The following is a 72089-nucleotide window of genomic DNA, read 5'->3' on the forward strand; positions in this document are numbered from 1 at the left end:
ATTTGGATTTCCTTATCCAACCCCGATTAAGCAAGTCCTCCAAATACTCCTTCACCTCTTTGTGTAAGGGTTTTGGCACAGAGATGTATGTTCGTCGCACAGGAGTGGGATCAGACAACCTGATGCGGAGCTGTAGGGATGGTATACATCCCACATCATACTCATCTTTGGAGAACGCCCCACACTCTTCCCTCAAAATTGTTTTTACTTTTAGCTGCTGAACTGGCGTCAAATGGGCGAGTGACACAGGTGGGTCCCATAATTCCTTTTTCTCTTCCTCGGTCTGCTCACTGACTTCTGAACCATCCATGTGTATGTGGTGGGGGCTGGAATTAACCTCAGACTCAGCATTTGCTCTCATAGTTTTTTTTACTGGCTTGGTTTCGATAGGATAAATGGCTTTCACCCGCTGAACTTGACCAAGAGCAGTTCGTGGTGACAAGTTGATGTCTTTTTCTGTTCTATTTGTCACTGGAATGGCTACTCGTGACCATGTTCCTTTCTGGAGGTTGACAACAATTTCCCCTATTTCCAGGACATCCAGCCAAGAGGGACTTTCACTGGGAATGAAGAGAGCATCCTGTTGGCAAGGAAAAGCAGGGGTCCTCACACCACATTTAATCATTTTGGTCAAGCCGGGTGAAATGGTAACTTTTTGGCGCCCCAGCCTTACTATCCCATCGCTGCTCTGGGGGTCGCTGATTTGAATTAATTTGGTCAACTTCTCAGCACTTTTACTGTTGATAGAGAAAGCAGCACTCACAGCCTGTATTGTGGTCTGAGGTGGTTGTTCATGCCCCTTTTTCAACAGTACCTCGATGACATTATAGCCGATGATGGGTTATTCTGCTATATTAACCTCTGCAGTGACTAGCATGGGAACCTTGAGCTCTAACGGGGCTGTACTATCTGCTCCAAGCTGGAATCTCACTTCAACCCAGCCTATGAATGGGATGGTTGTCTGGTTGACTGCTTTACCCACAAGTGTGCCAGGCCCCAGAATTTCTTCTAGGCATTGGACTTTTATGTGGGGAATATGTTCAGTCCTCCAATTCTCATTCAGAAGGCAGACTTGAGACCCAGTATCCCATAAGACTTGGGTTGCCACCCCTTCAAGATAACAACTCACCATACATCTTCTTCCAATGAGGCCCAACAGCTCTGAGTGCTGTTTGGGTGAGATGTGACTGATGTAAGTAGAGCCTAGCCCAGTCACCGCACTTAGCTGATCTTCCTTGGATACCTCATTGGATTCAGTGAGCTCAAAATTTTCTGCGGAGAGGTGAGTTATTGTGTGACTGGCGATGTTGACTTTCCCCCCCGATTTTCCGGCCATGCGGCAGCCCTTGGAATAATGACCCTGTTGGCCACATTTGAAGCAGTGGTCACATGTTTCACCTGTACTACTTTCCTGGCAGGCCTTGCACTCTTTTTTTGTAGTGCGGGGGGGCGTTCGAAAAGGTTGTGATGCCCTTTGTACTGTCCTCCTTAATTCGGCCATCTCCTCCCTCAGCTCCTTCACTATTTCCATCCACTCAGCATCTCTGTGTGTTGTTTTCTGACTTTTGACATTAGTTTTAGTTGGTGCTGTTTTTTCTACTAAGCTTGCAGCCCCCAACAATGTGTCGTGTGATGAGGCACCAGCTTCCATTTGGATCTCATTTACTTTCAACCCTTTACCACCAGTGTTTCTTTTTAATTTTTGTTGTCTCTCCCATTCAAAACTTGCTGCTTCATTCATCTTGTCAATCAGAATTTCATCCGAAGTATTTTGATCATCGAGACAACTCTTCAGCTGGAACTTAATTTGGTCACTCAGAAGTCCAGTACTCAGCGATCTCAAAAATTTCCTCTGAATTAGCTCTGGACTGTACTGCTCGTCTGACTCAACTTCTCGAGCAGCAACAAGGAGCCTCTCCTTAAGCTCAATTGCTCTGAACAGGAAATTCTGAGGTGATTCTCGAACATCTTGAGTAATACTAACTAATCTGTGGTACAGATCAGTTGAACTGTCTTCCTTAAAGTGGCCTCTCAAAATTGTCTTTAGTTGTGAGAGAGTCAACTCACTCTTGATTTCCAGCATGTCTCTCAAACTCAATCCAGGGCTAATTGCTTTCACCACTGCCTCTATAATCTCAGTTTCACTGTGTCCCTTTTTGAGGCCAACATTCATTTGATGCATGAGATTTGTGTATGATAATTTTTCTTTCTGCCCTCTCTCACCGATTTGGCCACAAATTCTGAATTCACGTCGTATTGTCACTTCTGGTGGTTGTATAGGTGCTCTTTGCTCGGGAGAGACATTCTGTTGTGGTTGTGGCTGACTATTTTCATGTCTGCTCACCTTGTCACTCAGACGTTTCATCTCCTTTTCCAAAAGCTTGGTGGCTGATTGGAAATTAATCTGCAGCTCTGAGTATTGTTTTTGCAGGCATTCCAGTTCAGTCATGTCACCCTCCAAACTCTGTTCAACTATTTGAGCATCCCCCTCTTTGTTTTTTTTGAACTGACCACACAACCCTAACAATTCTGCAAGATAGTGTTTTGCAACATCTTCCTCCTCCTCTTCAACACTTTCTTCCAGTGCCTCACTCATCAGTCTTATTAACGCACGTCTCTTTCTTCCCTCCTCTACAGGAATTTTCATGAAGAAACATACCTCTTTCAGTTGGTTTAAATCCAGCTGGACTAAACTCTCTGCAAATTTGTCCTGCATCTGTTCTAGATCCATGCTTTTTCCGATCGCGTCTCCCGATCGCGCTTCTCACTCGCGCTTCAGCTCCGCCTATTTTCCTCGCGCTGCTCCGGCTGTTATTGTTTTGTCTCACATTACACTTTTTCTCCGCGATCTCTCCAGGCTTATGGCTCGCCAATATTTTGTTGCACACTTGACATACGAGACCATAGACAAGCGTGATGAAATGAAAATCCACTTCGTATTTATTAAACAACACAAATCAAAACAGAGCACATTCAATGTATCTCTTTTCACTTTCTCTCTCGTGGTGCTCTAGGACCCCGGAATTTTCTCTAGCTGTCCAACCTGCGCCTGATAGTGCTTTGTATTTATTCACAATGTCTTTGAATTAATACCAATGGACAGTGGTAAATAAAAGAACAATTTAACATAGCAAAACATGCATCTGTACTTTAAAAGGCAGATTGTAACAATAACCGCTATAGTTACCACACATGTATTTTCAAACAGCTAGTTTTTTTGTTCTGAATTCGTATAGTGCAAATATTCAGTTTAAAAAAATACAGATTCAAGTTTTCAAGATGAAGAAATTCGGAACTTCAAATTCAGTTTTCTAAAATTCAAGTTCAAAAATTCAAGTTCAAAAATTCAGATCTTACAGAAAGTAGGTCACAGGTCATCCACAGGGAAGAGTAAAGGATCTCAGATAAGTCGAACAGAGCATTTTGGCTGCACTGCAGTAGTTTTCTGCCGCAAACGCGGTGGTGGTTCAAGAGAATCCGTCTATCTTTCGTTCAGTCGTTTTTTTATTTAATATTAAGAGTAGAAAAATGAGAAAACAGCTTGAGTATTAGATTTCTTCTAATATTCTAGTAATAATAGTCCGCTGCAGCAGTTGCACGGAGCTTACAAAACGCGTGTATTGCAACTATAGGCTACATTTAATTTTCTCATCAAGCAACTAGACTAACGAATGGCTCGGCACAACAGAAAAGCTTAGACAGGGCTTTATCTCTGTGTAGACCAGCAGTTGGTCTGAATTTGCTATAACCTATAGCCTATTTTCTCGACTGTATAGGCTAAGTCACGTTTTATCATGAAACACGCTGTGATTTATTCCAAAGTGACTCAGGCATATATAATGCATTTAACGTTAAATAATCTAAATGTTGACTTTCAAAAGTAGGCGCGCCAAGAAGGCTATTCTCTGTATTTTGGTTCATTTTTGGTGAGCGCCAGAAAGATCTAAAGAGACCGAGACGCGCTAAAGCAGCGCATCATGTTGTTTTATTTATTTTTCAATGACATGATATTTTGTAGTCATTTTGAATGTACACAAATAAAAATATACATTTTACTGTTTCGGATGATGTCATATTATCTGTATGACTAAATAACAGAGTATTAAGTTATTTCCCTGCAGTGGAACAAATCCAAATGATGGCGCTCGCGCATCGCGCTCTCACACAACATAGTAGGATATCAGTTCTGGCGTTGCTTCATATCGCAGACTGCTCATTATCAAAATGAAACACAGTCAACCAAACATATAAAAAGCTATTCTGCCTAATTTAATTGGTCTGTTGTACAATATAAAGGGCAAGCTGTGCCACACACAGTCCTACTCCAAACATTTCCCTTGCTGTGAAGACGCTGATTTAGCCTATAGGCTACGTGTATTTTGGGACTCGACTGAAGTATGAAGCCTTCTTTATATTAATAGTTAGCATCCACATGTTACATTGCAATGAAAACTTTTGACTGAATGAGAGATGCGCGACCGTTTCGATTTAAATAAATTTGTTTAGGCTTGGCGTTTATAAAGGGCACAATATAGGCTATTTTTATAGTCTGTAGCCTATATATTATTTTATTATAGCCTAGCCTACATACTTATTTTTCATTCTTGTTGTTTTCTGCATTCATTTGTCATAAGGGAAAGTAAAATAGGCAACACATAGCCTACATGTTAATAGTATTTATCATGTAAATGTTGTATTTTATTTACAGGTCTTTTACACTATTGCTGAATAGGCTAATATAAAAAAAATATATAAAAAAAATATTATGACGCCTTTCTCTCTCAACATGATCCGGTGTGACTTGCACTCATGTGCATGCGACTTATTTTCTGGCAAATACGGTCAGTTAAAAAATGTTGCTGTATTATTACAAAATGCATAGAGTGGAGACCATTTGGGCAAAAACAAAACAAAAAAAAACAAAAACATATTTTGTTCATTACCCCCACCCACATTTGGGCTTAATCACTGTTATTATTAGGAAATGTATTTAGGTGTAGACAAAATCAGTTATGTTTATTTATAAATATGAACGTACCTCGCATTTCCCGGACACTAGCCGTTAGTCTACATTTACATTTACATTTACATTTAGTCATTTAGCAGACGCCTTTATCCAAAGCGACTTACAAATTAGGACAGAAATTCAGCGAGTCATCATAAAGAGGCAAAAACAACAACAACGCAAGAAGTGCTCAAAATACGAAGTTCAGGTATTATTCAGAGTAGCATAAGCCTGATAAGTGATGTTTCAAAGGGAAAGGATTTTTTTTAAAAAAAATTTTTTTATATATATATATTTTTTATAAGGTTAAGTGCTCACGGAAGAGATGGGTTTTCAGCTGTCTTTTGAATGTTGTCAGGGATTCTGCATTCCGGATGAGGGTGGGGAGAGCGTTCCACCAGCATGGAACTGTGAATGAGAATGTTCTGGAAAGTGATTTTGTGGCTTTCTGTGATGGAACCACGAGACGTCGCTCGTTGACCGATCGTAGGTGTCTGGTAGGGATGTAGACTCGTAGGAGTGAGTGAAAGTAGGAGGGAGCTGAGCCTGTGAAGGATCTGTAAGCAAGCGTCAGTGCCTTGAACTTGATGCGAGCAGCGAGAGGTAGCCAGTGCAGAGAGGTGAACAGAGGAGTGACGTGGGCCCTCTTGGGCTCGTTGAAGACAAGACGAGCTGCAGCATTCTGGATCATCTGTAGGGGTTTGGTCGCACATGCTGGAAGTCCAGCCAGAAGAGCATTGCAGTAGTCGAGCCTAGAGATGACCAGGGCCTGGACGATAAGTTGCGTTGCATGCTCAGTTAGGAAAGGCCTGATCTTCCTGATGTTGTGCAGTGCAAACCTGCATGATCGAGCTGTCTTTGAAATGTGATCAGTGAAGGTCAGCTGGTCATCAAACGTTACTCCAAGATTTCTGACCGATCTTGATGGGGTGATTAATGATGACTCTAGCTGGATGGTGAAGTCGTGCTGTAGAGACGGATTGGCAGGGAGGACGAGAAGCTCAGTCTTTGCCAGGTTGAGCTGCAGGTGATGTTCCTTCATCCATGTGGAGATGTCCGCCAGACAGCTTGAGACCCGTGCAGCTACTGTGGGATCATCTGGTTGAAATGAGAGGAAGAGCTGCGTGTCATCAGCATAGCAGTGGTAGGAAAAACCGTGTGCCTGTATGATGTGTCCCAGTGATGTGGTGTAGATGGAGAAGAGGAGGGGACCAAGAACTGAACCCTGGGGAACACCTGTGGTCAGCTGATGTGCTCTGGATACCTCACCTCTCCATGCGACCTTGAAGGACCTACCTGTGAGATAGGACTCAAACCTGTGGAGTGAAGTTCCTGTGATGCCCAGTGATGAGAGGGTGGACAGAAGGATCTGATGATTCACAGTGTCGAAGGCAGCAGACAGATCCAGGAGAATGAGGACTGAAGATTTGGAAGCAGCTTTTGCGATCCGTAGGGCTTCTGTGACTGACAGTAATGCAGTCTCAGTTGAATGCCCTTTCTTGAAGCCAGATTGGTTGACATCCAGCTGGTTGTTTAGAGACAAGAAGGATGTTAGTTGGTTGAAGACAGCTCTTTCAAGTGTCTTCGCAATGAATGGTAGGAGAGAGATAGGTCTGTAATTCTCTACAAATGATGTGTTTAGCGTTGGTTTTTTGAGCAGTGGAGTAACCCGAGCCTGCTTGAATGCTGTAGGGAAGGTGCCAGTATGGAGGGATGAGTTGATGATGTGTGTGAGTGATGGTAGAAGTGTGGGAGAGATGGCTTGTAGAAGGTGTGAGGGGATGGGGTCAAGAGGGCAGGTGGTAGGGTGACTGGAGAGGAGAAGTGTAGATACTTCTTCCTGGGTTAGCGAAGAAAAGGAGGACAGTCTACTTCTTTGGCCTATTTTTTTTAGCTGGCCAGTTCTCAAAATCTGTGTGGAAAAGCTGCGGAGCGAGGAGAGAACGCACAATGGCTTTGCTTTGGAAGTTTTTTTTTTTTTTTTTTTTGGAAGTTTAGTTGCCAGAGAAAATAACACACCGTTTTGTTTAACATCAATTGATACTCAATATTAATTAAATAAATAAATATAATGCCAGAGAATGCACAAAGCGCATCCTTTTGAGATGTAAATTATAATACATTTTAATAAAACACACAAGGCCTACATCATAAAACTCAGAAGATTATGTATTTTAATATATTATATTATAATACAAATAAAAATAGTACCCAAAATACACGTATAGGCTAAATCAGCGTCTTCACAGCAAGGGAAATGTTTGGAATAACAAGTAGGACTGTTTGCGGCACAGCTTGCCCTTTATATTGTACAACAGACCGATTAAATTATGCAGAATAACTTTTTATATGTTTGGTTGACTGTGTTTCATTTTGATAATGAGCAGTCTGCGATATGAAGCAACGCCAGAACTGATATCCTACTATGTTGTGTGAGAGCGCGATGCGCGAGCGCCATGACTTGGATTTGTTCCACTGCAGGGAAATAACTTAATACTCTTTTATTTAGTCATACAGATAATATGACATCATCTGAAACAGTAAAATGTATATTTTTATTTTTGTACATTCAAAATGACTACAAAATATCATGTCATTGAAAAATAAATAAAACAACATGATGCGCTGCTTTAGCGCGTCTCGGTCTCTTTAGATCTTTCTGGCGCTCACCAAAAATGAACCAAAATACAGAGAATAGCCTTCTTGGCGCGCCTACTTTTGAAAGTCAACATTTAGATTATTTAACGTTAAATGCATTATATATGCCTGAGTCACTTTGGAATAAATCACAGCGTGTTTCATGATAAAACGTGACTTAGCCTATACAGTCGAGAAAATAGGCTATAGGTTATAGCAAATTCAGACCAACTGCTGGTCTTGAGAGAAAGCCCTGTCTAAGCTCTTCTGTTGTGCCGAGCCATTCGTTAGTCTAGTTGTTTGATGAGAAAATTAAATGTAGCCTAGTTGCAATACACGCGTTTTGTAAGCTCCGTGCAACTGCTGCAGCGGACTATAATTACTAGAATGTTAGAAGAAATCTAATACTCAAGCTGTTTTCTCATTTTTCTACTCTTAATATTAAATAAAAAAACGACTGAACGAAAGATACACGGATTCTCTTGAACCACCACCGCGTTTGCGGCAGAAAACTACTGCAGTGCAGCCAAAATGCTCTGTTCGACTTATCTGAGATCCTTTACTCTTCCCTGTGGATGACCTGTGACCTACTTTCTGTAAGATCTGAATTTTTGAACTTGAATTTTTGAACTTGAATTTTTGAACTTGAATTTTAGAAAACTGAATTTGAAGTTCCGAATTTCTTCATCTTGAAAACTTGAATCTGTATTTTTTTAAACTGAATATTTGCACTATACGAATTCAGAACAAAAAAACTAGCTGTTTGAAAATACATGTCTATAAAATTCAGCCATAAAAACATTTCAATTTGTTAAATTTCAAACGTTCAATATTCGTTTAAAAAAAATCAAATTCAGAACTATTTAAACTACCACCTAAAATTCAATTTTGTTAGATTACACTTGCAAATAATTCAAATTTACACAATTCAAATTCAAATCATTTTGTCATATTATAAGCTCCATAGTATTTGGACTAGACCAACCAAATTTGTATATATTAAACTTGCATCTGTCTGCTAATTACCCATACCATTTAAAGATGATTATATATGACATATCGTTCACAGTATTTATTTGAATGGAAGAAGTCAGATGTTGCAACTGACCCCGACACAGGGGACGGTTGCAACATGTTAAAAATACCTTAAATTTAATTAATTAACTTAAGCTTTTTGTCTCAATGAGCAAAGAATTCTGAAAATATTAACGGTTTTAGGCCTACTATAATATTATAGTATTATTTATTTCAATAATATTATTGTAGCCTATTATTTATTTATTTAGTCATATTTATCAAATAACAGTTATTGAGTTTTGTTTGTTCATGTGTAGAACATAGGCCTACATAGATTCAGTGTGCAGGCGTTACAGATGCTATTCAATCTCTCCATATTTCAGTGTCAGACAGGAAGAATTTAACAATTTGCAATGCAACAAACTTTTATTAAACATGCAATTTATAACATGTTGCAACCGTCCCCAAACCTATCAGCCATGACAGAACATCATATGCCTGCTAGACACACTGACTTTGACACATGCTAACCATGTCACTTAGAAGTCAACAAAATAATAATTCAAACGAAGTAAGTTTTGATTAATTCATACAAAATTTCAGGACAGTATGACAAAAATACATCTCATGAAAAAATTTACTTTCATACCTCCAAAACAAGTTTTGTTCAATAAATGCAGCAGCAGATGTTGAATATGTCTACTGTCTTCTTGGTGGGTGGAGGGTCTAACTGTGCATGTGCAGTATGAGTGTCATCACTCTAGCTTGTTTCTGATTGGAGAAAAATGACATGTTGCAACCATCCCCTGTTGCAACTGTCCCCGGTCTCCCTACTCATTAAATAGCGTGTTATCAAAAGATATAAAGCAAACAGTAGCTTAAAATAACAAAATTACTTATGTCGTTTCAAAACCATCCTCAGTTTTTTGTTTTAGTTTCAATTTAGACACAAATTTCTTCAACCTGAACATTTCTTGAACAGTGAAATGCCCCTCATCGTCATTGCAACTGAATCTATGAATAGTTTACGATCAGGGAAATATTCCTTAACCTGGACGTTTTTCATATTCTTTGTTTTCTGAAGGAATGATCTTATTTTTCCAAATGTGTACACACCTTGGTGGTCGGACTGTCTATTTCTGCTAACTGTTGCCTCAACATCAGAGTCCTCAACTGTGCTGCATTCAGTATCATCATTTCAATTAGCTGAGTCTACGGTCACCTGAGCAGTGCTCTTATGCCTTGGGCTTTTCTTTACTCTTTTCTAGTGCTGTCAGTTAAACGCATTATTAACGGCGTTAACGCAAACCCATTTTAACGGCGTACATTTTTTTATCGCGAGATTAACGTTATTTTTGGCCTAGCAAACTTTGTAGTTGTTTTTCACATGCTGTTGCAACAACTAGTAACGTTAGAAAAACTACAACACCACACCGGATCTACTGTAGCTAGACCGGAAACAAAACAAAAGGCACGCCGCACACACTTGTTTGGGCTTGCGAGCTGGCCAAAGATTAGTCTAACGTTACGTTTTGAGTGGATGGCGAGCGTGAGACGCCAAAATGGATGCCAATAAGATTCTGAATGGAAAGTTTACTTTTAAAAAGTTGCCAAATGGTTCCATTGACAAGACCAAAGTGATCTGTGTGTTTTGTCGTTGTGAACTGAGCTATCATCGCATCACGTCCAGTCTGAAATACCACTTGATGCAAATGTGAATTCTCTGATGCCATTATTTGCTCTAAGTGTGAATGTTAGCGTGAAATTGAACACTACAGTATATGCCAATGTTGTTTAAAAAAAAAAAAAAAAACATTTGCACAAAGCAAGCCGATCCACTTTTCCATGTTGATAAGAGCATTAAAATGAGAAAAAAATAATGGGACAAAAAGACATCAAGGGACATTTAGAATAGATAAAAATGTGTGATTAATTGCGAGTTTACTATGACATTAATGCGATTAATCGTGATTAAATATTTTAATCGTTTGACAGCACTACTCTTTTCCTTTTAGTAGAGGGAATTTTAAAAAGTTCTTCATCCCTCACCATCTCAGTGTCCAGACTATCTTCAGCCTCAATAGATTCTGCAACAGCAGATACATTATCCTGTGATTCATCAGTTTCATTTTCTACATTGCCTGCACCTATCATTGTGCCACGAACGTGTTCCCCTACACTCTCCACAGCTTCCTCATCCCCAGCAGTCTCACATCTCCTACTTTCCACATGCATGCCTTCCTCAGCAGAAGCAGTACTGGTCCTAGCTTCAGCAATCCCACCCATCCTTTCATTATCTACAGTTTCAGTATCATTAACTTTCTCAGTACATGCACCTCTAATGTGTCCCTCTTTTCCACATCGAAAACATTTCATAATTTCAGAGGTAACAAAAACCACATAATCAAAACCATCAACCCTAAATTTGAAAGCCACATTCAATTCATCTGCATCTTTCTTCAAAACCATATAAACCTTTTTCATTTGGGACACTTCTTTACCATGCCTTGAAAGCTCTGCTAGCAGGAGTTCATCTTTAATGAACAGGGGAACATTGGACAGAATACATTTTTTCACCGGTTGAAGCAGCGGCATTACGGGAGTGAAGGTATCCTGTATAACAACGCCATTCTGAACAACACTATTAACTTTTTCAATAGTGTCCAGAAAGACAAAAACAGCGTTGTTCATGCGAGAAGCTGAAAGTATGCAATTGCAACCCACAGCTTCTCCTACAGCCAAAACACATTGCTCCACCGAAACATTACTCACAGGCGCAAGTTTGATACCTTGTCTTCGCGACAACCGGTCCAAACTCACCAACCCGATCTCACGGGAAAACGTACAAATTCTACGAGGTGGCTTATTCGTACGAATTCATACGACCTGACTCGTATGAATTAGTAAGATTTTTGCAAAATCGTACATATTTTACGAATTGGCCAATTCGTATGAATTCATACGAATGACCTACCCCTGACCCCGCCCCTAAACCTACCCATCACGTGGGTTTAGACAAATCGTACAAATTCGTACGAGTGAGGTCGTACGAATTAGTACGAATTAGCCAACTTTTTATCATTCGTACGAATTCGTACGAATTGGTCGTGAGATAGCGTTGAACTCACCCGTTCCGAGGACGCCATTGCCACCCAGCAAACGCCGGATAGTGGTGAAATTCTTCCCACCTAAAAAACTACCTAGCCTATGTTAACAATCGCAAACTCACACTTAAAAGATCTTTAAACAGAAACAGTATGAAAGTTAAGAGAAAGAGAAAGAGAGAAAAATATAACTCATTCACACCAGCAGTACTCTCACAGCAAACTCCGCCCACTCACCCACAGCATCCGCTCAGAGAGAGAGAGAGAGAGAGGTGAATCTGTCTAGGTCTTGTTCTCGAGATAACTTACATTAAAAACAAAAGCTGTTGGATTTTAAACTTATATCTTGTTTGATCTCTTGACACATGATTAGAAAGAGCTCCAAGGTACTTTCTTTCTCTTTCCCTCTCCTCTTTCACACTCTCTCCTGCTCCAACCTCTGTTAAACACTGTGAGAAAGAACACTTCCAGTGCTCCGCGAGGGTTTGATATAATCTCATTCAAACATCGACCCCCCCAGGTTGTTGGCTTACTTAGACACATCGCTGTATTGCTGTCTGGGTATGTTTCTTATGGCTAAATATTTTATAAAGCCTTTTCTTAAACAGAGCTTTGTAAGTTTCTGCCTCTCATTACACAAGCAAAGACAAACACCTTGCCAAACGTTTTTGAGTCACCTCTCATTTGGGGTGGTACAAGGCTGTTGAAATTAGGGTCTATCATTTCTGGCTGATGAAATGGAGGCACTCAGAACTGAAAATAGAGATCAAAAAGATGGACAGAGGAATTGAAGAGTCTTTGGTGTGCGAAAAGTCTGAAGCTACATTTTGGGGCTTTTTAGGAGTGTTCAGAGGTTGAACAGTCAGAAAGAGTGCTACCTCTTAATGCCATCTTGAAATCAAAATGGACAATTCTTTTTTATTTAATTTTTTTTATGAAACATTGCAGTTTTTATTATAAATGATTTATTCATGCACATCTTCCTTTCTTTTTTTTCTTCACATCATTATTCATGTGCCCTTTTTAATCAAAATAACTTCCCCTCCCTCTTGCTTTCTGACATCTCTTCTCTTATGATTATGTGTTTTTCGGCACAAGGGCAGGGTGACCTGTCACTCACATGAGATCACAGCAATAGCAAAAAACAACAACAATCCAATCAATTTCAGATGAACAAAATCAAGTCCCGTATTTATGAATTTAAATTAACCCTGTAAGACCCAGATATAGAAAGAAATGAGCAAAACTATTTTTGACCTCCCAGATATTGTTTTAGGTGGCCTCTGATGTAGAAATGAAAGAGTTTTCAGATTTTTTACACTGTAAAAAATTCACCCGTAAATTTACAGTAAAATACTGGCAGCTGTGGTTCCAGCCCTTTACCGTAATTTTACGGTTTCAACAATGCTGTTATTTTACAGTAAAATACTGGCAGCTGGTTCCAGCTCTTTACCGTAATTTTACGGTTTCAACAATGCTGTAATTTTACAGTAAAATACTGGCAGCTGTGGTTCCAGCCATTTACTGTAATTTTACGGTTTCAACAATGCTGTAATTTCACAGTAAAGTACTGGCAGCTGTGGTTCCAGCCATTTACCGTAATTCTACAGTTTTTAATTTTATGGCTGTGCTTCACAAAGTACTGGCAGTAAATGGTTCCAGCTATAATTCTATAGTATAAAAATTAGAATATAAATACTGTTTTCTATTTACTCTATTGTCAGATATCTATTAACATCCCTATATTTACTCAATGGAAAAAATGAAGAAAATACAGATTATGGTACAGTATTGTTTGCTATTTATTTAAAACAGCTAACAAGTTAACAATACATTAACAGTTCAGAAAAAAGAAAAAAAACACAGAAAATACATTGTAAAATTCAATGTGAACCAGTAGGCAAACAAAGAAACCTTACATTCAACATGCGGAATTCTGAGAGGAAAATATTGAGAACCAATGGATGAAAAATCCTTAATAGAGGCAAAAAACTGCCAAAACATCTCAAACCTGCTTTTGAAAGATCTGGCCTGAGAGGAAGTCCGGATCTGAGAGGACAAGAGATCCAATGGGTGAAAAAAACTGAGGAAGAGGCAAAAAACAGCCAACATGTCCCACATCAGCTTTTGACACATCTGGTCTGAGAGGAAATCCCGATCTGAGAGGACAAGAGAACCAATTGGTGAAAAAACGTAGGAAGAGGCAAAAAAAAACGCCAAAACGTCCCACATCAGCTTTTGACACATCCGGTCTGAGAGGAAATCCAGATCTGAGAGGAAAGAAAATCAAGAAAATCTTAGTGGTAAAATAAATCACATGACAAAAACTAGTGATCACATATTCTACGAACACTTTTAAAAGAGACATAAAATGATCATGTTATTGTACATAACTAATCTTAGAGATTATCTATACTTTACTAAACACATCTCATTAAACATTCACAGTGCTGCAATAAGTGAACTTCTTGTTACTTAATGACCCACAAATGTTTTTTTGTTTGTTTTGTTTTTGTAATAGTTATTCATGATTCGCTTGTTTGTTCTGAGCAGTTAAACTGTCCACTGTTCTTCAGAATAAAATCATCCCCCTGGCACCCTATATAATAGCGGAGTCCTCTAACTAATGAGTAGTTCTCATTGTGAAAAGATGGGTGTTAAAACCATGCAGTCACTATTGTAAAGGGTTTAATTGTTCAGAATGTGCTGGAAAACCAAAGACTGTGCAAGACATGGTGGATTTTTCTGAAGAACATTGGGCAGTTTAACTGCTCAGATCAAACAAGGTACTCATGAACAACCATCACAAAACAAAAACAACATTTGTGGTTCATAGAGGTAACAATGTAGTCACTTACAAAATGTACATTTTTATTACACTGCACTGAGAGTGGCTAATGGGATGTTTAGTAAAGTCATGAAAGATTATAATTGTTTGTGTAGCTAGCTTAAACACTTTGTTTGTCTATACATGTGACTGATGAAGGCATTTTATGACCAATTAATGCAGAAAATCATCCAATTCCAAAGGGTTCAGATACTTTCTTACCACTGAATATTAATGCAGTTAAGAGGTGTTGATTATTTTAGGAAGCTGCACAAATGTGAGTGTCAGTGGGCATTTAAGTTTAGTTACCTAGACGAAGTTCCATTCGAAATCAATGAGGTTCTTCAGGAGAGAAGCAACTTTGGGATTGACAGTGGCAGACTTCTTGCTGACAAGCTTTCCAGTCTTCTTTGAAACCACCTTGCCTCTGCAGGTCTTCGAACCTCTTTCAGGGTTTATCCCAGCGAATCGTCTAAGGGTAATACAAAAAAAAAAAACACACCCACACACACATTAAAAAAGAAAACTTACAAAATCTACATTTTATCAATTTAAATATTGGATTAAATATAAATAATTAACCAATTTAAAGGGTACTATAAAAGGTGATTAAATACCTTTGAATGAATTCCAAAGTGCCACATGCCTCCTCTGGATACTGAAGATTGAAGACGTAGAACATTGCAAACAAGGTTGCTATTGCAGTCAGGAATCTTGGTTGTATGCCCTCACAAACAACACGACCCTCTAGGGTAGTCATCCAGCGTTCAGTACAGTTCTCTGCCCTCCCTGAAATGAATTTTACTTTATTTTAAATAACAGTTAACACAATATTCTCAATTTTCTGATTATTTACTCACTCTAAGGCCATCCAAGGAGTGTATGACTTTTTCTTTATCAGAACACTGTGGCGAGTGGTACAAGGTCGAGGGATGTGAGAGAATGGCGCAAAGACCGGTCATCATCAGCGTGATTACTGACGAGTGACACCTGCGCGACACACCTGTCTCGTATCTCACACAGAGGAGTGGAAGCATTAAAGGAGTAGCAACAACAATGGAGATCGAGAGAGGAACAGGCCTGATTTTATGTTTGGTTTTGTTTCTGTTTTATGTGGCCAGCAGTCGTCCGTGACGGGCTGCTGGCTTATACTTTCATTTTTGTATTGGTTTATTTATTTATTAAAATATTTGAATGTTTGCTGGTTCCCGCCTTCTTCCCATAACAAAACCCAACATAAAATCAGGCCTGTTCCTCTCTCGATCTTCATTGTTGTCACTCTTCCTTTTATGCTTCCGCTCCTCTGTGAGAGATATGAGACTGGTGCATCACGCAGGTGTCACTCATTAGTAATCACGCCACCGGTCTCGCGTTGTTCTCTCACGTCCCTCAACCTCGTCCTACTCGCCACATACACAAATACATTCTTTACAGCATATTAAGGCATCATTACAGTAATCCACACTATTCCCATCCATCAGTTCATGTTTTCAAAAAGAAAGTCAAATACTTCTTTGATGGCCTGAGGGTGAGTAAAATATCACATCATTTTTATTTTTGAATGAACCTTTCTTTCAAAAGTACTGCCTTTGCAACCAATCATTTATCCCATCTGCACTAGTTATGACATACCACATAGAATAAGACGAGGGCTGGCAGGTAGATTTGGCATCTTCTCTACATCAGCTGCAGTCGCAGAAACCTGAAAGAGAACAAAAAAATTAGAATGATAAATTAATTAATTAATTTTATAAAATGAAACAAGAAACAAAAGATTTTAAAAACACTCACATCTGCATGTAATATCAGGCCACTTTCACTCTCATTGAAATGTGCCAGAAGAAGCTTGATGACCAGGTCTGCAATTTCAAGGTTCTCTGCCTGGGACAGGACATCCTTCATGTTTTTGTCTTTTGGTCTGCTTTTAAAGTACTCAGGAATGGTCTTTCCACATTCTTCCATTGACATCTCTAAAGTGTGCAGTATGTCAATTTCAGTAAGTAAGTGAAAATGGGCACAGATGGACCTCTGGTTAAAAAGGTATGGCCACTGGCACCTTATGTCCTCAACGGAAGGAGATGGTGTGGAATTTAAAAGCTGACGCTGCAGACAGAATGTTGTTTCCATCAGATTTTGTACTTCTAGTTTCTCAAATCCAGCAGTTCCCTCCTTGCTGTAAATGTCTTGTAGTCGCTGACGTTTTGCCTCTATGGTTTCCGTGGTTTCTTCTGGTGGGAGATGTGGCTGAAATCTCACACACCCGTAAGTGTCAGTGGGTCCTCGTTTGCATCCAGACCTTGTCATGGTTCTTCTCTGATGGCCAAAACTGCTCTCACGATTTAGATTTTCCACACGTGTCTTCACTTGCTGTAAGAGAGATGTATACCCTCCTGCTATTAAAGCACCATTTGGAAACTGGTCCGCAAAGCTGTTAGGGTACTGCCTAACAATATTTTGGCAGACTGTAATACATTGAGAGCGCGTGGGGTTAAGCTCATATTTGCGGATTTCGTCGACTAGGACTCTCACCATCTGGCGCCGTTCAGCAGGTTTGGGCCTCTTGCCTGCAGAAATAGCTGATTGGATCTCTGGTGGCATTCGGTCCCAAGGGACCTGGAAAGTTGTGGGCCATGTCTTGGAAATGGCTGGGGAAAATGACATGCAAGCTTGGCTGTCAGGTGCTGGACTTGAAAGAGGAGAGGATGAACTTGACTGACTGTAACTTGAACATGGGCTGGAGATGGCTTGCAGGTCTAGAGTAATCACTTCAGTTTCTGATAAAAGTACAGAGAATTAACATTATTTATAAACTCTAATGATGATACTATGTACAGTGTCACTATTTTGTCTCAAAAACTATTTTTACATTTATTTACACATTCATGTAAACTAAAATTTTACTTGGCAAAAAAACATTAAAAGGACCTCATCTAAAAAACTGTATTTTAATCCTTACTGTCTGTAATATTTACATTTGTATGGGCAGGTAACGCTCATTAACTTTATAAGCTTAAAATGTCTTAGCTACATTACCTGATTTAAAAACTTGAAGAAGCTTTCTAAGCTGAATAACTGGCAAGAGATCTTGAAGGTCATCTTTCTGAACATACTGCAAATCATTTTTGCTTTCTAGCCCAGAGCTCTGAAGTTTGGAAAGGATCTGTTGCAGAACATCTGAGGATAGGTTAGGCAATGCCTGCAAAATGATGTCTTTAACCTCATTACTCCAGTCAGACATTGCTCTATAGAAAGAGAAAAGAGTGATGAAGAATTAGTACAGGCATGCCACACACTCTGTACTCAGGCAATGGGTAATAATCTAACAGATTCTCGTGTTTTACACAGCACGCTCTCTCGGCTGGCGTAATACTGTAAACACCCATGTTAGGAACCAGTACAGCCCGATATTCCTGGGTAACAAAATGTACAGATGAACCCTGATGAACAAGAACTAATTTGATCTGTCCAACTACAAGCCCTTCATCATCTGAGTCTCTGATCAAAACAAACATGTTTTTTTTGTATTTTGTACCTCTCAGTGTAATATCATTGGCAACCTCAGTGTTTACAGCCTCAAAATTCATAAGCAAAACTGCCGTTCTGATCTCCTCACTGTATTCAGTAGAATAAAATTCTGTGCTTTTTTCCAGAACAATATCTGGTGGAAAGAAGTTGCCAGCATAAAGGTATGCCTGAAGAAGCTGATGTTTCTCTGCAAGCGTTTGACAAAGATTCTTGAAGTTATGTGATTTCCGAGCACACTGCTTGAAATATGTATGCTTGCTTTCAAATCTTAGCGTCCACAAACGGATTAAAGGGCCAAAGTGGAAAATCAGTTCAGGATAATGAGTGATGTAGTGGTGCTTTGGTTTCAGTGTGTGATTTGGAAATGCTTTACATCTAGTGTCCAGGTACTCATTAATCAAAACTTCTAGGTAGGCTATCTGCCCTGCAGAAATAGCTGGTGCACATATAAGCTCTACTATTTGTCGAAGCTGTAACACCAGCTGCCACACCTCATTTTCAGCTGGACTTTCAATCTTATCTCCAATCAAAACTGGAAGCATCCTAAGTAAACACCAGTTTTGCACTGCATGACCAGACAGTTTATCCCCCCCTGGAGAAAGCTCAGCAGGTTTGTCATTTGCATCACAACCAAAATATGAGAACTGACTTATTCTGCGATTTAATTCCTGGTAAGTGAACTGCTTATCCACAGTCACAAGGTGTTTTATGTATAATGCTACATCACATGATGCAACACCTTCAAACATGTCATGGCCAAGACAAGGTGGTAATCCAGGTTGGCATACATGAAAGTAACTTAGACTATTGAAGAAAGAGTCAAATTTGATTCCTTCAACTGCACCTGAATCAGAATCCCTCTCAGCATGCTCTCTATATGAAACAACAGTGCGTTTAGTACCTTTGGATAGAGGATCTTTTTGAAAGGTCTCTCTGTCAATGTTGCAATATCTGCAAAAATGAACACTCTTGGAGAAATTCTCTACAAATCCACCTATACAGTGAGAGCCCAGGTTGTCCCCACAAATTGCAGTTAATGTTCCCAGGAACACTTGTCCGTCGGGCAAAGTAACACCACTTATCTCAAGATCTTTAAGGTCTTTGATGAGGGGCTGGAAGATTTTTTCTTGCCCGAAAAACTTAAAATCTTGCTCCCTGCAAATCAGAACAAGTTGCATCTGGTCAATGCTTGACCTATGATGCGGAGGAATGTCTGTAAGGGTGGCGTAAACACAGAGTAATTTGTGTTTTTTCCTGCCAGATCCAAGAGGGTTGGCAACTTCTAATGCATCCTGGTAGAGAATTATGCCAAAGGACGAAGGCTCATTTTTGAGCAAACTATTTTCTCTCATACTGTTGCCATCCCACACGTCACGAAAAACATCTTTACGAGGAACACTGTAGTACATTTGTTTATGGTGTTCCCTTACTGTGTCAATTTGTAACAGAGAACTGACAGTTTCCTTGATTGGAACATATTGTGCAAAACACTCTTTGCCTGCCTCATTTTCTCCAAGACAGACTGGAACTGGTGCTATGTGATTAAAATTACTTTTGAAGTAGGTTTTTCGTCTCTGGTCAGTATAAAGTACCTGCGAATTGTAAGTCTGAAAGAGGTCATCACTTCGCAAAACATCAATAATAGCACATATATCCCTTTCAGCAAGCTGTAATGCAACTAATTTGTCTCTTAACTTGAAAAGCAGGTGTTCCTTACTCATTTCATGAATTTCTTGAAAGTGACTAACAATTGTTTGAATTACAGATGATGGAAGTAGACATTTAGCTTGTAATTTGAGATAAAATAAAGCAAGATGTCTCAAAAACAATGCTTCATCAACTCTTTCTGCACTGTCATCTTGTTCCACACTATGGCTTTCATCACATGGAGCCTCATGTAGTTCTTCTGACAGGTGGTCAGAGCTCTCAGGCAGGCTACCAGGATTAACAGAAACCAGATTTCCCTCAGAACAATCACGATGTTTTCTAGACAAGTGTGCAGTAAATGTGGATACGTTGGAAAACACTTTGCCACATCCCTGAAATGGACATGGAACTATTTTCCCCTCCTTAATATGCATCTTTAAATGCATGTAAAAGCTTTTCAATGACTCACATCTGACCTGACATAACTCAACATGACATGTTAGGTTAAATGAGGTGAAGGACCTAGCACTATACTCTGTTTGGCTTGTTCCATGCCTATAGCTGTGAGACTTAAAGGCTTCAAACTTTTGAAATGTTTTTTTGCAACCAGGCAGAGCACAACTAAAAGTTATATTGGAAACATGTCTGTGAATTCGCATGTGCCTTACAAATGCACATATGGTGCTGCATGCTTGTGCACAAAGTTTGCAAGTATACATGGCGTGAAACTCACCAAAGATTAGGGCTGTGTACTGTCTCAGTAAAACATTTACATCAAGTGAATGATTCCTAGAAAAAAAGAAGAAATTATTATTATTTTGTCATCTTAAACCAAGCATAGAAATTCGACGTTGAGCACGGAGAACGTTGAATAGTGAAATGCCTCAGCTGTTGAGAACTGTCTGTCTTCAAAACGTGTTTCGCGCCGAAAAGTCGAGAATATCCGCTTCTTCTTTCAAAAATAACCTCTTTGACTTTTTAATAGTATGTAAGTTACATGTGAATCACACAAAAACACAGGTAACAGTTACTCGCTCCACTAAATCGAAAAATATATATATATAAATATCTATTTTGCTTTGGGAATTTGAACAGCTTTACATTATTTGCATGGAAACTAAACAAATTGACCACTAACTTTTAATTATTATAATGGATCTGGATATTTAGAGTAGTTTTGTAATTATTCTCCATCTTATGTGCATGCAAATCAAGCAAATAGTTCGCCGTGATAATCGGAGCTCAGAGAACATTCATTAGCAGGCGAAATGCCTCAACCGTTGAGAGCTCTGTCTACAAAACGCGATTCGCGCTCAGTAACAACACAGTCAAAAATACCTCGTGAAAAGGCGATTGTACAGGTTGGGAGCAACATAACAGAATAACAGTAAAGAAATAAACTTACCTTGAACAGTGTCCTTCTTTAAGACCGTCTAGATGAGCGTTGCGATTCTTGCGAAACAATTCTGTTATTTGACTGCTCTCTGTTCGAAAATAGGCCGCGTTGAAGATGCCCCGCCCCCACGTGCTATTTTTTACAGTCCAAGACTGTTTTTTTCCAGAAACAAATGGGTTTACACATAAATGCTGTAAATTTACCACAAGTAATTAATTTATGGAACATAGACTGTAAATTTACAGGATTAAACTGTTTATTGAAATAACAGTATTTTACTGTTGGAAATTCACTGTATTTTTACAGCAATTTTTAACAGTGTACGTTTTAGTAAGTTTTTAGGAAAACGTTGTAAATTTGCAACATTGGGCATTGTTGGGAGCAGAATTTCTGTGTTTGTACTCACTTTGTCTGAACAGATATACAGAACATTTAAGCATTCATTTGCAGGGTTGATTGCTTACTTAGCCCCATAACAGTATATATCATGAGTAATAACCACACAACAATCATAGTTTTATGAATAAGCATTTATTAATAAAAAATATTGGAAACAAATATTTACGGTATTGGGACTGATAAAATCCTTTTTCAGCCAGCGAAACCTGTCCCGGGGCACAGTGTGTTTAATTGGTTGGGGCTTGATTTCCACATCATCATTGGCTGGGCAGTCAATGGGTTGGTGTTTTCTTTGTCCATTTCACCTGCATCTTCATTCTCTGAGTCACTTGCATCAGTGTCGTCTGAGTCCATTTCAAAATCGCTCTCTCCATTTTGGACTGAAGCAATCACATCCTGCACACTGAATAAAAGACCTTTCTGTGCTGGTGGCATTCTGAAATGGAAAAAGTAAAAAATAATGAAGTTAAATATGTGAATAATACATATGGGTCTTACATTGTAGAAGATAAACTGAAAGAATAGACAGGGTGGTAGACCATGTGGGTAGAAATCTAAGTATTCCCATTAGCATGCCCATAAGTATTATAATTTCAGTGAAGTGATAATCAACATTTCACTACATTCAAACAATACTGTCTATTGCAGCCTATTATGCTCTCTACTTATCATACTAAAGGAACACATGCATCCCCCCAGGAAGAGTGGTAATCACTCTTTTATATAATTATAATTTCAATGAAGTGATAATCAACATTTCACTACATTCAAACAATACTGTCTATTGCAGCCTATTATGCTCTCTACTTATCATACTAAAAGAACACATGCAGCCCCCCAGAGCACTTACAGGTTCACATTCAAGACCATTTGCACCTGTCCCTGGACAATGCAACAGGCATCCCAAGAATACCAGAACATTCAGAATCTGTTTTTCTATCTCCTAATGCTACTAACTGCTGCTTGGGCAACACTGAGAAAAAATGGCTCAGGATCATTTAGAAGTTTAAAAACAAACAAAAAAACTACAAAGATACAGGGAGTTTCAAATACTGCTATAGATGCTGAAGTTTCAAATATCCAATACAATTTATTCATGTGTTTAATAATGGTATAAGCTAAACTAAGTAAAAAATTAACAGAAAAACACATTTAGAGCTTAGTTACAATGAATCATGTAACACTACATTTCTACTACATTTTTTTTTTTCAATTTGTGATCATTTGAAAAGTGCAGTGTCCTTATGTAATGTGTAAGGTGCACAGGCTATTTTGACTACCACTCTGGACCAACGTTGTAGAATTACAACATAGACATAACAAGCTCTAAATCAAATTTGATGAAAGTTTTCCAAAATAACTAAATATGTACATGTTCTAGACATTGTAATAAACACCCAAAAAAATATTTAAGCAATTTTACTTACTTTAATCCTGACAAATCCAGTCATGCAAAAAAAGGAGATGAGCTCAGCGGGAAGTTTGCAGGTAGAGTGAGTTCATAGCCAGATGACCGGACCTATAAACACTTCTTCTATCCAATAGCATTGTGAGGACAAACAATAGGACCCAATGACTATGTAAATGTGGTAAAAAAAAAAAAAAATATAACAGATTGTTTTTAAGGATGGTTAAATGTAACGTTGTAATTTTACAACAAGGGGTGTTACAGGGTTAAAAAAATGCGTGTTGCATGTTGCTTCCATAATATTGGCCCATTTGCAAAACTTTTCTTAATAGCTCCCTTGCTTTATTCCTGTAAACAGTTACAATAAAAATGCATGCACATTTCCGCAAAACGCAAAAGTTACCTATGGTGAGAATTTTTACAGTCTGGAAAATCACAGACTAGCCCTTGTAAATGTTAAAATTACCTTTGTCCCTGTGAGAAACAATTATTGTCCGAACAGGGCTAAAAAGAACAAATAACATCACTCAGTGACATCTAGAGCATATTGCTTAACTACATAGAGGTATAAAAATGTTTGGTCTATTAGTCTCACGCAGCCAGACTTGCATCAAAGTCTGGTCCGCTTCACAAATTATGTGAAGCGGACCAGATACACAAAATAATACACAAATTATGTAAGTTAAATTAAAACCCTCCGCTTAGACAGTCTGACCCTCATGTAATGCTACCAACCACATTTTGTTTTGTTTATGTACGTTAAGTGCTGAGTAAAACTAACATCTCAATAATAGGCTACAGTACATTCACACTTTCAGGTGTGAGTCTCAAAATGTCCTGTCTACACAGCAGCTTACAGTATTGGCTGAATACTGTCTGAATGAATGAGTAATGTAAGTCGAACCTTTATTCTGTTTGACTATCACCTGTAACTATAGGGACAGAGACTAAAGTACTATCAAAGATGGCAACATTGTCCAGATTGGTTTTGTTCACACAACAGAAATTCGCCAAAAATGTGACTGCGAATCCTGATAATGTACAGGTGTGAGTTTGAGTATCAAATGCAGTGTTTGCTTAATGCAATTGTTGTAAATAAGTGTGTGAACGAATTCATATTAAAGGGGTGGTTCGGGATTTTTGACATCGGACCTCATTTTTAAGTCAGCCTGGTTGTTATTCATCAGTGGAGACATTTTTTTTTTTTTAATTATCCAGTCCTTATATTTGGATAGTTAGCCGATGCTAGGCTAGCGCGAGTCAATGGTATATGTTAGCCAGCCATTAAAAAACGTTTTACCCACTCCACAGTGCACCAAACGCAAATCAATTATAACACTAGACTATCGATGCAAATGTCCGTTGAGAGAATAATGTTAGAAATCAAACTTACCTTTCATCTCAATGATCCCAAAGGAACTAGTTTCTCAGCAGCTGCGGAATTTTACTTTGCTCCGGTTAGTAATGCGGCAAAAAGTAAACACAGAACAGAAGCGCACTACAGTCGTTACATCCAGCTAACGTTAGCTAGCATTCCTCAGCAATATCAAAGTCGCAGCAGGTAAATACACTTGCGTCATGTGTGTACCGGCTCACTCGGTTGCCTAGGTAATCAATATCACTCCGCTGCTGCTGTAGACAAGGCTTATGATTACAGGGAACAAATTATAACTAATGCAATGTGATGAAAAGGTAAGTTTGATTTCTAACATTATTCTCTCAACGGACATATACATCGATAGTCTAGTGTTATAATTGATTTGCGTTTGGTGCACTGTGGAGTGGGTAAAACGGTTTTTAATGGCTGGCTAACATATACCATTGACTCGCGCTAGCCTAGCATCGGCTAACTATCCAAATATAAGGACTGGATAATTTTTTTTTTTAAATGTCTCCACTGATGAATAACAACCAGGCTGACTTAAAAATGAGGTCCGATGTCAAAAATCCCGAACCACCCCTTTAAGGACTCAAATACAGGACTGACATCTGTATTTTGCTGGACATGGCCATAGACTGGCGTGAACAAAAAAAAAAAATGTTGCATGACTGTCTGTGCAGTCCCACAAAAAAAATTTAAAAAAATAATAATAATAATTTCATCAGAATTTCTGTCCATCTAAAAAGTAACAAGTACAGATTAATTCCCAGACAAAGTGGAAAATACAGTCCAGTCTGTGACTCAAGTTTGCTTGTAACCGAGCTAATGGGGGAACTGCATATTTCTATAAGGCGGAACTGTTATTTTTTGTCTTTGTTTTATTGGAGTATTTTTGTTGATCAGTGTTTCAGAGCAATGAGACATGTGGGACATTCAAAAAAGTGCATGTGGGAAGTTTGAGTATGTCTGTGTGTGTGTGTGTGTGTGTGTGTGTGTGTGTGTGTGTGTGTGTGTGTGTGTGTGTGTGTGTGTTGGGATATGTGGTTTACACGGACAACACGCCGGACATTTCACCTGGGCTCCCCGGACCTAAGGGTAATACGGGGACTATGCCAAGGTCCTCATAAATCAAAGAGTGTAACTGCATTTGTTAGTGTCTGAACAACATAAATTCTCTTTTTCTTTGAAAGTCCTTATTTACCACTTGACCTGATTTTGAGTGTATGCCAGTGTATAGAACAGCGACCCCACAGCTGGGTTTTATATTGCAGTTTCATACACATTTCTGATACACACGGTGCATTTTGGCGGGCCGTCTTGTGATTGGCTGGTTTGCGCACGTGGGCGGTAACAAACAGAAGTCGACGGGAAGCTCCGCCCACAGCACATGGCCCAGCTGTCGCTAATTAAATACCTAATGGACCACACCTCGGAAGTGTCAGCTCGACGTCGTTGGGTTTACTGGATTAAATACATACAGGTAATAATTATATTTATACATATAGTTGCATTTTTGCATGAAGTGTTTCCTATTTGCAAGAAATTGTAACTTGTAACTTACAATTACTGTAAAATGCTATATATTTACCACAATATTAGCTGAGCTAGCTTGAGTGGCTATCAACATGTCCTGCTCATTAAGCCTCGGGCTAAAGAGGTGGAGGACATCAGGTAGAGATGAGGACAGAAGTAACATTGCGAGCAGGTCAAATTTGGTAGTTTTGTTTTTAAAATGAAAGCTAGCTAGGTTAAGTTGAGCTGTGGCTACCGCATGGCTTAATGAGCAGGGCGAAGCTAGTTAAAGCCTTAACTTTTACTACAGACATTGTGTTTGTTTTATAGAATTAAATATTTTCTTAGTAGCCCAACATTATTTTGTTTAAATATGAAGTTGCAGTGACACAGGAAGGCTGTGATATCATTAATATGAGTACTTTCAGGCCATTAAATAAATGTAATGTGTTTATGATGTTCTGTTAGTGTACTAAACCTGTAAGATAAATTAATTGGTACCATAACCAACCACAATGATCAATATACAAAACATGCTGTGTGTAGAGTGTTATTTAAAAAAAAAAAAAGTTAAAAACAGTGTTTTTATATTCTTGACTTTATTTAACTAACTTTGTGAAATTGTTAGTTCTCATATAAGAAATGCTTTAACCATAGAACATTTCACATACCAAAACACTGTACATTTTCCATCAAGCTTCAGGTGGAACATGATTTTTATAGCTTTTGTTAGCACCACCTAACCAGCACACCATAGATGATACTGACCATTACAGAATGTAAGAACAAAAACAATGAAGTCATCAAATGCTGTGTTCATCAGAGTGTAGTTTTCATAATCCACGGTCTACAATATATATATATATATATATTTTTTTTTTATACAGGGCCTTGATGATGAAATGTCTCCAAAGATGTGTTGTACCACAAATCCCCCATCCACAACTGATGATACTGAAGAGGTATGTCCTCACAAAAGATAGATTTTTATTAATGTCTTGCACTTGATTGTTAATATCAGAAAAGTTGTCAGTGAGTTTTAAAGCAAGGTTTTCCTCTGTCTTTCTGTCAACACTAGAATGGTTTCTTTTTTTATTCAGATGTCAAATGTCCTCTCTAGTGTCACGCTCCCAGGACTTTCTCTTTATTGTCCTTTGTCTCTGTTTGATCTTCTACAGCTGACCACTGAGAGCAAGTGCACCCATACAGCCGTCAGCCACCCGAATCAGACTAGTCCAGAGCTCGGCCCACTCACCAAGGTTGGAGAGGTAAATTAAATTTGATGTACAACTTATTTGTGGCAAAATGTTAAATATGCCAACCTATTTCAATATATGTGTGTGTGTGTGTGTGTGTAGTCACCTGAGTAGAACATGCTTTATGTGGACAGTCGCCTGAGTAGAACATGCTTTATGTGGACAATGGAATGGAAGGACAGTCAGTATAATATCTGAGTGTATGTGTGTGTGTGTGTGTGTGTAGTCACCTGAGTAGAACATGCTTTATGTGGACAGTCGCCTGAGTAGAACATGCTTTATGTGGACAATGGAATGGAAGGACAGTCAGTATAATATCTGAGTGTATGTGTGTGTGTGTGTGTGTGTGTGTAGTCACCTGAGTAGAACATGCTTTATGTGGACAGGCGCCTGAGTAGAACATGCTTTATGTGGACAATGGAATGGAAGGACAGTCAGTATAATATCTGAGTGTATGTGTGTGTAGTCGCCTGAGTAGAACATGCTTTATGTGGACAATGGAATGGAAGGACATTGTCTAAACATGCTTTTTCAAGCTTCAGTCAGTATAATATCTGAGTGTATGTGTATCAAACACTGAACCCCACCCAAACATGACTTGGGAGGTCCATACAGTTTAGAGGGTCCCGTCCCCAGAGGCATCACTTTGGTTTTTAAGAACACTTGGACTGCCTGCATTGGATCTGTATGTTGGTTTAATGTGAATGCTAAGTTGTTTGGTTACATGTAATGGAAAGGCACCCATTCAACAGCACTGACGAAAATTCATGACAAGATGTCATTTAAAAGAATCATAGCAAATCTAAGAACTATAAAAGGACTAACACCTCACTCCATGTAAAAGCTTAGTCAATTATTCTAGAAGTGCAATCATTCTACGAAGTTGGCTGACAATAGATAAACAACAAAGTAATCAAATGCTGTATTCATCAGTGTAGTTTTCATAGTCTACAGACTGTAGTCATGTGGCCTGTTCAGTGACTAAAGAACCGTTTCAGAGACTACATGTTTTCCACAAAACACTCACTGAAATACAGCCATGATATCTTTTCACTGAATGCTACACAGGGAACATCTTGTCTTCAAGATATTTATTATAATTGATCTTTTTTTGTTGTTTATTCTTTTTTACAGGGCCTTGATGATGAAATGTCTCCAAAGATGTGTTGTACCACAAATCCCCCATCCACAACTGATGATACTGAAGAGGTATGTCCTCACAAAAGATAGATTTTTATTAATGTCTTGCACTTGATTGTTAATATCAAAGAAGTTGTCAGTGAGTTTTAAAGCAAGGTTTTCCTGTGTCTTTCTGTCAACACTAGAATGGTTTTTATTTTTTTATTCAGATGTCAAATGTCCTCTCTAGTGTCACGTTCCCAGGACTTTCTCTTTATTGTCCTTTGTCTCTGTTTCATCTTCTACAGCTGACCAATGAGAGCAAGTGCAGCCATACAGCCGTCAGCCACCCGAATCAGACTAGTCCAGAGCTCGGCCCACTCACCAAGGTTGGAGAGGTAAATTAAATCTCATGTACAACTTATTTGTGGCAAAATGTTAAATCTGCCAACCTATTTCAATATATGTGTGTGTGTGTGTGTAGTCACCTGAGTAGAACATGCTTTATGTGGACAATGGAATGGAAGGACATTGTCTAAACATGCTTTTTCAAGCTTCAGTCAGTATAATATCTGAGTGTGTGTATCTAACACTGAACCCCACCCAAACATGACTTGGGAGGTCCATACAGTTTAGAGGGTCCCGTCCCCAGAGGCATCACTTTGGTTTTTAAGACTGCCTGCATTGGATCTGTATGTTGGTTTAATGTGAATGCTAAGTTGTTTGGTTACATGTAATGGATAGGCACCCTATTAGTTATACTGGGCTACATGAAGTCAGCTCCAGGCACTGAGGCTAACCACAAATTCTCCATCTACAATTAAAAAATATGAAGAAGGTATATCTTCATATAGGATATGCTTTAAATAAGCTGCATTCAAACATTCAAAGGAAAAAACAAAAACTCAGATAATATCTACAAGGGCTAATTTCTGCACAAACCTTCAATTTCAATCTCATCCAGTGACTTCCCCTGCATGCTGGAAAGGTTTCCTTTCTCCATTGACAAAAGGAGTTTGGAAATCTTAGCCAGTTGTGTTGTGGGAACTGGTAATCTGTAGAAGTCGCGGTGAACACAAATGTGTTCATCAGTGTAGTTTTCATAGTCCACGGTCTACAATATTTTTTGTTTGTTTTTTCCTTTTTACAGGGCCTTGATGATGAAATGTCTCCAAAGATGTGTTGTACCACAAATCCCCCTTCCACAACTGATGATACTGAAGAGGTATGTCCTCACAAAAGATAGATTTTTATTAATATCTTGCACTTGATTGTTAATATCAGAAAAGTTGTCAGTGAGTTTTAAAGCAAGGTTTTCCTCTGTCTTTCTGTCAACACTAGAATGGTTTCTTTTTTTATTCAGATGTCAAATGTCCTCTCTAGTATCACGCTCCCAGGACTTTCTCTTTATTGTCCTTTGTCTCTGTTTGATCTTCTACAGCTGACCACTGAGAGCAAGTGCACCCATACAGCCGTCAGCCACCCGAATCAGACTAGTCCAGAGCTCGGCCCACTCACCAAGGTTGGAGAGGTAAATTAAATTTGATGTACAACTTATTTGTGGCAAAATGTTAAATCTGTCAACCTATTTCAATATATGTGTATGTGTGTGTGTGTGTAGTCACCTGAGTAGAACATGCTTTATGTGGACAGTCGCCTGAGTAGAACATGCTTTATGTGGACAATGGAATGGAAGGACAGTCAGTATAATATCTGAGTGTATGTGTGTGTGTGTGTAGTCACCTGAGTAGAACATGCTTTATGTGGACAATGGAATGGAAGGACAGTCAGTATAATATCTGAGTGTATGTGTATCTAACACTGAACCCCACCCAAATATGACTTGGGAGGTCCATACAGTTTAGAGGGTCCCGTCCCCAGAGGCGTCACTTTGGTTTTTAAGAACACTTGGACTGCCTGCATTGGATCTGTATGTTGGTTAAATGTGAATTCTAAGATGTTTGGTTACATGTAATGGATAGGCACCCTATTAGTTATACTGGGCTACAAGAAGTCAGCTCCTGGCACTGAGGCTAACTACATATTCCCCATCTACAATTTAAAAATATGAAGAAGGTATATCTTCATATAGGATATGCTTTAAATAAGCTGCATATAAATAAGATACGCTATAAATAACAAAATGCAATAAAAGGGTAATCATATGTATGAGGTAAATTAAATGTCACATTGGTATTGGATTTAAAATGATTGGATATCGACATGTAAATATGAAATATCTTTCTGTCCAAACTATGTGGCGTAAATATAAAATATCTTTGTCCAAACTATGTGGCATAAATAAATACTACAATTAAATTTTTCGCCAACAGTGTCAAAAACACCGCCTTGTGTGCGCAACAGTATCCTCCTTGGACAAGTGTGTTCGTTGTGTGGGACCCGTATCTTCCTTCAAGTGGCTTGGCTATCGATGCACAGGTTAGATATTTAGTGAATTAGTATAGAGTGTAATGTGTTGTGCTCTAACCACTTAAATAGACCTGCAGTGTTAACATTATTTTACTCAAATGTGTTCCAGTTTGTTCAGGGGTCTGGCATAAATCCTGCCTCAAGCAAATTAAAAGAGATGACTTTAACAGCACAGCACAGGTGAGTATCTACTAAGTGAGTGTTGAACTTGAACTGGCTATAAGATTCAATCACCATGTCAAATAATTTGCTTTCTCACCAATTCAGGCGCAGCAGTCTCCTAAGGCTTCTGAGGATGAACTGCTGTCAGATCAGGACAAAATTCCACATCCAGAATTGGACCAAATATCATCTGATGATGCTGAGGACATGTCTGACAAGGAATACATACCTGATTCAGAGTCAGAATATGCTTTGTCACTACTTGCCAGTAGAAGAACTGAATGTGGCATTTGTGCCATAAATGTCTTCCTGTTTGCAAGACCAACGTCAATGAGCCACTACAGAGGACATGATTGTTTGCATGTTCATGCAAGCCAGTGTGGAGCAAAGCACCCTGAGTACCTTAGGTCAACGCAACTCAGGAAACATGTTGCCACACTCTCACAAGTCCTTAATTTAAAACACAATGAACTTGATCAGGTTGCAGATTTCCTGGGTCACGACATCCGTGTTCACCGCGACTTCTACAGATTACCAGTTCCCACAACACAACTGGCTAAGATTTCCAAACTCCTTTTGTCAATGGAGAAAGGAAACCTTTCCAGCATGCAGGGGAAGTCACTGGATGAGATTGAAATTGAAGGTTTGTACAGAAATTAGCCCTTGTAGATATTATCTGAGTTTTTGTTTTTTCCTTTGAATGTTAATTTATAATCATCTAGACTTGGCGTAGTCAGCATCCCTTTCCAAGAAAAAAAAAAATCACCTTTCATGTCCAAGTATGAGTCGAGGACTACTATTCAGAAATATAAACTTAAGTCTACAGTATGGCTGGACAGTAATTCAAAATTATGTTTGTGTAGGTGCAGTCGAATTACTTTAAATATGAACCTAATATCAGATTGTGTAATCATTTATCTTATGTGCTCATGGACCACATTAAACATAAACGCAGGTATAATAGCTCAAAACTACTCAAGTAAAAATAGTTACTTTGCAAAAAGTGGCAAGTACAAAACCAAGTACTATCTTTTCCTTATTTGATGTGGCTATTTCAACCACAGATTTTTATGTCCAGCTATTTATGAGAGTTTTACCAGAGCTGTAAACTATTTGAGTAAATGTAATTAGTAACAGTACAACTACAAAGTAGCCAAAAAGTTATGCAATTACAAATTACATTTTGCATGGCACCTAACTTTTTCTGCAGCAGTTTGTTTTTGCTATAAAGAAGTGATATTTCCATCTAAGTGGCATTGACTGAACTATATCTTGTGCGTTTTGCCCTTACTCACCCAAACTTGTCAACAAGTCTACTTTACATGAATGCGAGTGCATTAGTAGGTGCTAAATCGCAGACGTTTGATTTAGATGAAGTCAGGACTGCAGCCAGTGATGAGTCCAAAACCAGCACATCCAGTGCAAGTAGACTTTGACTATTTAATTTGACTTAACATAATTTTTTTTTATCCACCATATTGACAAGGCCTTTTTGAAGGATATTGGTTTACGTGTGGCCTTTTTGTGCACTTGAGCTTAACTGAGACTTGAGAGTTTGTAGACGTTTAAATAGATAGTTCACCCAAAAATGAAAATTGTCATAATTTACTCACCCTCAGGTTGTTCCAAACTTGTCTTTGTTCTGCTGTACTAGTCAATGGCTGGCAAGATCTGCTTGGTTAAAAATATATAAAATATCTATCTATGTGTACAGCAGAACAAAGAAATACAGGTTTGGAACAACTTGAGGTTGACTACATGAAGACAGAATTTTCATTTTTGGGTGAACAATCCCTTTAAGAGGCTGTTGTGTCGACCCTGATTTATTAGACTATTGAGGTGTTCAGTTTTATTTAGATTTTAGAAAATAAACATGACTTCTCATTTTACAAATCAATTGTTTCTTATTTTCACCTGCCTGTCTCAGGTGTCAAGGACTAGTGCATCTTTGAGCCTAGATTTAGTAGAAGTAAAATACTAAAGTATTGTTAATCACTTTTACTCGTATTGGTAACTTGTAATAGAGTAATTTATGCTGCAAGGTATCTGTCTTTTTACTCAAGTATGGTTTTCAAGTACTCTTTACACCTCTGAGTTTTACTAATGCCATTTTCCAGATGAGATTGCGTTAAGTGATGCTGAAGACAGTGGGAGCGAATCTGATGACAGCAACACAGATCTCACCGCATCAGAGCTTGGAACTGTGGAGCCTATGGTTTCTGACTCTACAACCACAGAGCAAGACCATGACATGGGAGACTTTGGTATGTTAACTCAATTCATAGTCACTGCTGATAAAATGTATATTTTCCTGTGACAAAAGTAACTTGTTAAATTGTTTTCAACAGGATCAGTGTCATTTGTGTCGTCCACAGTAAGTGAGAGTGTACCTCCCTCTGAAGGTAAGATTCAGATTCAAGACGTTTATTGTCTATGCACAGAAGAAACACAGTGGTTTATACCCTACAATGAGATTCTTATTTTGCCCAACTCCCTTAAAGGGATACTTCACCATTTTTTCATATTAAACTGTTATTCCCTTAACTAAGATGAGTTGATGCATACCTCTCTCATCTCAGTGCGTGCACTCAATCGCTCTGGCGCGCGGCGACAGTTTGATAGCACTTAGCTTAGCCCAGATCATTCATTAGGGACCAAACAGAAATGAAGCTAGAAGCGACCAAACACCTCCACGTTTTCCCTATTTAAATACAGTTACACGACCAAGTATGGTGACACAAAATAAAACGTGGCGCTTTTCTAAGCGGGTAAAAAGGATAACTGTAGTGTATGGCGGAATAGCACTGGGAGCACTTCGTCTAGGTGTAAAAAGCAGAGCCGGACAGTAACGGAGTACATTTACTTGAGTACAGTACTTAAGTACAATTTTGAGGGATCTGTACTTTACTCGAGTATCATTTTTGGGGAGTACTTATGACTTTACTCAAGTACATTTGAGAGGCAAATATTGTACTCTTTACTCCACTACATTTCTATCCATAACCGTGAGTACCCGTTACTTCTAAAAAAGAAAAAGAAAAATCTCGGAAACCCTCAATTTGTTGTTTCCCTCTCAAACGTGATTGGATTGTGCAGGCGCCACTGATTGGGACAGCCTATCAGCAATCACCTTCAGCTTTCCGCCAAAGGTCAACTCCATGGTCAGATTTAGATAAGAGACGAAACCATGGATGAAACAATGGATGAAGACGCAGCAGGTCCGTCCCGGGAATGTGCCAACCCGTGGCCCCACCTCGCCAGACTATTTCAATTTTCTGAACAAGTTAATGATAGTTTTCGCTTCAAGTGTTTGCTGTGTTTACCAATGTAAGCACTGTGGCAGTAGTAATGCAATATTTAGAAAATGTACTCTTGTACTCTTGATACTCAAGTACTTTTAAAAACAAGTACTTCAGTACTTTTACTTAAGTAGACATCTGACTGTAGTACTTTTACTTGTACTTGAGTAAAATTTAGCAAGGTGTATCTGTACTTTTACTCAAGTAATGAAGCTGTGTACTCTGTCCGCCTCTGGTAAAAAGTCACGTTGGTTCTAATGACAGAAGTGAGAGGGAGAGGATTTTTCAAGCGTGACTTTTTACTGCGCCAAGTCGAAGTGCTCTTGAGTCCCAAGTGCTATTCCGCCATACATTATAGTTATCCTTTTTACCCGCTTAGAAAAGTGCCATGTTTTATTTTGTCACCATACTTGGTCATGTAACTACTTGTGTAACTGTTTTTAAATAGGGAAAACGTGGAGGTGTTTGGTCGCTTCTAGCTTCATTTCTGTTTGGTCCCTAATGAATGAACTGGGCTAAGCTAAGTGCTATAAGTGTCGCCGCGCGCCAGAGCGATTAAGTGCACGTACTGAGACGAGAGAGGTATGCATCAACTCGTCTTAGTTAAGGGAATAACATAGTTTAATATGAAAAAACGGTGAAGTATCCCTTTAACATTATTATGCACGTCTTTGTGATGTATTCAACTATCAAAATGCAAGAGTAATCTTAAAGAAAGAGATATAAATGAATAGCCCTAAATTTAACTGTACTGCATTTGTACAAAACATCTTGTCTGCAAGGGAGCATATACACTTACTTTATTATCAGGAAATGTATACTGAATTTGAGGTAAAAGTAAAGTTACCTCCTCCTCTTCACATGTTCTCTTGATTGCCCATGAGTATGTTCTATTAATTCTCTTTTTAGCAAGTTGGTTAAAAGACTAAAAATGAATTGGTCTTGATGACTGAGTCACAACATGCCACAAAATCTGGAAGATTAAGAGGTTAAAAGTAGTATTAAGCTGATTGTTACGTACAGTTTCAATATCAAGACTAAACTTTCAGACCAAGTTCCAACACTATTTAGTTAACCTTATGAAATCAGATTTAAACTGAGAATCAGACCTTAAACCCCATAGTCTTGGTTTCAATTAAAATACGGTGTGTTAAAGTACAATGCCAAAATTACTTAAGACATGTTACTAATTATAGTATTACTTACTGCAATTAATTCAAATAGCAAAAGGTTTGGCCACATAAATAGATGAACAGCAGACATTCTAATAATACTCCATATTGTCCGCACTCTAATGTGGGCTAGTAAAGTTGGTGAAATCACATCGAGTGAGACACCAACTGATACCCAAAGTGAATTAAGAAAAGTAAACTGCAATTTCTTGTCAACTGTGGCATTAACTGACCTCATGTTTTGATGGCTTAAACTGGACAACACATTTAGTGATCTATTCATTTTTGTTTGCCTATCTTCCAGGGAAGTATGCTGATGAGGAACATGGATCCAGAAGAGTGGCAAAGAAAGTGTGGTCTAAGGCTGAGGTCGCTGCAGTAATGCGACACTTCAAAGGTCATATAAGCAGGGGAAAACTGGCCACCAAAACTGAATGCAGTCACTGCAAACTGGTGGAAGACCCCGTGTTGGCACAAAGAACAGTGCAAAATATAAGGGACTTTGTTCGAAATAGAGGAATAGCTGCAAAGAGGCAGTCAGAAAAAGAAAAGATTTAAATACACTGACAATTGTGGTGGTGTTTCTATGTTTGTGTTAAAGGAACACGCCGACCTTTTGGGACTTTAGCTTATTCGCCGTATCCCCCAGAGTTAGACAAGTCCACACACACCCTTCTCATCTCTGTGCATGCCGTAACTCTGTCTGACGCACCCACCGCTAGCCTAGCTTAGCACAAACACTGGAGGTAAACGGCTCCAGCTAGCATACTGCTCCCAATAAGTGACAGAATAACGCCAACATTCTCCTATTTACATTTTGTGATGTGTATAGTCACAGTGTGTATGAATAACAAGGTCACATGATACACAGCCATCTTCTAACCGTATACATACTGGGAACTATATTCTCATAGAATTAACTATATAGAAGACGAAGCACTGCTGGCTGGAGTGATTAGCACAACCCTCTGAGCGAACTCTCTGCTCCTCACCACGGGCTTCTCAGGTCCTGCGAGCAAATCCTTCCGCAGTAGCAGTGCTTCGCCTTCTGAGAATATAGTTCCCAGTATGTATACGGTTAGAAGATGGCTGTGTCTCATGTGACCTTGTTATTTGTACACGCTGTGACTATACACATCACAACATGTAAATAGGAGAATGTTGGCGTTATTGTGTCACTTATTGGGAGCAGTATGCTAGCTGGAGCCATTTACCTCCAGTGTTTGTGCTAAGCTAGGCTAGCGGTGGGTGCGTCAGACAGAGTTACGGCACGCACGGAGATGAGAAGGGGGTGTGTGGACTCATCTAACTCTGGGGGATACGACGAATAAGCTAAAGTCCCAAAAGTCCAAAGTTCCTTTAATGTTTTAAATAGAGGCCGTCACAAAAGCAAACTGTAAAACAGCTTTTATTTTATTTTATATATTTTTTTATTTTTTGTTATGAGCAACCATGGGTCTTTTGAAGTTGGGTAAGAATGACTTATTTTACCTTTTTTGCTCCATTCTCATTGTCATGGCACTGGTGTTGTGTGACAATCTATTGTTTAGCTCTTACAGGCTGTTATCTGGCTGTTAGTCAGTGTCACCAACTAACAATGGTGATGTTAGAGTTGTGCAATAAAATAATAATTCAAGTCCCATTAATGCTTGGTGGTGTCAGGTTAATGTGTATTTATGTTAATGTGTATTTATGTTAATGAGCAAGTGACGTCATTGTCCCTTTAAAGTCCCAATAATGTTTGTTTTGGTCCTTATAAGTCACATATTCTTCAAAAAGAGAACTGTCTCTATAAACCACAATAATTTTAGGGTGGTGTGTATCACGCTCTGAAGGGTGTATCTGAAGTCTAAAGTGTCCTGAATTTTTTCCAAATTTTTTTGAGTGTTTTAATCTAACTCTCATAGCTCTAGGACCTCAGGAAAGGGTAGTCCATCTAAACCACCACCGGGCCTGTTTGGAGAAAAAGTCTGGCTAATCCACATAAACCAGTATGTGTGTGTGTGTGTGTGTGTGTGTGTGTTAGAGTAATGGAGGCGTGTGTGAGTGGATTTCACAACCCTCAGCGCTACGTGGCAGAGGCACAAATGAAGGCCGTTTATCTTGTCTCTCCAGAGCCAGTTATTTTTAATTCCCAGCTTATGGGAGAGATAATAAGACATGTTCAATTTATGTCAACTGACAGAGAGCTTCCCCTGTTAACAGACATGCCTCCAAAATATTGCCTGGAAACCTAGAGGCACGCTCTACACCTGCACACGCTCGATTTATTCTGCATCAGCCACCCCAACATGCATGTGTATGATTAGTCTCCTGACCCAAAAGCCTGTGGTGCATGAACTCCTCCAGTTCCTTATTCTCAGCAGAGCTCAGTTCCACCTGTCAGAGGCGCAAATGAAGCGATTCATGAATGATGAGGTTTGGGCAGACATCAGATAGGATTTTTATGAGGGGGAGTGCATGTAGAGGAACAAACGAAAGATAACAAACATAGGATACATGATAGTGAACTGTGGGGTGTCGCCATCGCTAACGTGGAGGAGCCAGAGATCTTAATTCGGGCACAATGAATTGCAACCCTATAGTTTGGTAAGTAGATGTGAGAGATATTATTGCCTTGTCTTTCTCTTTTTGCTGCTGATCTTGGCCGTTGCTTGAGGGTCAGGACATGACCCCTGACAGTGACCATTTTTACAGGTTTCATCATGAAAATGTTATTTAAATATGTGTTAATATTTTGTCATGTTAAATTAATTCATCTTAACCTTTACCATTACATTTTAGCCAACAGAAAAAGCATTTTAGTTAATGATAAATAAATAAAAGTTTGGGGTCAGTAAAATTAATAAACGTCTGTAACCCTAGTTCCCTGAAGAGGGAACAAGACGCTGCGTTGAAACGCTGTGGGAATGCCTCTGCATGATTGCGTCATGAAGCACGTATAAAACCAGTCCAATGGCGTGACGGAACGTCATGTGACGTCATCAACCAGGAAACTATAAAGCAAACCTGAAAGTTTTGCGTCAGCTTCTAATAGGCTGAAGCAAGTCGATCACGGGCATGCCGGGAGTATGGCAGGGTGACGCAGCGTCTCGTTCCCTCTTCAGGGAACTAGGGTTACATACGTAACCGAGACGTTCCCTTTCAAGGGAACTCGAGCTGTGTCAAAACGCTGTGGGAATGCTAATACCCATGCCGGTGATAATGGTAATAATACCGGTAATAAACCGGTAATAATGCTTCCATAAGAGCAAGTGTTTGTCTGTGTGAAATCAATGCGCACATCAAGGCGAAAGCACCTGCGCCCCTGGATTGGTGCAGCCATACTCCTAGAGCCAAAGGTGAAGGCTGACTGGCCGACTCATAAGCAAGTGAGATGGACTCGACCACCCACTTGCTCATCCTCTGCTTAGATGCCGGGCACCCCTTTGTGGGTACCCTAAAGCAAATGAACAGTATTCAGACTTTATCCACAGTTCTGTAGACGTAAGCATCTAAGGCCCTAACTGGGCAGAGCAGATACATTTTCTCTAGGTCTGACGTCCGGAGGAGGACAGAAGGGCTGCAGTACTCTAGGTCTTACAGTATTAGTAGGAACCTTAGGAACGTAACCTGGTCTTAGGGTGCAGAAAAACCCTTTACCATACCAGGAGCAAATTCCATGCACGAGGGAGATACCGAAAGTGTCTGAATGTCTCAAATTCTCTTGAGAGACGAAATTGCGAGGATAAAGACAATATTTAGAGAGACATTCTCAGAAACGTCCTAAATGGGCTCTATGGAGCTAGGGAGAGGCCTTCTATACAACAGCCAAGTCCCATGTTGGCACCCTTGTGCGAACTGCTGGCCTCAGCCTCAAAGTCAAGTCAAGTCAAGTATATTTGTATAGTGCTTTTCACAATACAGATTGAATCAAAGCAGCTTCACAGTATTAAATTAAAATAATACAACAAAGTTTGTTTCAAGAGGAATTTATTGATTGATAAAATAAAATTAAATATCCCCAAAATATCCCCAAAATATTCCAAAGTGCCACAAAGGAAACAAGTTATTAGTGGGTGTCTCCCCAAAGATACTCCACTCCAAGGGGTGTGGTAAGCAGCGAGTGCCACCACGTACACCTTCAGTGTGAAGGGAGATAACCCTGCGGAGAAGCGTTCCTGACGGAACTCAAGCACTGCACCCATGGGCAGTTAACCAGGTCCAACTGGTGCTCTCCACACCAGGAAGTGAAAAGTCTCCACTTCAAGGCATACAGTTTCCTTGTGGATGGAGCTCTGGAGTGGAGAATGGTCTCAACAACCTCGGTTGAGAGACCAGAACTTATGAGCTGGGCCCCCTCAGAGGCCAAGCCTACAGTTTCCACAGTTCTGGGCGGGGGTGAAGGATCAACCCACTTGCCTGAAAGAGTAGGTCCCTCCTGATCGGAATCTCCAGAGGAGAGCCGTCGAGGAGAGACACTAGGTTACTCGGGCCGGCCAGAACGGGGCTACTAGCAGTAGACTGACCCCATCCTGGCGAACCCTTTCCAGAGCTCCTGGGAGCAGAACAATCTGGGGAAATGCGTACAGACGTGACCTCGGCCACGTCTGCACCATAGCGTCCAGAGGGGCTGGATGGCTGAGTGAGAACCACAGTGGACAATGTGTGGTCTCTTGGGATGCGAACAGGTCAGCCTCGGCTTGACCGAAGTTCTCCCAAAGTAGACCCACTACCTCGGGGTGGGGTCTCCACTCCCCAGTCCTCAGCCCCTGCCTCGAAAGGATGTCTATCCCCTGATTTAAGTACCCTGGGATATATATCGCTCTCAACGAAAGTAGCTTCCCCTGGGCCCACAGGAGGATCTGGTGAGCCAGCTTGTATAAGGGGCGCGATCACAGACCCTCCTGATGGTCCAGAACAGAACAGTATCTAAAATCAGATGAAACCCCCGGATGAAAAATCCTTCTGGCTGATTATCCATATTTGAATACAAAAAAATCATAGCTTGCAAGCACACATTTTAGTTGCGATAATAGGAAAAAGAGAGAAAGGGGAAATCCTTATTGAGCTGTTTCATCAACTTTATAAATATATTGCGGACCTATAATATACGCCGAGCCGTAGATTCTTTATGTTGACCCATAATCTATGTGCTGTCTCAGCAATTAAGCGTGAGATCCAAGCTAGTTAAGACTCAACAGGGGCGGAGCTAAAACTTCAGATAGTGCGTGTGTTTTTCTACACATAGGGACAAATTTTATGAATGAAACTGTCAGCCTACACCGACGTGTATGCACCGCCCCCAAACAAACACTTTAACCGTGTGTTTACCCGTTCGTAATCTAGTGAGGGCAGGGAGGGACACGATTCAAAAGGCTGTTTGCTTCACATGAAGTGGAGAGTCTGTTTAAAATTACCTCGGGGTGGAAGTAACCGCAAAGCGTGCTTCCGACTAGGGCTGAAATGATTAGTCGACAATAAAAAATTGTCGACAAAATATCTTGTTGTCGAGTAGTCGTTTGATCTCACGTGACCTAATGTAAGGGCCTGCAATATCGCGATTTGACCGCTACGAGGCTGTAGCGCTAGAGTGTAATGCAGTCGTTACAAATGCTATTGCGGTAGAAGAAAACACAGCGCGAAAAATGACGGAGTGCAAACGAATCCGAACTAGCAAGGTGTGTGAAAGTTTCACAAAACTTCAAACCAAGAATGCTGTCGTATGCAATACATGCAAGGCGGAACTTGCTTTTCACGGGAGTATGCTTGTTAACACTAGAACGGCCATGGCGGTCATTTTGACCGTTTTGAATTTTATATCTGCAATAACTTTGTTGAAAAAATAAATACAATCCTGCTGGTACCTGACTTTTCCTAAAAGTGTCTGTATTTTCATTTAAAATGTTTTTCATATAAATTACACATAAGGCAAAAAAACAAATGAACATATTTACCTATTTCGGCCATAGACGGTCATATTGATCGCACGGAATTTCGCGGTATTATTATGGCTATACCAATATACACAACAATAAAATGTGGTTAAAAATACACTAAACATATTCAACAACAAATCATTTAAATGTAATGATATTCAGAACAGAACAAGAATGAAAAAATAACTATAAACAAGCCAAAATGAAATACTTTATAAGCGAAAGTGAAAGTAAGCGGCGTTAGGCTCACGTAATTCTCTAATTAGAATCAAAATGTTTCAACATTTGCGATGTATTTGGATGGTAAACTATTTCTTTATTATAGGCTTTGTACTTCACTCACATTCCAATATCGACGGAAAAAATCATCCTCTTCACATGCGCAAAATGGTACGAATTGTAGGCTAGCCTACTAGGCTACAAACAGAGCAGTGGAATTTTTATGTTAGGTTGACTATTTTATTATTATATTTTATTGTGGCTATAATGAACAGGCTGCAATGTCAAGATTGCAATACTGGAATATGGTTGGGGTGTGTGTGTGTGTGTGTGTGTGTGTGTGTGTGTGTCGGCGGGCGCGACGCGATCGAACTGTGTAAACAAATATGGGCTACTCCGTCATTTTGTTCAGGACATCTACGGATATTATTTATTTATAAATGTATAATTAAACTTGTTTAAATGTACAGTTTGGTGTTGTTTTGTTTTTTAAAGACATATTAATACAATAAATGCATTAATCTCTCAATTGGGTATTTATCATTAAAGATATAGAGTTTGGAATATAGCGGTCAAGATGACCGCTTGCGGCAGTTCTAGTAGTTATGGAATTCTGGCACTTCTAGTGTTAAAGCACTTAAATACCCCTTTTCCACCAAGGCAGAACTGGTGCTGGTTCGGAGCCAGAGCCTAGTTTCAAATCGGTTCTTTGTTTTTCCACCGCCAAAGCACCAGCTCCGAACCAGTAAAACTGGTTCTTAAGTAGCACCAAATCATTGCAGGGTCTAGAACGGAGCCAAGAAAGAACCGCTTGCGTCAGAGGCTGGGGGCGGGGTTACCGTGGCCAACAAGACTGAAGAGAAACTTGTGACCGCCATTTTTAAATAGCAGCTAGTCGAGCTAATAGCAGCTCGATTATAATATCCGTCTATGTAAGTTACGGCGAGCTGCACGAACGCGTTGGATTCGCCGTGTTTGGATGCCGATTTATTTTCGCAAACCCATGAGCATCCATAGTAACGCAACGTCTATTATTGTTGATGCCTTGTTCGAGATGCATCGGAGCAGCGTGGACCGATCAGAGCTGCGGGAGTGTTTGGAGTAGGGATGGGGAAATGAAGCCTCATGAATCACTGAGGCTTTCCCCTGACTGTTCCGGGAAAAGATTCAAAGCTTCGAGAGTGTCGAGAACAGCGCCGAGAGCAGCGCCATCTGGTGGTTATTTAAAATAAAGCAGCCAGAAGCCTGTGTTAGAAGCTCTGGCAGATGAAGCAACCACAACACACTCCATAGTTTCAATGTTATGTGTACAAATAAAAACCTTTCATGTTTGTGTTTGATTTGTTCATTAAATAAATTATTTTACCCATTAAAGTGTGACAATTAAAATATAAAATGAGCTTATATGATTCAATAAGATCTAATGTAGGCTCTCTCTCTATATATATTCTCTCTCTCTCTCTCTCTCTCTCTCTCTCTCTCTCTCTCTCTCTCTCTCTCTCTCTCTCTCTCTCTCTCTCTCTACACACACACACAATGAATAAGGACATTGTCTGATAGGATCATCTGTTATTAAATGTGCTTATGACACTTGTTACTGATAGTGCTTAATCAACTGTAGGAATGACAGAAGGTTGATAAAGTTTTTAATTATTTTTATATTTTTGGATGTTGCCATTGCTCTAAATACAAACCCTCCACCAAACACCAACACCCCTCTCCCCTAATCCCACCCTAAACCCCAATACCAACACCAAATTACCTAAAATCACCAAAAAGTGCAAAGATTTTACAAAAACAAAAAGACACAACAACAAAAAATAATAGCCTAAGTAGCGAAAAATTTATTTTGCTTATTTAAATGTAATATATTGTTTAACTTTCAAAGTAGGCTACAACACATCAACCAGACTGAGGCAACGACTCGTTAAATACGATCTGGAGTTCGAGCCTTCTGACACCCAAAGCGAAACGCGCACGTGACTGGAGAGAAAGTGAGGCTTCGTTTGTCATCGATCACGTGACTCTAGTAAAACAATACACACTCCGATACGGGGCTTCACTAGAAATTGTTTCGCTTGTGTGATACGCGCATCGAAGCTTCAGTGTCATATGTAACATCACTAGTTTGGAGATCATACGACTCCTTGTGCTTTTTGATCGCTTTGATTTCATGTGCTGATCGTTCTGCGAGAAGCCGATGCATCTCGAACAAGTCTGGTGTGTTTGTGTTTGGCGCTGCCGTACTAGCGTTGCTGGGCAACGTGATACGTATGCAGTGACGTAAGATATAGCTCTGTTGTGGCTCTCTGGCCGGTGGAAACGCAAACCGGTTCTTAGTAAGCTCGTCAGTCGAACCAACTCCGAACTGGCAATAGCTCTAGCTCTGAACCAGCACCCGGTTCTTGTTGGTGGAAAAGGGGTAAAAGAGGAAACAAGAGGAGCCGGTGAGAGGTGAATGTTCTCCAGCTGGAGCTAAATAACAGTAAATCTCTTTATTAGAGAATGCAATACTACTAATAATAGCAATAATATTAACAATAATAATATAATTACAGTAATGTGATGATTTATTTTTTCATAGAATAAAGCTTGATCGAGCTTAGGAGTCAGGGCTGTTTTTATTATTGTAACACTATTAGGTATTACGGTCTTATCACTTGCCTGTATTTTTCATTCCATATTCATGAAGACTTACAAAAGGAGATGTTATGAAGAATATCATGTCAGTTACTTTTTCATACTATAAATTAAAAGGTGAATGAGAATGTCTCTGTCAGATCAATTGTCGTGAAATTTTTATTTTATTTTATTCTTATAATAATTGTTTGCAGATTAAGTTTGTCTGTAATGCAGCTGATTAATTTTTGTTTATTTTTTTCTATTGAAAGAGAACAGAATATTTAAACAATGCTTAGAGAGCATTTGTGTCTGATTTGAGTTGGACAGAAATCTGAAAACTTAAAGAGAATGACCTGTTTAGTTGGCTCAAAGTTAACAACCATTTCAAAAGCTGAAGTGATTTTCTTTTTTATATATTATAGTTAACTCACTGTTTTAACTAATTGAAAAAGCTGAATAATTGTTCCAAACTTACTGATTAGTCTGCGAAATAATCGATGATTAGTCAATTAATCGTTATAATAATCGTTAGATTAATCGATTATCAAAATAATCGTTTGTTGCAGTCCTACTTCCGACCCCGAGATGAGACACTTGACCTGGCAGGTGAAGGCAGAGAAAGGTTGAAGCCCGTCTTTAACCCCTCTGCCAGATACATTTGCGAACGCCACGACTCGAGCCGCCGCTCTGCCTCAGCAGAAGCGGGACGCGAGCCGCAAGCCGCCGCTCTGCCTCAGCAGAAGCGGGACGCGAGCCGCAAGCCGAGTCGCCCTCTTCAAAGAGCGATCGGCGGGAGCACAGCATTCTCAACTGTCTCACAACAATGCTCATATCCAGCCCCCTCGAGGGCTGACTGAGCGTGCTGCGCTCCCAAACGAACAACACACAATACATGTGTATACGCACCCGTGATGTAGATTGGGTAGGGATGAACACACTATTTAAATGTTTTTTTATATATTTATATATATATATATATATATATATATATATATATATATATATATATATTTATGGGTGAAAACTCATGCCTAGCAAATTCTAAGACGGACAAAAAACACCAGGGACATAGTATCACATAGAGCGCTTGCTGAAGACACAGAAGCTGATGCTGTTTGGTTCAGGTGTGCTTTAATAGTTTCCTGGTCGATGATGTCACATTTTTTAAATATTCAAATAGAAAATAATTATTTGAAATTTTAATAATATTTCACAATATTACTGGTTATAAAAAATGTAAAAAACTAATTTAACATGATTAGCAAACAGGATTGCCATAGCCAGATTCTTCTCAAATTCATTGAGGATAGCATTGTGGGTTACCAAACTTTTTTTTTCTCTGGGCCAAACAAGAGCTATTGAAACTTTATCACTGACTGTATGGCAAAGATAAGGCCTCACCAGCACCAAACCATCCTTCGTCACCTTATTGCTCACACAGAAGGGATCTTTACTCAAGAAAATGCAGAGACAAAGCAATAACTGAAGAGTAAGCAATCATGTTCACTCAAAAAAATATTTAGGCCTAATAAATAAGATTTATGTAATTTGATTGCATATAAATTTTCCATCCATTTGGATTACATATTTTTTACGTAAACATATTAATAAACTTAATGCAATAAATATTTGTAAGTCCTATATAAATGAAACAAGAATGAGATTTATGTAAAATTATCAATAAATCCAATTTATTTAAAATGAATAAGAAACGGGTTTATGTATTATTATATAATAAACCTAATTTACTTAAAATGCATCACTTTAAGTAATTTTTATTAATAAACCCAATGTATTTTAAAATCATATTTATAAATTTGTATTTATTAATCACAATTTCCCCTCCCCAATCACGATATACAACACAAAAATAACGGCCAGACCACCTCATTTCACATTTTTTCTCCTCATTTTTATTTTAGGAATAACAAGCTCAAAAGGCAGCAAAAAGATGAGATAGCAAGACATAACCCATGCTCACATACACTGTGATGTGTGCAACCTCAAAAAAAAAAAAACAAAAAAAAAAAATTCCTTCATGTTTACATGCACATTAAGGTTAAATGCACTTATTTCAATGTTTTTTTTGTTGCCACAATCAACCTCATTGAACCACCACACTTTTTACCCACGTTTACAAGTTAGGAGTACAGGTGTATAAAAGGTTCGACAGCGGGGAAAAAGAGAAAAATCTAGAACAAAGAATCTGTTCAACTTTTACAAGTAGACAAAACAAGTTTTGTTTAAGTTTAAAAGTCATTCAAACGAGTAGAAAAAGTGCAACAAGTCAAGAGGAAAATATCAGCAAATCTGTCAATCACTGAAGCGTCTTAATTTCCGTCCCTGAACTTTTGGTGACAGCCTGGTTGTATCCAGTTCCATCAGGATTTTCTGAAATGCGTCAAATGTGCAATCGAGGTCCATTGGATAGTTTAAGTTAAGGGCATAAATTAGTCCAAAAAGCATCACACATCGAAGTGTGACACTTGGCAGGCTTTGCAGAACTTCAAGAACAACACCCACATCTGAAAGTTCTTCTCCAGGACCAGCACCCTCCACTCGAATGACATTGATGCCCATTGTTGTCTGTGCAATGAGACTCCGCCTCTCCACTTTCAGTCCTGGAGGATAAACAAAGAGAATGTGAGTCGTGTCCCAATGCGAGTCAAAATGTAATATTCAGATAATATTCGGCTTTTGTGAACTCTACTACCCTAAGGAGAAGAAATTCCTGATGCAACTGGACACAACTAGAAATGATGTTCCAGTGATTGTGAACAAGTGTCTTGATTTGCTGAAAAAAACATCAAAGTGGTTAAATAAGTTGAAGGGTTAGTTCACCCAAATCAATCTAGTCATGATTTATCCTCCCTTATGTTGTTCAAAACCTTCATGAGTTTCTTTCTTCTGCTGAACACAAAATATGTAATGTTACATATTTTGTAACATTTTTCTAAATATATATATTTTTGTTTTTAACAGAAGAAACTCATACAGGTTTGGAATGACATTAGGGTGAGTAAATTATGACATAATGTTCATTTGTAGGGAACCTTTTCCAAGGCATACATTTTTATTTTGCAGCTGATCCAGGTCATTTCTAGTTGAAAAGCTTATCATTTGTCTGGTGTGATCAATCATGCTCTGCACTGATTGCTGCATAGTTTAATATTTCACTGCACACTACACACAAGGGCATAAGCTAGACTGTGATTATGTTAATTTTCTCATTGGCATCAATGTAAATATATCCATAAAAAAATGTATAACATAAAGAGAGTAGGTTGACACACACTTACCACATATTCTTTGAGAAGTGTTTCGATGTCATTGTTGAGGTAGACACTTAGGCACCTCAGGATACAATCTCGCCTGGTGTTTATGTCTTCATTCTCAAACAAGCATAAAAAGATCCCAAAAAAACATGTAATTAATTATTAACTTACATTCTATTGACAGCTACGCAACTACAACTTTGACGCTTCCAAGCGTTCATAAAGAGATAGTAAAACTATTCCACATGAATTGAGCGGTTTAGTCCAAATTTTCTAAAGAGACAGACTAAATTTAGGCTTTTATTCACATTGATCAGCGAACATAATCAGAAGCTCAACTGAACTTGCTTAACACACTAGAACAAACCTCACTGGTTCTCGCACGTCAAGCGAAAATTCTTGAGCTTCCGTTTACTATAACTGATGTGTGAGTTGATGAATGTTTGAATGTGAAAAAACTTAAATCTGTTCATCATAAAAAAGGATTGAGTCTCTTCACAAAATTTGGACTAAACCGCTAAATTCATATGGATTAGTTTTATGATCTCTTTATTAACTTTTTGAAGTGTAAAAGTGGTGATTGCGTAGCTGTCATATGTCATAATACCTGTTATATGAATAATGCTTTAACAATATTGCATTTAAACAATAATGCCAATAAAGAGAAAGAATGTTTCAGCCTAAATGTTTTAGCAATTCATACCGGGTAGATAATGAAACGTCACACACTATGCATGGCCACATTCATGTATCTGTGAAAAAAGACAAAAGAAAGAAAAAAACAGTTTACTTAGAGAATCGACATTACTTGATTTAGCCTACACTTGATTTTGCTGTAACAAGACAAGTCAAAATACAGCTACTACTACTAATAAATTAATAAATAATAATAAATTAATAACTTTTATATAACAATTAAATAACTACATATGTCCAATTTATAAGAAAATATGGTTGATTGCAGGATGATATCGGCTGTTTATGTCTGTAAAATAAGTTTTTAACTATGTATTCGTAATGTAGCCTAATGTTTTTTATGTTGAATCATATAACATTCAAACTGAGATTAAAGGCACAATATGGGATTTTTTCTCCACTAGAGGTCGCTAACATATTTACAATAACAAAGGCGTAGATTGATGACGCAACATTTGCTATGAATTATGGATTTTGTCGTCAACGTCAAGCCGACCGATCTAATAATGTATATGGATTACTGAATACATCGATGCTTTTATCATGACTGTGATATGAAGCAGTTCGGGATTGCTAAGAGACAGCTATCAGCTCCAAACGCGATGCGAGTCCGCGGATATAAAAGGAATATGGACATTTCATTCTACCGAACTACACGCAGAATTACTACTCACAGGTCAGTCTATTAGACAAATTAAACTTGAGACGTAACGCAGCGCTGTTTCACTTGCTCTAACATTACACTATCACTCTAAACTGCATTTGAATGTGTTGAAATGTATGTGTTAACGTTAGTTTGCCTGTATGAGACTAGCAGTAAGCTAGCTAGATCAACATTAGAATAACATACAGATCATATTCTAACATTTTATCATTGTTGAACTATATAACCTTGATTAGTTTTATGTAAATGTGCTCACCTGTTTAATAAAGTACATGTAGGAGTTGTCGAAGTCTCGGACGTGGAGCTCTCGTTTATATAGTGTCCATGGGAGCTCTCGACATCTCGAAAACACCGCGCTGATATTGATTCTCGGTTTAGTTCTCCTTTTTTATCCAAAGTCTGCTTGCCATGGTCCATAATGTTTGAACGAAACAACAACAGCGTGCAAATAGACATTGCGAACTACACAGTTGTCCGCGTCAGTTTGGTTACTATCAGAGGGCTCTGGTTCATAGCTCTGGTTGCCATGGCAGCACGAGCGGAAACCAGAGACAACACGGATATGACGGCATTGACGGCGACAAAACGGAAATAAAGACACGGTCCGTGTCTTCGAATTAAAATTTTAATTTCTCTGGATTTAGAAGTTAATTGGAACTGTCGGGATAATGTAAATACACAACTTTAAAAAATATATAACATAGATATAGTGATTTTTTATATTTTTAAATAAAAAAAAATACATATTGTGCCTTTAATTGTTCATAATTTGATGTATTGATTTTTCTATGTATTTTTGTAGCATACATACAATGTCGGAGGTTGTCCATGTCCAACCATATAGATGTAAGAAAGGATGCTTGATGTATCTGTAAAAGAAAAAACGGTTCTAGTTAGAAACAAAATGCATACTTTTGCTTATGAAATTACAAAGCCAGCATTAATTTTTTTGAGTATTATCGCGATTTTAATCTTTAAATCGTTAACTTACCCCAAACCTAACACCATTTTTTATTTATGCAATGTAACGTTACGTGGGCCAAAGTTATAGGCTACTCAGGTCAAACAAAAAACGCAAATTAATATAAACTAAAAATACAAAACATCTCCCAGTTACTTTTAGTTAGTTATACTGTGTAGCTGAAAAGGTAGCTTAAGGGGAAAGTAGATAAAGTTAGCTTTTATATGTGCAAGTTAGCTAGTGGACTAAATCCAAATTTGATTGTCAGGGGGCATTGATACGTGTAATACGATATCAACAGCAGAAATAACACATACATTGAAAACAGAAACAGTCAACTTATATACGATGAGTAAATAATGTAACTTGCCTTGCAATCAGGTTGATCCAAGAAGGTGCTCCGATGTAAGATGGCGAGGAGAACATTTTCAACTGCCGCTGGTCTCTGCTTCATCTTTATTCCAGGTGCATTTAGACCTGTCTATGTGCAGTACCGCCCCCTATGGATCGGCTCCGACTTCCATTTCCCATAAATTGTATGCAAACCAATCTCATAAAATGTAACTAATAGAATCTGGCTCGTTCCACAGCTACCTTTATTTAAACCATATTCATACTTTTTAACTGATTAAATCGAATAGTTTTCACAATTAACAGATTTACATTGATTCTAAGCAATCTGACTACATACATTTAGAAAATATTATGATTTAAATAAAATCAAAAGGATGCAAATACATAATTATAATCTATGCCATGAATCATTTTTTTGAGTGTTGTGTCCTTGACAAAAAAAAAAAAAAAAAAAAAAAAAATATATATATATATATATATATATATATATATAATGTCAGTAAGAGCACAAAGAATTTGGAGGAATGGTTAAAGAGTTCTAGGCTAAGTGCTTAGTGCATATTAATATGGAGCACTGTGACTATAGGTAAACAGACAGATGAGGTCTAATTTTTCTTGGGATCTTTTGATGAGCTATTCAAGGCAAAAAGGCAATCGTTGACCCAGACAGGCGGTAGATAAAGCTGAAGCCTGAAAAAGGTTCATAAGCTTAAAATTAGCTTTTTTGTGGAGATGCCATGGCCTTAATAAAAAAAAATTTAATAAAATAAACATTTTTGTTAATGTCAAACACTAAGGGCTTTTCAGTGTGCCTCCTGTAATCAGCCAACCAAATAATCTAAACAATGCACTTCAAGGTGTGTGTGTGTGTGTGTGTGTGTGTGTGTGTGTGTGTGTGTGTGTGTGTGTGTGTGTGTGTGTGTGTGTGTGTGTGTGCGTGCGTGCGTGCGTGCGTGCGTGCGTGCGTGCGCGTGCGTGCGTGCGTGCGTGCGTGTGTGTGTTTAAAGCTAGGGTCTGTTTGTATTATTGAACGAGCCTTTAATTGTAATTATAGGCACACCACTGAGCACCCGAGCGGAAAATGAGAGATTTTTCTTTCCTCTGGAATTGTCATTTGAAGGGTTTAAAAGCAGTATTAATTGCTCATCTGTTTTTCCAAAGGAAAGGCTAATTGGAAGCATGATACAAGGTGATGGCTGGGAATAGGAAAGTCTTCACCCTCCTGTACTCTGCATGAAGACTACGCAATGCCACAACATGTAATTAACAACACAGTGATTTCTAACCTTTGACAACAAATTTGCATCGATGGTGTATTTATGGCACACTGTGTACTCTGACACACAGGAGTTAAAATGTACAGAAGTAATTAGAATGTAGTTACGTGTGTAAAATTAACATTTTGGGCTATTCAGCAGATGGCCAAATATAAAAAATTTGAGTTAAAATGTCATATCCTGATAAAATTCCATTTTACTGAGGAAGAAATGGGTCTGAGGAAGGTCTGAGAGACTAAGGGCGCTTTCACACTGGCAGTTTAGTGCGGACCGGGGCACGGTTCGCATGAAAAATCGCTAATGTGAACGCTGTCATCGGACCCGGGTGCGCACTAGAGTACCGAACCCGAGACTACCTGGAGGAGGTGGTCTGAGCTCGGTTGCTCCCGAACCGTGGCGCGGTTCGCGTTAATGTGCAAGCAACACGGACTCGGGTGCGCGCTTGTTCAGGAAGTATAGTATCCCGCGCATGCGTAGCCTATCACTGTCGATATCATTGTTTCCTCACACACGACAACCATGAGTGGCAGGGGAACGTTGTGGGACACTGAAGAGGTGATGTCTCTCACTATGTTGTGCATAATAGCACCAAAAAAACAGACAAATTACAGCTATGCTCAGTCGAGTTGTATTATCCATGCATTTTCCGTTGATGACGTAAGATCACTGCAAACGCACCTGGGTTCGATACAACTAATTGAGTGTGAAACCAGACCAACGCTGCGGGGGGCGCCGGGAACTAGCGCACTCGGGTTCGGACCGCAGCAAACGAACCCAGTGGAAAAACGCCCTTAGTGTTGGGCGCCCAAGGCTCATCGATGCACAAAGGCAACAAAGACTATCCCGTCTGGACCAAGCCAAAAGAAGGTCTACTGTGGCTCAAGTCACACTAAATTTTTAAGATGGTTATGGGACGAATGTGTCACACCACAGAGCCTCACACTCTGCTGCATATCAGAGTGCCTATGATAATCCCTGTCCACCGTTGAAAGCACATCCAATGGGCACACAAGCATCAGAACTAGACCTTGGAGCAGTGGAAGAAGGTTGGAAGTGATGGCACCAGGAGGCAAGGAGTGTGATGCTCTGAGCAATAATCTGCTGGGAAACCCATTCATGTGGATGTAAATTTGACACGTTCCACCTACCTAAACATTGTTGCAGACCTGGCTCAGCCCTTCATGACAATGATGTTCCCTGGTGGAAGTGGCCTCTTTCAGCATGATAATGCACCCTGCCACACTGCACACATTGTTCGGGAATGGTTTAAGGAACATGATAAAGAGTTCAAGGTGTTGACCTAATTGGTTTGCTTACACACTGACCTGGCCTCCAAATTCCCAAGATCTCAATCCAATTAAGCGTCTGTGGGATGTGCTGGACCAAAAAGTTCGGCAGCTCCACTTCACAACTTCATAAATAAATACATGTTGTCATTTGAATTACATACACATTCTCATAAGATCATGTTGTTAAAATACATCAATAAGCATTATGCGGTAGGTTTAGGGGAAATAATATTCAGTTTGTACAGTATAAAACTCATTGTTTTTATGGAAAGTGCCTAGAAACTATAGGGATGGGTACCGAAACCCGGTTTTAAACTGGGCCCGGTGCTAAATTATGAAAGATTGTAGTATCAATAAGCTCTGACTCTATCAGTTCTGCTTTTGGTACTGGAGAAATTAAGAAAATATATTTCCTATTTATTATTATTTATTTATTATTATTTGCTTAAAGCTTCAGTCCGTAGTTTTCCCTCTTTGTCGCCATCTCTGTTTGAAATCTGCAATTGCAGTTATTCACAGAATTATCAACTTTATGTGGGTTGTGGCTCAGCACGGCACAGCGAGGATGAATCCAATGTTTTGAGGAGAATGTGCATCTGTCAGTCACCGCGCCAGTGTGGATACTGTCATTCGGAATCACAGCTTCTACTTTTTGGAAGTATGACCAACATAACAATTTTGATGTTTAACATTATTACAAGCTTACAGTTTTGAATTGAGCTAAAGAAAGCAGATCGTTTTGAACACTGGCTGATTATGTACTTGCTCACAAATTTATTTTGGATAATTTTTAACCCAAAAAAGTTACGGACGGACAAAACCAAACATGAATCAAAAACATGAAGTGGCATGAAAACTCAAAACAAGACATGAACAAAACAATGACAAGACACATGGCAGGATCACATGACAAACATGGAATCACATGACAGACATGGAAACATGACATGAACAAACCCAAAAACAAAACCGTGACCGTGACGTGAAGTGACTCAGACATGGTAGACATGACGTGAAGAGATTCAGGCTTGGCAGACATGACGCGAAGTGGCTCAGGCTTGGCAGGCATGACGTGAAGAGGCTCAGACTTGGCAGACATGACGTGAAGAGATTCAGGCTTGGCAGACATGACGTGAAGTGGCTCAGGCTTGGCAGGTATGACGTGAAGTGGCTCAGGCTTGGCAGGCATGACGTGAAGTGGCTCAGGCTTGGCAGGCATGAAGTGAAGTGGCTCAGGCTGAGAGGATACTGGGGGTTTGCGGTGTTCCTCATCTGTTAAACCCCACAGTAAGCGTTGAGCCGCTTAACAAAAGGGCATAGTCAATATACTGGGAAATTTTCCCCCCTGGCAATTGGGACCGCACCGGATCGGTCAGCCCAAAAAGAAAAATGTTCTTGAGAGCCACATCATTAAATTTTACCTGATAGCACAGTCCACAAAACTCCTCCACATATTTTTCCAGGGGAAGATTTCCCTGGCGTAGATTTAGGAGGGCAATCGCTGGGTTCATTGTTGGTGGTCAAATATTCTGTAAAGAGATCCACTGGAGGCAAGTGTAAATGAGAACCCATGTGCAGTTTATTATAAACAAAACCAAACATGAAACAAAAACATGGCGCGGCGGGGCGTGAAAACTCTGAACATGAACATGAACATGAACATGAACATGAACATGAACATGAACATGAACATGAACATGAACATGAACATGAACATGAACATGAACATGAACATGAACATGAACATGAACAAACAGTGGTCTACAGGAAACAATACTTGACAAAGACACATGGCAAACATGAGGGCTTAAATACACAGACTAATGACAAGACAAGGGACACCTGTGAACAATGATCAGACAATTAACCAATGACAAGACACATGGCAGGATCACATGACAAACAGGGAATCACATGAAAGACATGGAAACATGACATGAACAAACCCAAAAACAAAACCGTGACAATAGCAGCCTTCCCAAATAACAATTGCATATAATCATCGCATAATCGAGATCTCTTGTGGCATCGAAACAATGTCAACAATCTCCGACACTGATCCAACATCTATTTGCTAAAATCATGTCGATGTTCATGCCATTTAAAATTAATGTAAAATCACCCTAATTGGTTTGCTTACCTTATATTGAAATGATGTTGATTTCGTTTGGGTGAAACAACATTACGCATTCAACATATTCTCTACTTGTTTTTAAAATCCCAAATAAAGAAAAAAATCTATGAAAAGGCCAATGTGATCAGTGAGCTGAAGAACGTGCCAAAGCTGGCCATCAAATTAGATAGGTGGACCAGCCTCCGGCAGTCCTCCATGTTTTTTTACAAAATCGCATCCATTGATAAATGGGCAGCCTGAATCTGAGCAGTGGTTGTGTGGTTCAAGAGATTCTCTATGTCCACAACAGTGTTGACGGAAAAGCAACAGCTCCTTGGCAAGTCAGTTCAATCTATTATTATAAGTGTTTTATTTTGAAATTCACACATCTAACAATTTAATTCAATATTAAAGTGTGTGGTAATTAAATGTGTGTTGTTGTTTTTTGTTGTTGTTGTTGCAGGCCTTCCAAAACACTCACTCATCCTGGATGTCAAGACCAGGTGGAACTCTCTTGGTGCGTCCCAATTCGCATACTATCCGTCCTAAATAGTATTTGAAAAATGGAATTAGTACATCCCAAATCGTAGTAATGTTGAAATGAGTGTTCTAAAGATACCCGTATGGTCTACTATTTCCGGTCAGAATCCGAAGTGCAGACCGATGCGCACTCTAACCCCTAATTTCCACCAACTGCGGAACGGCTGCGGATCCGCTCCAGAACGGCGGCGGAGTCAATAGGTTTCCATTAAAGTCAATGTGTGTATTTTCACTGACTGCGGAACGGCTGCGTTCCGACTCCGGCAATCCGCAGCCCTCCAGAGCAGATACGCAGAGCTTCTATTTTTGCCGGATGCCGGACAGCTCCGCAGCAATTCAGCACTTATATCGCGCGATCATATGTGAATTTGCGAGATCTCGTGGGTCCTCGTGACTTCAGCTGTCAGTCATGGCCGCAGCCGTTCCGCAACAAATCTGGACCTGGTGTGTATTGAAAGACAGACTGTTGTGTTGCCCACAACCAATCGCGCATTGGACGAGGATTCGGTTAGAACTACAAACACAAGTGAAAAGTGTTAAAAAACTACAGACATGGAGAACGCGCGAGTCTGGCGGTTATGTAGAGAGGTAAAGGGGTTTGAGTGATTCATTATCAGTATCTAACCTGACGGAAAAAAATTTATTCAATGTTGTCAACATTATATTGCATCTGCAGCAGCATTGTGAACTTTTGTAAAGATACGTTTAGCCATTAACTTTTAAATGCATCATTATATTCAAACTCAAAAGTATGTACTTTTTCTTCACAAAAAGAGTACATACTTTTAGGGCGTATATAAGTAGGCGAATTGGGACGCAGCATCTCTATCTAGCGTCTGGACCAATCAGACACACACAAATTATTCATTTATTTAATGAATAATCCAGCAAACTCACTCTCCCAACAAATGCCTGTGAAACTTCCCCCAAAAACTAACATCCCAAATTAAGCTAACACACTGGCAGAACGCGGTGTCTTGTTACGATCCAAAAGAATGTCCAGAAAGCTGTGACTCTTACTTAATTCTCACTGAGAAGGAGAAATAAACCCTGTTAATTCTATGTATTCTATATATAACCATTTGAGAAATGTGTAAACATGTATTTAATTATCCGATCTCATGATTTTCCTTTAAAGCTGCAGTAGGGAACTTTTAGAAAACGTTGACTTAGCCTGAAAATTTGAACAAGCACAGCTTACAGGTCACTCCCCCTTGCTCTCTGCTGCGCTACAGCCCTCCCTCCACAGCTCCTCCCCCACCACAATGGAGCCTGCCGTGAACGTGCAGGCTAGTAAACAGGACCACCGATGACGGATAAACAGTTATCACACATTCACTGGTAGGGACGAAAACATCAACAATATGCTTTATATTGACTATGGCCTGCCCATACTTTGACTTCAAACTTGGTCCTCAAATCATTACGTATTTTGCAATACATGTAATGTAACTTCATAACGTTGCACTCTTTCTATAAGTTATAAATAGCTAGCAAGATAATATAACAGCAACGTTACAGTATGTAAGCAATTATTCTAGCGATGTGTAATGCTAAATAAGGTTTGCTAGTACATTATTTCAGCAACATGACAATTGTTGCTTTGCACAGTGCGTGACATTTTATCTGTAGGCTATGTTATACGGCTAGAGTTTTGACACTGAGTCAATGGCCTGCGACGGGCTTGTTTATCGTCATCGGTCTTTTTCCGTTTACCTGTCTTTGTTGTATGAGCTGGTGCCACTCGAGAAATTGGCAGTTTTGGTTGTTTGTCCCTTATTAGCAGAGCTGCGGCACCCCGGCAATCTTGATTTTGAATAACGGTACGCGCTGTGCGAGAGAGGGGTGTGATCAGCGCGTACACGAGCTTGATTGACACTGCTAAGACATTCCTCCTGGCTCTGATTGGTTGTTTCTTACCGGGAGCGGTGTATTTCTGCAAATGGCAATAGGACCACTGGGAGGAGCCAGAGGAGCTTGATTTTTTCACAGATTATCTGTCTCATATTCTACTGTCAGGACATAATGACAGTTTTGACAAATATGTAAAAAATACATTTTTACAAAAGTTACCTACAGCAGCTTTAATGTGGTTGTCTTTTGTATTCTTGTAAACTCTATTGGGTTAATATTTCAGACTTTGGATAATATGGTTAACCAAATCAAATGTGTGGCATTTTTGGTATCTATAAACTCCAATCTTCATCCCCGTTTTGTTCATTTACATTACATTCTGCTAACTTTGTGACGCATTAGTATTATAAGCATCTTAAAGATTCTTGTGTTAAAGCAGCACTCAGTAGCTTCGGGACTTCTTCGCTGTATTCTCGCTTTTTGCTGGCAGGTTTCTCTCTAGAGCTCCCCCCACAGCTTCGGAATAGATATTTGACAACACTGTTGTAAAAACTCGTTGTTGATTCTCAGACACCAGAGGCTATAGATCAACGACATCAAAGCAGATGGGACGTTCTTTAAAACGTCTTCTTCATTCGGGTTCGGACAGCGTGAGGGAGCGCAATAATGACAGCATTTTAGCAGATTTCTTTTGGCCGTAAAGCAATTGTTTACATCGCGAGACCTGATATCACGCGAGACTTCCTGACGCAGCGGCCGGCGGCCCGCCGGCTCAAAGTTGCAAGTGCGTATTTTCCGCTCACGGGCACCAGAGGGGTGCGAAACGACCACCATTCAACCCGAAATAAGTAATATAACCATTCCAATGACTCCGAAGCTGTTCAGTTAAGGTAAAAAAAGTTACTTAGTTCACCTTTAAACATCCAATCAAATTGCATGTTCAAAGGGACAATGGGTCGTAAAAATTTCCCTCCAAAGGGAAATCTTCTCATTGGCTCACACAGCTCCAGAGGTTGTGCCATCTTCACGCTTTAAAGTCACTGATCAGCTCTTAGCTCTCGCTTAGTCCCTTTCTGAAATGCCGACGTGAAGATGATGCTGAACTAGAAGCCTCTAAGGACCCACCAAGCTTGTGCCAGGCTGCGGCCTTGTCTTTCCATTCACCAAAGATACTCTGAAAACCACTGGTTCTCTCTCATCAAGACCACATCAGCAAAGATCAACTGGAGTCTCAACAGATTGCACCAGGACAGTTTAATTCAAATGGGCGAGACATGCAAGTATCAAACTTAGTCTCATTATTTGATACATTAAGTATCCTTACCCCTTTAAAGAAGGGCATGTTAGAACTAAACTGATGGTTTGCTCAAGGCTGTTGATCTGCTGAATTTCAAACAATGCTATAATTTCTTGCTTTCCTTTATTCTGCTTCAGCTCTCTTTCCCTTGGTAAACTGTATGCATGTATGTGTGTATGTTAGAGTAGTTTAAGTGTTTAGACTAGTTAAGAAAATCTTGTTCATGTCACACGTAAAGTTGTGCGTGTCTCAAGCTCATAACTGGAGTCACTAATCATTTAAGATTTTTGCTACTGCTCTTAGTAGTACTGTAAATTAAGAAAGACATTTCCCATGCCCCGGAAATGTAAATTTCTTAGAGTTAATAAACAATTAATCCTGAGTGTTCACGGAACAAACTGGTTAATTGATTGTAATATTAATTTACGACAGTAAGTTAATTATATTAACTGATCCAAATATTCATAATCAATTATAACCAGTTATTATTGATTATTAAAGGAGAACTCCGGTGAATTTTTAAGTTAATCTTGATCGTTTTACCTTTGTGAGTACTGTCTAGAGAAAAAAAAACGAACCGGATCGGTGCTTGCAACACGGAGCTGTTACAGTTAATGCCCAGAGCTCCCATTCAGCTAAAACGGCAGTTATGGGGGCATTAACCTAAAGAGTGTCTTTGTGCCTCTTAACAGACACAAAATGCAATTAAAATGTCTGTCCAACATGAACAGGGCCCTTACATGTCAACAAGATGCGTTTAGCAACTTAGCCATTGTTTAAACTCACCTAAATAGTGTTTTAGACGGCTAGCTGTAGTCTCGCGCTGAAGTCCCGTGGAAACTCAGTAGTAGCCGGAACAACACGCTCCTCCCACCTGCACTATGTGTGCGATTTTTTCCCCCAAACGACTTCAGCGGAAATCCCGCCCTGCAGCTGATTTAATTGGTTTAGGTTAGAGTGACGATTGACATGACCAATGAAAACCTTAGAATCAGCTGCAGGGCGGGATTTCCGTTTAAGTGGTTTGGGGAAAAAAAATCACGCGCACTTTTTCCGGCTACAACTGAGTTCCCACGGGACTTCAGCGCGAGACTACAGCTAGCCGTCTAAAACACTATTTAGGTGAGTTTAAACAATGGCTAAGTTGCTAAACGCATCTTGTTGTCATGTAAGGGCCCTGTTCATGTTGGACAGACATTTTAATTGCATTTTGTGTCTGTTAAGAGGCACAAAGACACTCTTTAGGTTAATGCCCCCATAACTGCCGTTTTAGCTGAATGGGAGCTCTGGGCATTAACTGTAACAGCTCCGTGTTGCAAGCACCGATCCGGTTCGTTTTTTTTTCTATAGACAGTACTCACAAAGGTAAAACGATCAAGATTAACTTAAAAATTCACCGGAGTTCTCCTTTAATATTTCATAGAGCTAATTTGCTACAGCATCATGGATTATATTGTGCATTATGAATCATAAAGCACTATTAATCATATACAGGGCCGCTCAGGAAGTGTGCGAAAGGTTACTTTATGGTGCACTGACCTGACACACTCCCACACATGGTACATTCCAAAGGACATCACTTTTCACACAGATGTAAAGTGGCAAGTAATATTTAAAAAAAGTATATGATAGTAATTGAGCTCCTTTTATGGCCCCCTGCTCAGTGCATGCAGGAATAACCTAATCAGGTTCTGGTTCATGCCCACTGTTTTTTAGCTGTTGCTTCTGGGCTTGCAGTCAAGAGGACCGGCTCTGATAGATGGGTGGAGATGTAGTTTGGTTCAGCACTGATTTACTATTGATCGATGCTGTGTTATTACATCCACAGTACTGTGACATACTGTCCTCACTAAATGTATTATAGTCTTAACAATAGACGCAAGAAGAAAAAAAGGTTCAACTTCAAATATAAAAAAAAAATAAAAAATAAAAAAATAAAAAAACAGACATGCAAAACATACAAGAAACTAGCATATATATTGCTTCAGAGAACAAGTCTATCTGTTTCTCTATCTATCTCTCCATCCATCCATTGAAAGTCGCCAGTCAAAAGTACTGTAGCCTAAGTTAATATAAGAGAATAACTCTTCTGTTATTATGTTTCATATTCTGTCTTGGCAATTGAAAAATATTTATTTTAAGCTAATGTGTATTTGTTGATGTTGCATTTTTCTGTTTTCTTGTTAATATTAGTTTTGTTTGAAGTCACCTATATGGCAGTGGTGTGCGGTGGTGTTTTAAAATGAGGAGGCAAAGTCCTCACGTTTATATACTGTATATATCAAATGTAAATTTACTGTATGTCCCTGTCACGCTTACTTTTCCTGGTTAAATAAACATTACATAAAAAAGAGAGACCAAATACAATTCTATTTTGTATTTTTGCACCAGGCCAATGTAAAGTTCTATTTATTAAAACCAAGGATAAATTTAATCAAGTGTTTTTACGCATTTTTATATGTATTCCAAAATAATAACTAAAGGCAGTAATAGTTTAAAAAATATATATTATGTGTTAATAATATATATTATCTGTTACTAATGTTCAGCTTTTCTTTTCAGCAGTCAACAAGCTTGTATACACTGGTCACAGACATGAAGATGTACCTTTAATTTCACCAAGCTGATCGCTCACTAAAAACCCCCACAGTGTGCTGTAGATCATTAAACTGTTACGCTACCTCAGAAGTCTGTCCTAAATCAGTTTTGTGATGTACCTTCATGCGCAAACACTGCCTACAAAGTCATTGCCTGATAAGGCAGCTGCCTAAGTTTTCGAACGCAGCTATAGTTTTTAGACCAGACAGAGATGTCGGCGATTCTTCCCATTAAAATGTTGTGTAATGTGTGACCCCCCATGTCACCTATCCATTACGTAATGTGCACACAACAGCAACTAAATGGTACACCAGACAGTCGTGTAGTGTGAGAAGTACAACGATCCGATAATTTGTCATCTTGTGGAAAACAAACACTTTTAACATGAAAATGACATGAAATTACCATGTGTGTCCGTGTCTATGTCTGTGGCGGTGTGTCCGTGGCCGTGTCAGTGTGTTTGTGCTGGTGTGTCCGTGCCGGTGTGTCCGTGCCAATGTTCGTATCGGTGTGCCTGTGCCAGTGTCCGTGCCGGTGTCCGTGTGTGTGTGCCGGTGTGTCCGTGTCTATGCTGGTGTCCTTGTTTCCATGCCGGTGTCCCCGTGCCGGTGTTCCGTGTCTGTGACGGTGTGCTGGTGTGTCCATGCCAGTGTGTCTGTGTCGATGTCCGTGCCGGTGTGTCCGTGTTTCTGCCAATGCCCGTGTCATGTTTTTCCGTGCCGGTGTCCGTGTCAGTGTGTCCGTGCCGGTGTCCGTGTCAGTGTGTCCGTGCTGGTGTGTCCATGTGTCAGTGCCGGTGTCGGTGCCGGTGTGTCTGTGTCCGTGTGTCCATGCTGGTGTGTCCGTGTCGATGTCCGTGCTGTTGTGTCCGTGTCGATGTCCGTGCCAGTGTGTCCATGCCAGTGTGCCAATGCCGATTTCCGTAACGGTGTATCTAGGGTGTCTGTGTCTGTGTCTGTGCCGGTGCCCCTGCCAGTGTGCCGGTGCCAGTTTCCGTGCAGGTGTGTCTGTGTCCCTGCCAGTGTGTCCGTGAAGGTGTGCCGGTGCTGGTTTCCGTGATGGTGGGTCCGTGTCCCTGCCATTGTCCCCGTGCAGGTGTGCCCGTGTCGGTTTCCGTGCCGGTGCATCCGTGTGTCCGTGCCAGTATGTCCGTGTGTCGGTGTTCGTGTCGGTGCCGGTGTCTGTGCCGGTATGTCCGTGCCAGTGTGTCCGTGTCCATGCCGGTGTGCCGGTTTCCGTGACGGTGCTGGTGTCCGTACCGGTGCTGGTTTCTGTGGCGGTGTGTCCGTGTCGGTGTGCATGCTGGTGCCAGTGTGTCCGTGTCTTTAATAGTAGCTGTAATAAGTATCAATGTATAATTTATACAGTGAAGTCTATGTAGTGTTTTATTTTTATATTTTTTCATTTATTTTCTTTCTTGAATGCTTCTGTTAAATACACCTACTGTAGCTGAAAAAATAAACCTCTGTTTATTTCATTCAGTGTTGTAATGTAACGGAGTAAATACTTCGTTACTGTACTTAAGTAGAAATTTCACGTATCTGTACTTTACTTCGCTATTTAAATTTATGTCAACTTTCACTTTTACTCCTCTACATTTCCTAGATAAAATGTATACTTTTACTCCGATATATTTCCACTAAGCATCTTCGTTACTCGTTACTACAAAATAAAATCAGAAGAAATGTGTGCGACTGCAATAAGGGAGGTTTGGCGAATCACTGCTTAAGCCTGTTTTATGCTTCTGCGTCGAATCGACGGCGTACCCCCGCGGACCCCTCTGCGTCGACGCGAACCTCGACGCGACCCCTCCGCCGTAGCTTGACGTGCACCTCCAAAAAATTGTAACTACGCGTCGCGGTGACGCAGACCGCAGGGGCTGTGATTGGTCAGATTATACATCATTTCCGGAGTAAAATATATTAAAATAGAAAACAGTCATTTTAAATTGTCATAAAATATGTTTTGTTTTATTGTTTTTTATATACTAAACACAGCCTTGGTGAGCAGAAGAGACTTCTTTTAAAAACATTAAAAATACTTACCGATCTAAAACTTTTGACCGGTAGTGTATATGTATATATTTATATATATTCTTTTCTTTTTTTGTTGTTGCTAGAAATAAACTTCAATCAATCAAATCAATGTTTGTTTTGAAAAAAAGTTTGTTGTTTATTTACAATACAATGTTCACGGGTACATCATGGATATCAAGTAATTAACCAAGTCTGCCACGGGACACTACATTATCCTGCCATGGCACCGTGGTCGAACCCATTTTGTAGCCCAACCCGGTGATCTTTGCACCCGAAGATAAAATCTTTAAAGTCACTGCCAGTCTCTGAGCGAGGTCAATAGGCATACTGTGTGTAGTCTGATGCTGTATTAACGGCTTTAAACGATGAACAAGATCGTCAAATCGACCTTTCGACATCCGAAAATACTTAAAGTGCATTTCTTCGTCCAAGTCCCTCAGCGGTCGAACAACCGTAACAAATTCGCCAATCCTTCCCCTGTCTTCGTGCACTGGTCGTACAGACCACCTTCGCTGACGTCTTCTTTTTCTTCTACGATTAAACATTTGCAATAAAATCATTTGTTGTTCAACGTTGATTAGCTCCAGCTGCAACAACACTCTCTCTCTTTCGCTCGCCATTGTCGGAAATGAAAAAGCGGAACCGGCGCATGGAACCAAAACAAACTAGGAAAGAGATTCGCGAACCACACCACCCCCCTAGCGTTCTGGCGGTGAAATGCACCGCGATGCAACGCAACCCGACGCAGAACCATAAAACGGTCACGACGCCGTTGGAGTGACGGCGTAGCTACGCCGTGGAGTTGACGCAGAAGCATAATGAGGGCTTTAGTTTGCATTACGCACGCTCCGCACGGCGCGCGCTCCAGTGTAATGCTTGTTTGTTGCCATGCCAAAGGAGGAGGAAGCACAACTGAAACCGCCATGGAAGCGCGAGCACCGATATCTATGCGAGCGCACCTACCTTTTCAACAGAGAACTCTCAAAGACATGTCCATAATACTGAAACACGCTTAACTGTTTTTGGTATAGCATAACTGTCGGGCCGAATATTTCCTCAGGTAGGCTAATGTTAGACTGAGAAATATTTTTTGAGAACTGCTACGTTAATCAGTGGCAGGTTAGAAAGAAAGTGTTAAGGGCTATTCACGTCTTTAAAAGCATCATACGTTTTGTCAAACTTGAGATTTCCTTTTATGTTAATTAACTCAAAACTCAGTGGTTATAGGATAATGTTAGGCTAATGTTGCTGTGTGTGTGTGTGTGTGTGTGTGAGATGGTGACCTGGGGAGTAAGCCCTACAAATGCTCATACCACATGACCAAAATATTCTCCCTACCATCAGGTCTTTTTTTTTTTTTTTTTTTTTTTTTTTTTGAAAGAAATAGGTTATTATTTATTTTTAATTTTTACCTGAAGTTCATACAAAAGTGAAATTTCTGTTTCAGTTTTTTTTTTCTTTGATGTCAGCTCTACAAATATGCTGTTTGTTCTTTGAACTTAAGAGAATTGTGCCTGGAAGTCCTGGAAAAGACTGTGATTTTGATTTGATGAGTGAGATTAAGAAGATATGGGAAGTTGGAACCCTGAATATGCTTTAAGAAAGCCACAATAAAGTTCACAAACCCAAAGTTCTAACCGCTTGCTTAAAAAAAAAAAAAAAAACTTTTTACTTTTACTTCAATTACTTAAAGGGACATTGTGTAGGAATTTCTCCCATCTAGTGGTGAAATTGTATTTTGCATTCAAACGAATAATGCTCTCCAGCGCCTCACTTTTTCAAATGCGCGTTGCATCTACGGTAGCCGTTATGTACCTAAAAGCTATGACAGGATGTCTTATAATAGCACTTCGAGTTTTTCTTCGGGTGAACATGTTTGTTATTTAAAACAAACTGAAACTTGAAACAACGAAAAAAAGAATGTTACACTATGAACTACTGACTGTCAAAAACATTAACTATGGTAATTAGTAGTAATGCCTTCTTTACTCGTTATATTTTTTTAAGTATGTGCATTGTTAGATATCATCATCATCAGAGCCTTCTCTAACGTTACTTTACTCAATAGCTGCTATTCATCAAAGAGCCTGTTTAACTTTTAACTATAAATGTTCGACTGTCTATATAATAAAGTACACAACCAAGCAATGAAAAAAAAGCTTGTAATTAAGACTGTAACATTGACTTACCTGTCGAGAAGAAAGCAGGCAACTTCAGGGTCTCTTTTGAAAGCTTTCTCCTGCATTAGCTATCCTGACAGTAACCCTTGTTTTTGTAATCTCCGGTCACGTTTCCTTTTACGATCTATTTTGGACTTTTTCGACGACGAGGACTCCTTATCCTGTGACTCATATGTATGTATGAATGAACGGTGTATAAATAACCGTGCAGTGTGCAGCCTTTTAAACTTGCCGCGGCAGTGACAAGCGCCTCTCACTGCTCTGCTCCTCCGCTTCTGCTGGCTTCAGTCACGTGACGCTGGCTCTGAACGAAACGCGTTGTGGAAACGCGTTGGCCTAGTACTTTTTGTCCCTCTCTGCTATTATAGTTTTTCAAGATGGCGGAACTACATGGAAGCCTCCGTGGACTTACCCGTCCCATGTATATAAAGATAATAAATTCTTCGTTTACGAGGATTAGTCTGAACATTGGCATAGGTATTTGTACACCATTGAGGGCATATTTATGAATAAAAATATAGATTTTAGATAATAAAATACCTAAAAAGCTACACATTGTCCCTTTAAGTAGGCCTACATTAAATATCAGAAAATTACTTTTGATACTTAAGTACAGTATATATCAGATACTTTAAGACTTTTACTTAAGTAATATTCTAAAAGGTAACTTTCACTTCTACCAAAGTCTTTTTCTAGTACGATACTTGTACTTTTACTCAAGTATTGCTTTCTAGTACTTTATACAACACTGATTTCATTTCTATATTGTATGTTGTGTATATGTAAATGTGTATCTTTGTTCTTATCTTTTAATAACAAACAAAATAATGAGAAAGATTTTTATCTTCGCCACTTTGGCCTAAATGTCTAACATTCTTTTTTATTTTATATTGTGTTACCTTGTAAGGCTTTGTTTTTTAACATAAGGACATTAGTTTGGCTGTAATGCTCAGTCACTTGCAAAATAGTAAAACCAACATGAAAAAGAATTATGATAAAATCGTGAATCGTGATTGTCCTGAAAAAAATCGTGATATATGTTTGCCGTATTGTCCAGCCCAGTCAAAATTGTTTTATTTACAAACAAACTGACCACCAACCGCAACTTTCAGACACCATCTTTATTTTTAGCTTAAAGGTCCCGTATGGTGAAAATTGTTTTTTATGGGATTCTGTGTGTCATATAGGCTCGGGGTGTAAATTAAAAGCTGTGAAAATATGAAATCGCTCACTGCCGCCATTTCTCCACCCCCCACACAACTAGACCGTCTCCCAGCTAAACTGGCCAGTTAGAATTTGATGTATTTTGCTACGTAGAACCCAGGTATCCAATGGGTGTCGTGTTCCAAAACTCGACCTAGCCCCACCCCCTTTCTCGAATCCGAGAAGAAGCAGGAGTCATGTCTGGAGTTAAGTCGTCCCTGAAAACCGGCCATGAGAAATGCATAATTTTATAAAACTACAAAATTGGGTCATACTATATCGTCTACCAGCGGTCACAGGTGACCTTCATGCCGCTGACACCGCTGCGTTTTCCAGGCAACAGCGGCGCACAGAGAGCCGGGGATAAGAGTAGGTGGGCGTGTGTCAGATAATGCTATGTGCCGTGCATCGGAACATAAACACAGACACATCACCGAAAGTATGATAATAACTTGAAAACACATCATTCACTCTAGTCTAAGTGGTTTCTGTGACTTTCAAACATGAACGTGAACATTCCATCCAGCAGCGAATCCAAGCGTTTGTGGGAGGGGAGAAAAGTGTGGGAAAATCAACCCAACTCTTTTTATTTTGGTAACACTATTATATTAGTGTTTAATAGACACATATAAACGGTACAAATTTAAGTTTAAGTGTCACCATATGGGACCTTTAACATTTTCACAGAAATTCGTACACACTCACCAAACTTGCATATCGGATATATATATCGGATCGTGGGAAAGAAACCGAAGCCATTCACCTAATTATCAATGTAAAATTTAATAAAAAAAAAATAAAAAATAAAAAAAATACAAAAAAATATATATATATATATATATATATATATAGTTTCCAGGTGTTAATGCTTTAACAGCTGCTTTAAATATCTGGTATATGTCTGGTTTGCAGTGGTGTAGCAATAATACTGCATAGTTTCTGCAAGGTATGGCAGATCTGTTGCTGTATCTTGCACTCACAACCAACCTGCAAGTTAGATGAATCCATGTAAATTGCATTCTGGCCAATTTTTTTTTTCAGAGATGTTACCCAAATTGCTAAATTATTAGTGAATCTCTCACTAAACTATAAAACAACCGGTGCAAATATACAACAATATCAGTAGGTGCAATTCATTCACAGTGAATTGCATTCACAAACATTACATTCCTACTCGCATCTGTTTAGCAAAGCATTTGTGTCTTATTCAGTACGGCCCAAGGCATATTGTGTTGCTCCCTAGACCGTCCATTCAGCAGGAGAGGCTGTTCCATCTCCATCCAAACCCCTCTGTGCCACCCCATGGGACTTGATTCCTGGCAATTCCTCAAACATCAGGAAAGCAGACCCAGGCAACAATCAGTCCCCCATGTCTTTATGCCTAGAGTGAAAAGTAGGACATTGCTTTCATTGGACAGCAAAGTTAAGGAGTGCTTGAGGAAGAATGCTTGCTGAATAATGCATGTGTAGTCATTTGCAATGAACACAATCATACATTTACATTGATTTAAACATCCCACACAAGTTAAAACCAGCTTGTGTTAATTTATGTCTCTACAAATAAATTTATGTTTACTCCATTATTACATCAGAAACAAAATTCGTGTTATTTAAAAATATATATAGATCAAATTACTGTGACACACTGTTCATTTTCTGAAAAACGTGGTAGGATCTGATTAGATTTTTGGTATTGGAATCAATACTATTATTCACGTGACAGCATTCACTTCCATTGTTGCAAGTTAATATGTCCTTTGATTGAAGCTATAATGATAATAAATGAAAAATTAACTTTATATGGATTTCTAACAGAGACTTTGCCAATACTTGTCAAAGAATTCATTTTCTAGTAATGAGCATTTTAAGATTTACAGCTAGTTTAAATCCAATGAAGAACAGCGCAGACAGAAAGAATTTAGGGAAGTGAGAAAGTGAGAGAGTTAAAGTTAGAGAGAAAGACAGAAGCATCTTCTGACAGACACGACGGTGTGAGCTTATGTTTCAAAAGACACTGCCACAGTTTGAAAATGGGTAAGTAATCCCTGTATGGAGCTCTCCCATCATGGGAAACATCCATTTTCATTTCCATCAAATGTGTGAAGCACCTCAGGCAACATCAGCTGCTGGCCGATGCCTCTGACATGTGGAGATTTGAGACTGATAAATTCTCTCACCAAGTCCAAGCAAACATTTGCTCTGTCCTTCAATGAGAAGTCATCAGCTTTCTAGATTTATGCTGGTGTTCAATTCAAATGCAAATCAATGTAGGCTTATTTATTTCCACACATTTAAAGAAGATCTTCATGGTCTAGAATTAGAGGACAAGTAGCAGCTGCCGTGAAAAAGAAAAACAGCTAAACAAAACAACAAATATATGAAGAGTAGTAGTGATAATAATAATACAAGCATTTAGAGAGAAAAAATATATGATCCACTGCTATAATTACTTGGAGAAAAATATATATGAAGAAACAGGCAAATGTTAGGACAAAAAAACAAAACAAAAAAAAAGATTCTAAAGCTCTGTATCAAAATCTTATTTGTGTAAGCCAAAAAAAAAAAAAAAAAATGTAAAAGAATAGCAGAGCCCATACCCCATACCCCACCTAATAATAAAAGCACAGAGGAATGATATCATTGGAATCACTTTCACTTTTTTTTCCAGCTGATAAACTATACAAACATTGAAAGCCAATCCTGATAATCCATCCTGCTTTAAAGAGCTTGAGCATTTAAAGCGGCAGAGGAACAAACTGTAGAGTGTGCTTATAATAACAAAACAATTATATGACAACCAGTCTGGTTTTTAAAAGCGGCTACTCATCTGAAACTGCCCTGTTCTCGGTTATTGAAGTTCTGAGCCAGGCAAGAGCAGCTTCTAAATCCTCAATACTCATCTTGCTGGATCTGTCTGCTGCTTTTGAAACAGTTAACCACCAGATCCTACTGTCAACGCTCATGACGAAGGGCATCTCAGGAACCGCACTCCAATGGTGTCTTACCTCCTTCAGGGTGTCGTGGAGGGGTGAGGAGTCTAAGTTGCAAAATCTAGCTATTGGGGTGCCTCAGGGCTCAGTGCTTGGATCACTTCTCTTCTACATGTCATCACTATGATCTGTCATTCAGAAACATGATTTTTCCTATCACTGCTATGCTGATAACACACAACTCTACCTCTCATTCCAGCCAGATGATCCGGCGTTAACTGATCACGTCTTAGCCAGCTTGACAGACATTTCTTGCTGAATCAAGAACCACCACCTTTAACTCAACCTTGCAAATACAGAACTGCTTGTGGTTTCAGCCAACCCAACACTTCATCACAACTTGCATTCAGCTAGGTTTGTTAACCATAACTCAATCCAGGACACCCAGAAACCTTGGAGTTGTGATTGATGATCAGTTGAACTTCACAGACCACACTGCTAGAACTGCCCGGCCCTGCAAATTTTCCCTATACATCATTAGGAGGATCAGGTCCTTCCTATCAGAGCAGGCTACACAACTCATTGTCCAAGCTCTTGTTCTATTCAGACTGGAATATTGCAATCCTCTCTTGGCAGGTCTTCCAACATACACTGTCAAAACTTTGCAACTGATGCAAAGTTGCTATTCTTGCAATGCCTAGGTCATAGGTTCATTTCCCAGGGAAAGCAAGAAATGATAAGAATGTAAATGTGTACCTTGAAATGCAATGTAAGTCACTTTGGATAAAAGTGTTTGCCAAAATGCATAAATGTAACTGATCCAGAATGCTGCACCAAGAGTGATCTTTAACGAGCCGAAGAGAGCACACGTCACACCTCTCATAAAATTAATGTCACTGGTTGCCAAGTGCCATTTGCATCAAATTTTTGCACCCCTATACCTAAACTCACTACTTCAGACTCATGTGCCCTCCAAAGCCATGTAGTGGAATCCCAAAGAGGGACAAAATCACTTTCACCGACCTTTACCTTGACTGTTCCAAGCTGGTGGAATGACCTGCCTAACTCAGCCCAAGCTCCTGAGACTTTAGCCATTTTCAAGAAACAGCCAAAATGCATATTTTTCATAAACACTTGATCCATTAATACTAACACTTACTATTCTATATATCTGAAAAAAAAAAAAAAATAAACCTTGCTATGAGTACTGTGCTATACCAGTCACATCATAGTGTTGGTTTCATTGCTACTATTGTTATCCTCATTTGTAAGTCGCTTTGTATAGAAGCGTATGCTAAATGATTAAATGTAATAATAAACAGAACTTTGTCATGCATTGGTGTGCACGCTTATGTAGTTATTTAATTTAAAGCATTTTAATTCAGAAAGGTAAATAAATAAATAGAAAATATCCTAGTCTGGTCAGCTATACTATTTCTACATAGTTTTTTGTGTAATTATTATTACTATTATTACATTACAGGTGAAAATGTAAGTAAATGTTACACATCATAACCTAAACAAGATAATCTGCTTAATCAGACGATACACATTTTTTCATTAACCATTAATCATATTTATCTAAAATTATAAACCAGAAATGACCATGTGATTAACCCAAACAGTAAGGTTTTACACAAAATCTTCCAACTTCAACTGTGGCCTCAGGAGGATGGTGGTCAAATATGTAGTTCATTTCAGATTGGTTAAGCCGGAAGGGTTATAAATATATTGTTATACTCATAAGTCATGATGGAGTTGTTATATTTTTGCACACATATTTCTAGGACATTTTCAAGATCAGCACTGGTATACAGAATGTGTGAGCTCATCAAATTAATTAAAATGAACCTGTGTGCAGCAGCAGCAGCAGCATAAAACATTTACACTTTACAGCACATGGTGCTCAGTCAATGACTCCGTTATGTAAGGTCCACTGTATTATATAACAATATCACATCTGCAAGGGATAAAGATCAGCTGACTGGGTTCTAGATGATGCCATGCCTCTGGTAGAGTGAGCCCTCACGGCCAAAGGTGAAGGCAAACGTTGCACCTGATAGGCCAGGGAAATATGCTAAACTATCCAGTTGCTGATGGTCTGTTTAAAAGCTGGGAGACTTCTTTGACCCAAAACACACCAAAAACTGGTCCGCCTTCCTCCACTGAGAAGACCTCTGAATATAGATGTTAAGAGCTCTGACAGGGCAGAGCAAATTAAGTCTCCCATCTTCCGCTGTCACATGAGGTGGGGGATGAAAAGCCTGCAGAACCATTGACCTCGCCATATTTGAAGGCACCTTAAGGACATAGCCCAGTCTGAGGTGCAAGATGGCCTTAATTCTCCCAGGAGCAAACTTCAGGCACTGCGGAGATATGCAGAGCACCTGGAGATCTCCTATAATAATAATTCGTTCGATTTATATAGCGCTTTTTCTGAGACCTCAAAGCGCTTTACATAGAAGGGGGGAATCTCCTCAACCACCACCAATGTGCAGCATCCACTTGGATGATGCGACGGCAGCCATACTGCGCAAGAACGCTCACCACACACCAGCTTACTGGTGGAGAGGAGACAGTGATGAAGCCAATCAGTATATGGGGATGATTAGGAGGCCATGATGGACAGAGGCCAAGGGGCAAATTTGGCCAGGATGCCGGGGTTACACCCCTACTCTTTTCGAAGAAAAGGATTTTTAATGACCACAGAGAGTCAGGACCTCGGTTTAACGTCTCATCCGAAGGACGGTGCTCTTTTGGCAGTATA

At 39.4% G+C, this 72089-nt stretch overlaps 1 protein-coding gene across 1 annotated transcript; it reads left to right on the forward strand.

The window, feature by feature from the left end:
* Positions 1–26772: 26772 nt before the first annotated feature.
* Positions 26773–37255, forward strand: LOC309492915 (uncharacterized protein; the record flags this gene model as incomplete). Its single annotated transcript, XM_082161955.1, has 11 exons — positions 26773–26820; positions 27037–27126; positions 28249–28323; positions 28542–28631; positions 29675–29764; positions 30567–30672; positions 30773–30843; positions 30931–31468; positions 32943–33089; positions 33174–33227; positions 35601–37255. The coding sequence occupies 11 exons, from the start codon at positions 26773–26775 to the stop codon at positions 35852–35854; spliced, it is 1563 nt and encodes a 520-aa protein (XP_082018081.1). The 3' UTR covers positions 35855–37255.
* Positions 37256–72089: the final 34834 nt, after the last annotated feature.

Source organism: Leuciscus leuciscus (assembly GCF_965113295.1).
Source record: "Leuciscus leuciscus genome assembly, chromosome: 2".
Lineage (NCBI taxonomy): Eukaryota > Metazoa > Chordata > Actinopteri > Cypriniformes > Leuciscidae > Leuciscus > Leuciscus leuciscus.